The sequence below is a fragment of the Pseudorca crassidens genome, chromosome 20 (assembly GCF_039906515.1).
Source record: "Pseudorca crassidens isolate mPseCra1 chromosome 20, mPseCra1.hap1, whole genome shotgun sequence".
In the NCBI taxonomy this organism is placed as follows: Eukaryota; Metazoa; Chordata; class Mammalia; order Artiodactyla; family Delphinidae; genus Pseudorca; species Pseudorca crassidens.
The window spans coordinates 17574314-17642008 of record NC_090315.1 but is presented as its reverse complement, the minus strand read 5'-3'; the positions used below and the strand labels follow the sequence as shown (position 1 = coordinate 17642008).

The window sequence follows — 67695 nt, the reverse complement described above, 5'->3', positions numbered from 1 at the left end:
GGCCTGTTATTTTAAAGCCTATAAAACTCTCTGTACTAGTTTTGTATTGCTGCTAACATATTACCACAAATTCAGCAGCTTAAACGATACCCATTTAGTACTTCACAGTTTTGTAGGTCAGGAGTCCAGGGTGAGTAGTCTAGGCAGGCTTGTATTCAAGTTACTAAAAGGCTGAAATGAAGATGTCAGTGGTCGGGCTCTGGGGAAGAATCTGAAAAACTCCAGAAATTGTATCTATTAGGTAGGTTTCCACCATCAGTTCTTCTCTGCTGGGTGCCGCTAGGGAGGTTCTGACCACCAGAGGGCGCTAGAACCACAATCCCTGTGGCAGGGGAGAGACGTCCCGAGTCGCAGTTCCTTTTTGCCACCTTGATACAGTTACCAGTAGCATCTACATCACCTGGGAACTTAGAAAAGCAGACTCTCAGGCAAAAAACTCAGACCCACTGACTCAAAATCTTCATTCTGTCAGACCCCCAGGCAATTTGTGTTCACATTGACGTTTGAGGGGCACTCCAGCGCGGTGCTTCTCAACCCTGGCTGCGTGTTAGGATCACCCAGGAGCTTTAAAAATCGCTTGATGCAAGGGGACCACTCCCCAGGAATTCTGATTATAACGGTCCTGAGGTCCGGACTGTTAAAAGCTCCTCTGAGGATTTTAACGGGCAGTCAAGGTTGAGAATCGCTGCGAGTGTAGCTCATTCCACACTGGAAGAACCCTGTGCATAAGCTATAGTTCGTCCACCTGGGTGTAGACACCGAGAAGGACATAAAGCCCCACCCCTGGACATAAAGCCCCAGACCTCAGGGGCCTCCAAGTTCTAGTGAAGTCAGGGCAACATGAAAATGTGAAACACTGAGGCAGTGTTATCTTGTTTTCAAAGTGCTTCAAAGACCTAGGTCAAACACCGGCTCCTCAGACAGAAATTCTACCCCACCCCCCAACATGCTTGGCGATGATACTCCCCGATAGGTGCTCCCTGACCCGTGACGGTGCCTCCTGATCTCCACCGGGGACTCCTGGAGAGCAAGAAATGTGCTGATTCGTTCCTGCAGTGTGTTTGCTCAATGAAGCACCCTCCACAATTACTACAGTAACCTGGGCAGTCTCCCCGGCTGGTGGTGGGACCCGTGAGCTGAACTTCAAGGAATAAGGTACCTGGAGGATAGAGGAACTTGGCAGTGTTAGGACAGACTTTTAAAAATCTTTGTTCTTCCCTATTTATATAGCGCTTTACAGTCCGATGCACTTTTATGTACATTCTTTCGTTTTCACAATATCGATCTGTGTTAAGTTATAGTAGGTTAACCCTTCAGTAGTGGAAAACTGAGTGACAGAGAGGTGACCAGACATGATGAAATTTGCAGGATGAGTCAGGAAGAATTAGAAGAAGAAATTGCTTTCCTAAATTTTCTGATTTTCTAAGTGCTATTTCCAAGATGTGGCAATATCCAACTTCTGACCTCTCTTTCCTCACTGTTTGGGAGCATTTCTGGAAACTTTGTTTTTCCTTCTTCATTCTCCTCCCCCAGGTGGAGGGTTTGTTTTGTCATTCTGGAATTTTTGGTTTATCTCCTACCTAATCTCCACGAAGTTATATGACTTCTCTTTTTCGCTAGAGGATTCACCAGGTGTGGAGTAAATTCTCAGGATGTGCTAGCAATAATGATAATGTTTCATTGTATGATTCTTCAATGCAAAGAACTTATTTCTCATTGTGCCTCTAGCACTTTAACAAAATATTTGTGGAATGAATGAATCACAAATGAAGTGAGAAGATTTGCGAAGTTAAATCTGAGAAACGGAAGAAGATGCAGAAGATTAATCCAGCCATGAGTCTGAGGTGGGGTGGTGGGGTGTGCTTCTAACCTCTGAACCAAGAGCTGTGAAGAATGATGTATGTAGAAATACTGCCGGCACCATGGGAGGGAGCTGGTTTTATCTTCTCAAATAATGGCCAACTCTCTCATCAGTGCTCTCTATGGTACAGGAAAAAGATGTTAAAGTCTGGACGTATTTCCCGCTCAAATGAAATGCTGTAAATTTCTTTGAAGAATTCAATGAGCCTCCAGATACTGACCCTTTCGATAAAGGCCTCCCTGCTCCCCTTCCTTCTGTCAAGTGTTCTTTCTCCTCTGGGGTAGAAACACTTCTCCTTCCTGGGTCCCCAAACAACCCTTCTCCTGCAAACATTTGAAGTGTAGGAAGGATATGAAAGGTTGTGCTCTGGCTTCATCCCGTGTTTCTGCCCCATCAGGATGCTCTGAGGCCCCACAGCCCAGGCCCACCCCTCCCTGATAAGCTACCCTTAACTTTCTCCCCTTGCTCTCCTTCCACCATCTCCCACTTTCTTCCTGGAGACTTGGCCATCCAAGGGCTGCAGTGCCTGTCCAGGGTGGTGCTGTGGCCAAGACATGGGTCCTGCTCAGCCCCACTCTGCCCTTGGCACCAAGAATCAGTGTTGGTGTCGTAGGCCTTCTGTTCACTCCTGGTCCCATACTTAGGGGCTCATGAGGGCCAGGTGATGGTGGGAGAGAGGCTACTGCTGGTGGACACTCAGGAATGGCAGCTTCGCTGCTGCGCCCAGGCTTTCTCTAGCTATGGTGAGCGGGGGCTGCTCTTCATTGCGGTGCGTGGGCTCCTCATTGCAGCGGCTTCTCTCATTGCGGAGCACAGGCTCTAGGCGTGTGGGCTTCAGTAGTTGTGGCACACGGGCTCAGTAGTTGTGCCTCGCGGGCTCTAGAGCGCAGGCTCAGTAGTTGTGGCACACGGGCTTAGTTGCTCCGTGGTATGTGGGATCTTCTCGGACCAGGGCTCGAACCTGTGTCCCCTGCATTGGAAGGCAGATTTTTAACCACTGGACCACCAGGGAAGTCCCAGTGGGTCCTTGTCATTTATCTATTTTATATACAGTAGTGTGTATATGTTAATCCCAAATTCCTAATATATCCCTTCTTTCCCCTTTGGTAACCATTAGTTTGCTTTCTATGTCCAAAACAGTTATTTTCTACAGAAAATCTTGTATTTGGTCCTGAGAAATCCTTGTAGAAATGAACCCAAATGGAGAAAAAATGCGGTTAGGTTTTAGAACAGGCCATCCTTTCTTAGACTATGTCTCGGGTCCCTCCTTCCAGTTTTTAGGGTGAGAATAAAGTTTATAAAATTAGAAGACAGAACAGAAAAATAGGTGCTAGGAAGGAAGCTGGGGAGAAGAAGGAAACCCTTGGGAGGGAGGCCCAGTCCTTAATGCTCTAGTTGACAAAATGTAAAAAATCCATCTTCATCCCTCCTACCTTGTCCTTGTCAAGGTGCTGATTCCTTGGGAACTCAAGGTACACTACGCCTCCTCCCCAGATAGTCCCAAGTTTAAGGGCAGGAAATGGTCTTGGACTGGGTGCCTTTGCTCTGAGAGCGGCAGCACAAACAATTCAACCCGAGATGGTGAAGAGACAAAGCAGAAGTTCAAGAGAAACAGATGCCCCAGTGATACAGTATGGGAGGTCGAGGCAGAGGGTGGCTGGGAGGCACTGTCCAGCTTGCCCCACAGACAGCCAGTGAGCACCTGTTCTGTAGAAATGGAGCTCCGTCTAGCCCAAAGGCAGAACTCTCAATATGCAAACAAAGAACTGAAAGGGAGGACGCCAGGCAATTTGGGACTTTCCAGGGTGGAGGGTGTGGGAAGGGATTTGCTAAAATCAGACACACTTGGGGGAAGAAACCTTGCACAGAGAGCGTGGGTGAGATTAGGTAAGAAGTCAAAACTTACCAGACCACGTGAATACACTCAGAGAAGAAATCAGAAGGCACAGTTCATTGGAAACAGATAGATAACAGTCGGGAAATCTTGAAGTATCTGGGGAGCGCAAATATCTCATTATTGCTTATTATTTGTCAGAAACACACAAGCCCACGCTCTCTTGAGCACCCACACAGGAGTGGAGGATGGAAGTAGCACTGACTCTCTCTGTGCTTCAACTCTTCATGTGGAAAAATGCTCCAGAAATGGCACACAGTCAGGACCCCCTCAACTCACCCCCCTACCCCAGCTGGGAGGAGGCTCCAGGGGGAGTTTCGTGACCCTGCTACTCTCCTGAACGAGGGAAAGCAGAAATAATGGAATAAGAGGCAGGTGGTTTTCAACCCACAGAGCTTTTCCGATGGGGGAACATGGGGACCTTCACGTGCGAGCCTCACGTGCGCTGTTCTGAGGTAGCCCTGCTCCGTTTGAGATTTCGTGACCGCACACCAGCCCTTCCTGTGTTTCCAAGGACGTTAAGTGCTAAAGAGTTTCCTTCTCTCCACAGTCCTGAGGCCAGCCACGAACTTCCCTCAGAGATCTGTCTGCAAAAGCCGAGATCAGAAAAGGTAAAGACGACACTGGCTGTAAGCCCAGGTCCCCCACATCACTCAGCCCCTAAGAGGGAATCTGAGTCAAGCTCGATGTCTCCTGAAGACATTAATCTTGTGCAGGAAGAGAAGGGTGGGTTCTGGGAAAAGATATGCCAGGGGAGGGGAGGGACACCTTGACTCCAGGCCTCTTGGGGGGGTTGATCACGTCAACATGCTGGGGACTCCCGGGGCCAGCCCTGACCTCTGTTTGCCAGCTGCCCACTGGACCTCTCCACCTGGAGCATGCACGGGCATCACCAACAAGTTGTCCTAAATAGAACTCTGGAGGTTTTTCTGCAAAATATTTTCTCATTTCTGTCTTCCTTTGCCCCCTCAGTGAAACCACAGGCTGGGCCCCACTTCTAAATACGGACGAAGGATCATGAATATTTGAGGAAAGCCTCTCACGTGAAAAGCCAAGACACTCCTAAAGAAAAGCAAAGTGGGAAGACTTTCCAGCCCGGATCTCAAGACTAGTCATGAAACTACACATATGTATATTATACTTACGTGTATATATGTATGAAATACACACCTGTTTATATCTGTGTTTATACATATGGTGATTAGGCATGTATAACTAGCATAGTGTGGTTTCTGCACAGGGATAGACAAATGAAGCTCTGAAACATGCATGGATGGATGGATAGATGGGTGGATGGATGGGTAGATGGTTGGATAGATAGATACTTGATGTGTGACAGAAGGAACACAAAGACGCATGTAAAGGAATGTTCACACCAGCACTATTTTCAACAGTCCAAACTGGGAAGCCCTCAAATATCCATCAACATAGTCAATAAGTACATAGCGGTATTCATCTACAATTTAGTTCAGTAGCGGACTGCTATACGCCATTAAAAATGAAGACGTTTCAGCCACACACAATAAAGTCGATGATTCACAAACAGAATGTTAAAGGGAAAAAACCAAGTACAAAAGACTTCAAGGTGTGTTACTCTATTTCTATGAAGTTCAGAAGCAGGCAAAACTAAACTTGGGGCTTCCCTGGTGGCACAGCGGTTGAGAGTCCGCCTGCCGATGCAGGGGACACGGGTTCGTGCCCCGGTCCAGGAGGATCCCACATGTCGCGGAGCGGCTGGGCCCATGAGCCATGGCTGCTGAGCCTGTGCGTCCGGAGCCTGTGCTCCGCAACGGGAGAGGCCACCCCAGTGAGAGGCCCGCGTACCACCCCCCCCAAAAAAAACCAAAACACTAAACTGGGCTGTTGGGAAACATATGCTCAGGTAGTGAAACACTAAAGAAACGCAAAGGAAGGGATTAACATAGAAGTTGGAGGGTACTTGTCTTTGGAGGGGAGGAGGGTTTGCCTGGGAAGCGTCACTTGGTGGCATCTGGCGGAGGGTAGGGGGCGGGTTGGGCAGCAACATGCTTTTTCTTGACTTGGGCGGTGGGTCTAATGGGAGCTCTTTTTATGATTATATATTAAGCTATTTACATTTTATGCCTTTTTTGGTGTGTATTATCTGTCACAAAAAGCTTTTTGAAAACATAAAATACCAAAGGGAAAACGAATCTAAGAAAAGATATGAAAGAACTTGGTAAGGAACATTATTTTTCAAAAGTAACTTAGCACATGGTGGTGGCGGCTGAGGAACAATGAATGAACTTAATGCTTCTGAACTGTACACTTAAAAAGGTTGAGACAGTAACTTTTATGTTATGTGCATTTCGCCACGACTTAAAAAAAAACAAACCTAAACTCTCAGAGAGGACATTAACACATACCTAAATATGTGGAGTGTGACCCCATGTGGACGTTTTGGAAAACTCAGTATTGTAAAGATATCAATTGTTTGCTAGAGCATAACAGTGAAACTCTCATTGTTGATTTTTCCCCCTTGGAACTTGACAAACTGACGCTGGTAGAACAGGAACAACACAGAAAGACTTGCTTCACCAGATATCAAGACTTACTTTAAAGATAAAGTAATTGAGGAGATATCTTAATGACTCAGAGTCAGGCAGATCCACAGATCCAGCCTGGGCGCTTAGAGACAGAGCCCACAGGTGAGGCACAGACGGCCGGTCAATCAGGCTAACCCAGGAGTCACCCAGGAAGCACATCCAGGAACATTCAGGGCAGCTCCGCTGCTCATCAGAGCAGAGAGCCGGAAACAACCCAGGGTCTATGGGCAAGAAAAATGGATACATAAACTGTGGTGTTCATTTCACAAAGGAATTGTGCAGCAGCAAAAATAGGTGAAGTGTAACTACCTGCTCCCCTAGGGATGAATCTTAGAAATAATGTTGAGTGAGAAAAGCTAGACACAGAAGATGACACATGGAATGACTCCATTTTATAAAGCTCAAAAGCAAGTAAAGCTAAAAATGATAATGGTTAGGAATGCATACCAATCTGATTTCAAAACAGCAATTAAAAGACGTGAAGCGGGCTTCCCTGGTGGCGCAGTGGTTGGGAGTCCGCCTGCCGATGCAGAGGACACGGGTTCGTGCCCCGGTCCGGGAAGATCCCACATGCCGCGGAGCGGCTGGGCCCGTGGGCCATGGCCGCTGGGTCTGCGCGTCCAGAGCCTGTGCTCCGCAGCGGGAGAGGCCACAGCAGTGAGAGGCCCGCGTACCGCAAAAACAAAACAAAACAGCAATTAAAAGACGTGAAGGAATGATAACTGACAAATGAGGGGTGATGGAGGCTTTTGGAAGGGAGGCAGGGGTGGGATAAAGCAGTCACAGGGGGACTCACAGTATGTGCTGGCTCTCAAATTGGGTGTGGGGGATCATGGGGTTCATTTTACTGTTAAACTTGGTAACTCACAAGTAGGATGCAGACGTCCTTTACCATGTGTCGATTATTACATAATAAAGTTGGAAAAGAGCTAAGCCACGGGAAATGCCAGCTTTTACAGAGCAGGTGGAGGAGACAGAGCTGTGTACAAAAGTGAGGTGGAGCTGTCAGTGGGATGCCCTTGAGGCCGAGAGAACCCACCAGAAAGAAGAGGGGTCTCCCAGGCTCCCGCCTCTAGGAGCAGGGCTGGAAGATGCGGACTGGAGAGAGTCTCAGATTTGGCCACCCGGGGGTGATGTCTGGGGTTGGAGGAGCAGTCCTGGGGGAGAAGTGGGGACAGGAGGGACATCGTGCTGGCTGCCGCCAACAGGAGACATGGAGCAATAGAGGCCTAGGGTGAGGACAGCCCCTTGCTCCACAGGCAGTCAAGAGGGAAGGACCTCTTCTGAGATATGAATGCCCCCACCGGCACCCTGCCCTTCTCCCAGGAACAGCTGGCCAGAGGGGAACATGACTCCAGCTGGACACGCTATGCCGCCTGACAGCGTCGTGACTCTCTGGCCAGGACTCCTGGCGGGGAGAAAAGGGCCTGGTCACCTGCCCTCACCCTGGAAGTCGGAGCAAACCCTGTGAGGACGGAAGGAGGAGGAAGCCATAAGGTAGGGGCGTTGGGGTGTCTGGGAGGGACTCTGGGGTCCAGGCCTGGCCTGTGAAGGTCAGGGTCTTCCCAAACCAGGGGAAACCCTCTCTGGGTCCCACGGGTCCTCCTTCCCTCTATCCGCAGTAGCTGGGTGCCAAGAAGCCCTTGCCACGTACTGCTGTGAGGACAGACAGACACTAACCTCATCTCGCCAGACCCACGAGGCCTCCAGGATCATAATCACAACGGCAAGAGCTGGCCTGCTTCCCTCCCTTTGTGTGTCTTGGGAGGGGCAGTTGCTGAGCAAACAGGGAAGGGAAATCCTGGATTCTGCCTCTCTTTTCCGCTTCATCAGCCCGTTACTCAGGCCCAAGGGCCTCTAGGGCCCACTCAGGCCTGGCTCCTTCCCGGCCCTGTGTGTGGGGAAGGGTGCTGGGGTGGTGGGTATATATTCACCCAGGGCTTGGCCTTGGTGAATTCTCAGAAAAAATAAACCCCAGTCTAGGGGCATGAACAGAGTTCACTGACCACTTATTGTGGTCCGGGCCCTGGGCTGGGCCCTACACTTGTCAGAGCTCCCTGACACTGCCCGGTCACCCTAGGATGTCGCTATCTGGATCTCCAGTTTCCAGAGAGGAACCTGAGATTCAGGGTCGAAAAGGAGGATGTTGGCAGAGGTGGGAATCCCACCCAGACCTCTCTGACCCCCACACTGTGCTCTGAAGCTCAAGCTCACCCCTCCTCCCGGAGGAGCAGCAGGGGGAGGGGGAGGGGCAGCAGGGGGAGGGGCAGCAGGGGGAGGGGCAGCAGGGGGAGGGGGAGGGGCAGGGTTTGCATGGGAACTCTCCCCTTCACCTCTTCACCTCTTCTTTCTCCCCCAGAGACCAAGACCCCCCAACCGGGCAGGCAGAACTCCCCCCATGGCTGAGTTCCTGCCCCTGCTGCCTTGCGCACCCCTGCTGACCCAGGACGGCGGTGCCCAGGACTCACCTGTCCCCCCAGCCAAGTGGCAGAGCCAGCAGCCACAGGGTGGCAGGGCCCAGGGCCTGGCCTCTAAGCCCTGGAGGCTCCCAGGGGTGCCCTCCATTCAGATAACGCCAGCCAGCGATGGGGAGTCACCCCCCTGCACCCCACCTCCCCAGCGCCTGCAGCTGCCAAGGACCCCAGACCCGGAGACTTTGCCCCAGGACAGGTCAGACCTGGGTGGTGGGGTGGGAAAGGGGTTCTCTCTCTCGGGACCCACAGGGTGGGTTCCCTGTGGCTGGCACTCCAGGTGGGGAGCTGAAGGTCAGTTAGAATGTGGCCTTAGCCCCACAGGGGCCTGACTGGAAGCTGTGAAATAGATGCAGATGAAAATTGCAGCTGGGAATATGTGTTGGGATAACTAACTGAGCTCAGCTGAGCACTGCTTACTAAGACCAGAGGCGAACATTCTCTTTTGACCCGCCTGGTGTTTTTCAAACTGTGGGTCATGACCCATTTAAGGGCTGCTACACAGCAATCAACACTCCTCCCCAAATAGAATCAGGAGAGAATCGAAAATAACAGTGTTAAAAAAAAGAAGAAGAAGAAAACAACACACTGTATGAGGCAGTGAACAAGTGTGGCTTCCTACAAATTTTGTGACATTACATATACAGCTGTCCCTGGTGTCCATGGGGGTATTCCAAGACCCCTGCAGATACCAAACTTTGCAGATGCTTAAATCTCTTATATAGGGCTTCCCTGGTGGCGCAGTGGTTGAGAGTCCGCCTGCCGATGCAGGGGACACGGGTTCGTGCCCCGGTCCGGGAAGATCCCACATGCCGCAGAGCAGCTATGCCCGTGAGCCATGGCCGCTGAGCCTGCGCGTCCAGAGCCTGTGCTCCGCAACGGGAGAGGCCACAACAGTGAGAGGCCCGTGTACCGCAAAAAACAAACAAACAAATCTCTTATATAAAATGGTGTAGTATTTGCATATTACCTACTCACATTCTCCTGTATACTTTAAATTACCTCTTGATTACTTATAAAACCTAATGCAGTGTAAATGCTACGTAAATGGTTGCAAATACTGTGTAAATAGTTGCCAGGCGGCAAATTCAAGTTTTGCTTCCTGGAATTTTTTTTTTTATTGAAGTATAGTTGATTTACAATGTTGTGTTAGTTTTCGGTGTACAGCAATGTGATTCAGTTATACATACACACATATATCTATTCTTTTTCAGATTCTTTTCCATTACAGGTTATTACAAGATATTGAATATTGTTCCCTGTGGTATACAGTAGGTCTTTGCTGTTTATCTATTTTATATATAGTATTAATCCCAACTCCTAATTTATCCTTCCCCAGCACCCCAATTTTTTATACAAATATTAAATTATTATTTTGTACACCTGAAACTAATATATTATGTACTAATTAAAAAAAATTGAAGTGTAGTTAATTCACAATGTTGTGTTAGTTTCAAGTGTACCCCTCCTGGAATTAAAAAAAATTTATTTTCGACACTTGATTGGTTGAATCCACAGATGTGGAATTTGCAGATACAGAGGGCTGACCGTATTTTTAAGTGTGTACTTGGAAACCAATGTAAAAGGTATTTCCTGCTGAAACTCTTGGGGAAAAAAAAAAGTTTAAACAAAACTTCTGCATAGAAACACTACCTCTGGCACAAGGAGACAGGAACAGGGAGGTTCAAGGCTATAGGAGGAAAGAGGAAAGAACTACATTGGCCTTGAATAGAAATGTCCATTGTGGTTTCTTCCAACAATGAACATTCGATAAGAGTTAAAGTTTATGAAGTAGGGCTCTGTGTATCAACGTGGAGAAGTCTCAGAAACAATGACGGTTGCAAAATGATACAGTAGGAGCCTCATTGTGTATCTTTTTAGAAGACATTGAATAATAGGATATATTGTTAGTGGATGCATCTTGATGCAGAAAAAGGATAAAAAAATGTACAGAAAGAACACACACCAACTTCAGGGCACGGGGTACCTTGGGGGGCAGGAACAGAAAAACGAGGGATGGGGAGTTGGTAACTGTAACTGTAATCATTTATTTCTTAAAGAAAAAGAAAAAGGATCTGAAGCAAAAATGGCAAAATGTCCACATCTATTGATGTCATATATGCTTGGTAGGGACCAGGATGACTCTTGCATTTTTCCTGTTTGAAATAAGTATTCCCTAATTAAAAATTTTAAAGTATTTCAAAAGAAGAAACAGGCAAAGAGAAATACAAAGAAAGAGAACAGTGAGACAAAGGGAGGTGGTGGAGGGAAGGCCTGGCTGAGATCTGACCCTGAGATCTGACCTTGAGAGGCAGTCACGGGAAGAAGGGGGGAAGAGCTTCCCTGCAGAGGCAAAGCAAGTGCAAAGGCCTGGGGTTAGGAATGTGTCTGGGGAGTTAGAGGAACAGCAGGGAGGCTGGGTAGCTAGAGGCTGTGAGCAAGGGGGAGCCAGAGGAGAAGTAAGACTGGAGTCTTAGGCAACAAGGGGAGGACTTTGCTTTCAGCGGGACTGAGAGGTGGGGCTCCAGGAGGGCTCCAAGCCCCGAGGGCCCTGACCTGACACCAGTTCACAGGCTCCCTCTGGCTGTGTGTGGGGAGCAGACTGTAGGGGCGGGATGGGAGCAGGGAGACCAGGGAGGAGGCTGTGTGATGGTCCAGGAGGGAGGATGGAGGCTGGGCCTGGGTGGGGTCAGTGGAGGAGCCGAGTTTAGATTCTGGATAGACTTTGTGGGTGGAGCCCACAGGGTCTGCTGAGAGACTGGATGTGCGTGTGAGGGAAAGAGAGGGTCAAGAAAAGCTGAAGTTTGGGGCCTACCATCCACGAAAATGGAGAAGCCAGTGGGTTTTTTTGGAGGGAGGGGGTGTAGGGAGGGAGAGCCATGGGAATGGAGTTTTTTTCAACAGCTAGGAACAGCCTGTCCTAGAGGAGCGGGGAGCAAGTCTCTGTGCTGGGGCGCCCGTGGCCAGGAGCTGCGAGGTGGGACTCCCATGTCTGTGTTCTCGGACAAGGGGTCCAGGACACCGACAGACTCAGGCAGCTGATAACTCAGGCAGCCGCTGCAGAGACAGGCGCAGGTTATGGCGTCACGGGAGGGTTGCGTCCAACAACAGTGACCTCGGCGAGGCACTTCCCATCTTTGAGGCCAGGCTTCCCCTTCTGTAAAAGGGCAGTCCCTCCACCCCCACCCCCCACTGTCCTGTGGGAAAGTCCTGACCACAGAGTTAGTGGGATCCCCAGGACTAGGTGCCTTGCTTTAAGTCAGATAAGCGCCAGGGAGGCTGGATTCTAACTCGGGCTGGCTGACGCGGGCTGGGACCAAGAGGGGTCCCCAGAAACCAAGGCGCTGGGCCCTCCGGGGGCCGACAGCAGGGGTTCAGAGATGCGGAGAGGGAGGCGGCCTAGGGCCCCACCCGCTTCCCGCCAGCTGCGTACCCACAGCCGCAACCCCTCCGTTTCCCCGAATCTCCATCCCACCCCCAGCTCCACCCCACCTCTCAGGTTCCGCCCCGGGTGTGTGTGGGGGGTGCCGAGAGCCCCCAGCCTGGGTCCTCACTGGAGCCGAGGACCCCTTTCCCGCTACCAGGGGAGCGGGTCGGGCCTGTGCCCAAGCCTCTAGCTGCCATGGCGGTGTCGTGTTTTAATCAAGTCTGTGTTTTTCTCCTGTCTTTCCCCCTCCCCGGTCCACTTCTCCGTCTCTCTCCTTAGAGCCTCTGTCTGTTTCTCTTGCTCTCTCCGTGCTCTGGCGTCCCAGCCGCCCCTCTCCATCTCTGTCTCGCTCTTCCTGCCCCAGCGCCCCGTCCCTCCCTCTCTAATTCTCCCTCTCGCGTCTCTCTCCCAGTGGCCTCGCTCTGTCCCCGCCGTCCCTCCCTCGCCTTGGCCAGCCCCCCGTGGGTCTCCCTCTCGCTCTCACCTCCTGCTCTCCCGCCTCCCTGCGGCCCCTTTCTCCCTCCAGGTAACTGACTCTCTCCATCTAGGCCCCGCCGCCCCTCCCCGCCTCGGCCGGTCCCTCCCCTCCCCCCTCCCTCCCGCGGGCGGGGGGCGGTGCTGTGACGCGACGGGGCGGGGGCAGGAAGGGGGAGCTGACGCTGCGGCTGCCTCCCGCGGCCCCGGCCTTTTGTGCGGGCGGCGGGCTGCGGGCGGCGGGGTCGGGTGCGGGCGGCGGCCGAAGGAGGCGAGGCGGCTGCCCAGCGGGGACGCTCAGCCGGGCCCGGCCCTGCCCTGCGGCTGGGCGCGCCCACCGCTCCGCATCCATGTTCGAGTGAGGACCGCGGCGGGGGCGGGGGAGGTTCGGGAGGAGGTCGGGGGGGAGGGGGCTCCGCGGGCTCGGCTAGGGGTGGCGCGGCAGCGGCCGAGGTCCGGGAGCTTGTGCACCGGGGGCCGGCCAGGGGGAGGGGAGGGAGGCGTTGGGGGCCCATGGGTGCGCTCGGGGATGGGCCCTGACGGCGGGGAGGCCCCCGGGGCCGGTTCGTTGGCTTGGCGGGGCTTTGGCTGGGGGACCCGGCCTTCCGGGAGCGCCCGGGCCTCCTTCGCCTCTGCCTGGGAGGCGAGAGGTGTGCGCGAGGCTGACCCAGGTCTTCGGGCCTGCGGTCGAGGCAGGACGCAGACGAGCCCCCTCCGGCCGGGCCCCCAGATCCCGGAGCCCGGGGCAAGCCCGGGAGCAGCCTCTCCCGGTCTGGGCCCCCTCCCGCCGTTGTGATCTGTTGCTGGGCCCGGGGCTGCTCGGATGGGGGCTGTTGCGTGGCTGGCCGGCCGACCGCGTGCGTGAGATCCTCTGGGGTCGTGGGCACGGAGTTGACCTACTCTCTGTCTGGGCCCAGAGTATTTTAGATTTTGCACTGTAGGTGTCTTGGAAGTGTGTATGTGTGTTTGTGTTCCTAGTGTGCAGGCAGCTGTGATCCTCTTTGGCTCCGTGTGTGTGTGTGATTTACCTCGAATTCCATCTGTGGCTCCATGTGTTTCTGTAAGCTCCCTGTGTGTGTCTGATTGTGACTGTAGTGTGGGTCTGGGGCTTTGTGTGTGTGACTGTGACCTTCCGTGGCTGTGTGTGTGTAATGTATCTCATCCCGTCAGACCTATGCATGTCTGATTGTGACTTTGGAGTGTGTGTACATGTGTCTAAGTCTCCTAGTGTGCAGGCAGCTGTGATCCTCCTTGGCTGTGTGCGTGTGTGTGTGAATTTATCTGGGATACCATCTGTGGTTCCAAGTGTCACTGTAAGCTGCCTGTGTGTTCAGTTGTGACTTTGTAGTGTGTGTGTGTGCATGTGTCAGGGGCTCTTTGTTTGCTGCTATGACCCTTTGCCTCTGTGTGCTTATAATTTGCCTCTGAACCTGTTAGCTCTGTGTGCAAATGTAAGTCACCTGTGTGTGTCCATGTGTGACATTATTGTGTGTCTGGGGTCGTTGAGTATGACTGAAACGCTCTGGGGTTGTACCTTTTTATCTATTTCTGGTTCCATCTTTGTGTGAAAGTTCCTGTGTGTCGCTTCATGACATTGTTGTACGTGCCTGGGCTTCCATGTGAGCAGCTGGGACCCTCTGGGGCTTTGTGTGACTGAGAGAGAGACCCCTTGTGGCTCACAGTGAGCCTGGGATCCTCCCTCCTGAGACCTTGGCTGTACCCTTGACTCTCCGGAGCAATAATCGTAACTGATGCTGTTCCGCTGTTACAGTTTATAAAGCATGTCCCATGCATGATTTCAGTACCTGGCCACTGTGTTGTCGAGATGTGTCCACGACTTCCCGGGGCTGCATTTTTCCCAAGTCCTTCATGGCTGTGTGAGTGTCAGGGCTCTCTTGTCGGTCAGCGACAGCAGCTGACATGTCCATCCCTTGCCACGTAAGAGCAGGTCTTTGCTCTGGCTTCCCCTCCAGATGGGGAATGCCATGAGAGCTGAGCTGACCCTAGGCTTCATTTACCTGGCTTGTGCACATGTTAGCTGGGGTCCCCTGTGACTGTTCTTTCACTGTGTGGCTCTCTCTGTAACTGTGGGAATGTTACTTGCTTTCAAGTCTCCTCTGAAACTTTCTCGTGCCCATATGTGTGAATGTACCTGGGACTTTGCATGGTTTTCTGTTTCTGTGACCCTCTGCAGCTGCGTGTGTGTTGTGCATGCATGCACGTGCATGTGTGTGTAACTTCTGGGACTTTGTGTGTGGCTGTGGCGTCCTTGTGTGTGATTGTGCTGAGACTCCGTGGCTTTGTGTGGGACTGTAATATACCTGTGATACTACTGCAGGGTGTATGGGGGGTGAGGGGTAGGGGAGACTTCTTACAACTGTGGGGAACTGCAGTTTGCCTGTGACAGTGGCTGTGTGTGAGCCACGTCGAGGTTCCCTTTTGTGCACACCTGTGTAGGCCTCTGCCCCTCTCTGACCGGAGGGAGCTGTTGGCCTCTTTAGGCCCGGGAAACCGGAGGTGAGGTGTCTGCAGTGACAAAACCCCATTCTCTTCCAAGTCCCTGAGCCATGTCACTGTGTCGGGCTCCTCCCTTCCCTCTGCTACAGCCTGCCTGGTTGGGCAGCCTCCGGGCTGTCAGGCTTGAGCACTTCCTCTTTGTCCTGCCAAGGAGCGAGATCTGGGGGCACAGGCTGGGCCCTGTCTGTGTGTGTCGGACTTGTCTGCAGGCGCCTTCCCTAGACCTGAGGCTGCAGGAGAGTAGGATAGGTGGAGGGGGGGTCTGCATTTCGGGCTAGAGAGGCAGGAAGATGAGGCAGGGGAGGAATGTGGTCACCCCTCCTTTAAACCCTTCCCGAGCTCACCAGGGCCGTCAGGGTGAAGCCCGAACACCTGCTCAGGGCCCAGAGGGCCTGCAGGTGGGCCTGTGGCCTCCTGTCCTCCTTCCCCAGCCCCGCTGGCCACCTCGCTCCTCCTCAGACCTGCCAAACTCAGTCCTGTGCCGGAACTCACTGTTCCTGCCCCTAGCTCAAGTGGTCCCTGCACACCAACCCACTTAGCCCTCCTTATCTCCGTGGTCCTCAAACTTGAACATGCATTAGAGTCTCCTGGGCCCCACCCACACTTCCTGATTCAGGAGGTCTGCGGTAGGTTCCAGACTGCATTTCTGACAGCTTCCAGGCACTGCTGGCGCTGCCCCTGTGTGCAGCGCTGCCTCACAGCACTGACCAGTGTCTGAGATCATCATCCTTATTTACATGATCTCTTACTGATCGTCTCTGTTCCCCCATCAGAATGTCAGGTCCCTGCGGGCAGCTGTTGGGTCTGTCTTGCCCACTTCTGTGTCCCCAGTGCCCGGTGCAGGGCGGGTGCTCCGTGTGCACTTAGGGGTGACTGACTGGGGCTGGCGTTCGTTTGGGCTCCAAATACCAAGCTGAGGTGTTTGTGCAGGGTCAGCGTGGCACCTCGGCAGCAAGTGCTCTGGGGTGGCGGCAGGGCCGCGTGTTCCATCTCAGCCTGACAGTCCCTACTCAGCCCGAGCACCTTCCAGGTGGTGGGCTCTGTGTATGTATGTCCTCCAGACAGCCCTGGGAGGTGGATACCGCTGTTATCCCCATTATACTCAAGAAGAAACTGAGGCACAGAAAGGGTCAGGCACTTGCCCAAGGTCACAGGGAAGTGGTCCAGCTGAGATCTGCAGCAGTCTCAGCCTGCGGAGGGTTGGGCCAGTGGTACCCTTGGTGGAATCCAAGTTTGGAGGGTGGGGGGCGCGGGGGGGGGTCAATCACTCATTCAGTCTACAGGGGCAAAAGCTTGCGGAGCACCTGCTGTGCGCCAGGCCTCATTCTAGGCAATGGGGTGCAGCTGGGAACAAAACCCCCTTCCCCTGTGAAGTGCACCTCCTGGTGTGGGAGGATTTGAAACGCGTGGGGGAGAGAGAAGAGGGAGGGGGCTCGGGAGAGGGGATGTGGTTTACATGGAGGGGCGAGGGAAGGTATCTTGGAGAACTGGCCCCTGAGCAGAGGCGGTAAGGACCTTGCCTTCACCTGGAGTCGAATGCAGGGGGAGAGGACTAAGCCAGGAGGTCCCTGACCTGAGCAGCGAGGAGGCTACTGCGATGTCCAGGAGCGGGGAGCATGGAGGCTGGGCCAGGCCGCTGCAGCAGGGGGAGGTGGGCCAAATAGAAATAATGGAGATAGATTTTAGAGCTGGACCATGTGGGACTTGCTAATAGAGTAAAAATGAGGGGTGAGTAGGAAAGAAGAAGACGCTTAGGTTTTCAGCTCAAGCCACTGAGTGGAAAGTGGTTGTTCAATAAATATTTATTGTATGAATTAATGAGTTAATTTTAAGACCGGCAGGCATTACTGAGAGCTCACTATGTGCCAGGCTCTGTCAGAAGCCCTTTACATGTACTGATTTGTTTAACCCTCCAGACAACTAGAAGAGGACATGCATTTCTCACCCTTGGATTACAGATGAACTGACCGAGGCCTGGGGAGCTAGGGGGCCTGCTCTGGGTCACATGGCTAGGAAGTAGAGCAGGGTGGGTAGGTGGGGATCAATGGGCTGATGGGTGGGCCCCCCCCACGCTGGCCTGTCCCCCCCACGCCGGCCTGTCCCCCCACCCCAGCCTGTTTTTCCCCACAATGCCCCTCTTCCTGTTCCCCCAGCACCACCCCGCACTCTGGCCGGAGCACGCCAAGCAGCTCCCCATCTCTCCGTAAGCGGCTTCAGCTCTTGCCGCCAAGCCGACCCCCACCTGAGCCGGAACCGGGTACCATGGTGGAGAAGGGGTCAGATAGCTCCTCAGAGAAGGGTGGGGTGCCTGGGGCACCCGGCACCCAGAGCCTGGGCAGCCGGAACTTCATCCGCAACAGCAAGGTCAGTTGCTGCAAGCCCAGGTGGGGTGGGGGGAGCGAGGGGGGGAGGGGGGGAGGGCAGGGGCATCCCGAGGCTCATTCTGACTCCATCCCTTTCTCTTACAGAAGATGCAGAGCTGGTACAGTGTAAGTATTGGGGCAGGGGGCCTTGCTGGAAGATGAAAGGGAGGGGGACAGGTGCTGAACCAGGGGCCCCTGGCTGCAGTAGTCAGAGTGGGTGCTGGGGTCAGCAGACCTGGGGGTCACATCCTATGCTGCTACTTACATGCTCTGTGACCTTGAGTGAGTTGCTTAACCTCTCTGGGTTTCTCTCTCCTTGAGAAACAGTTCTGACCTTACTAGACTGAAGGGAACATTCACTGAGAGTCAGTGATACTGGTGGGTACGTGGTACAGGACCTGGCTTAGGTGGCAATCAGTAAATGGCTCTCGTTATGGTTACTCTTGTGTTAACAGGCAGTAGGAGCCAGAGGTGAGCTAGACACTGAAGCCTCAGAGAGGCTCCTCCCAGGCTGAGGAGACTGAGGGGTGCTGGGAGCTTTGGGGGACAGAATTAGGGGTGCGGCCCCCTGTCCCGGTTCTCACCTCCCAAACTTCCCCCAGATGCTGAGCCCCACGTACAAGCAGCGGAATGAGGACTTCCGTAAACTGTTCAGCAAGCTCCCTGAAGCCGAACGCCTCATTGTGGGTGAGTCCCTGCCAGCCAGACCCGGGGCTCCCAGCTCTGCCCTCCTGACCCTGCCGCATGTGCCGGCCCAGCGGCCAGGACAGCCGTGTGACTCGGGTGTCTGCCCGTCTCTCCCTCGGCCGCCTCAGATTACTCCTGTGCCTTGCAGCGCGAGATCCTCCTCCAGGGCCGCCTCTATCTCTCCGAGAACTGGATCTGCTTCTACAGCAACATCTTCCGCTGGGAGACGACAGTGAGCCGACCGGCCTGGGACGAGGAGGGGCCCCAGGGCGGGCAGGGCCCTGGCGCCTTCTGACTTGTCTTTTGTCCTCAGATTTCCATCCAGTTGAAGGAAGTGACGTGTCTGAAGAAGGAAAAGACGGCCAAGTTGATCCCCAACGCCATCCAGATCTGCACGGAGAATGAGAAGGTTAGCGAGAGGATCAGCAGACAGGGGCCCCGGGGTCCCCGATCTTCACCGGCTCCTCTCTCCTCCCCACCACCCAGAGCCCTGTTGACTCAGCACCCAGCTTCTCTCATCTTCCCTTTCTCTTTATTCTCCCGACCCCAGCATGGGCTCCTGTAGTCTCTGACCCGGACTCCTGCACCTGCTCCTGTCTCAGGCCCTGCAGTCTGTCCCCTGACACAGCTGTTCAGGGATAGTATTAACAGAAAAATTCTATCAGCTCAGAGGCCTCCTCCACCGGGAAGCCTTCCCTGATGCTCCATGTATCATGATTGTTGCCTCAGGGTCCATCCAAGAGGGCTGCCTCACACCAGTGGCCCAGACGGGACTGGAGAAGGAAATGGGGCTGGAAGACTTCAAGCAGACTTCCCTTTGTGTTTTCTTGGCCAAAAGGGGATCCGTTGGCCACCCACTGTGGGCATAGGAGACTGGGAATGTGCCTTGGGCTTCCCCCAAGCAGCCCAGCCAGTTTGGGCTGTGAGCTCTGGACTGTGAGCCCTGGGGCCGGGGCTGGGGGCCATCTCCACATCGTGGTGACTCCAGGGTCATCCAGTGCTGGGCTGGGCACAGGACAGATATTCTGTGGAATGAGTGAAGGGATGAATGATTACATACATCAGCATGGAGAGCCGGGAACAGGGTGCAGCGGGTGGAGCTTCCTCCTCCCTCCAGCCTTGTCTCTCCCCCGGGGCTCACACACCTCTCTCTTCTGCAGCATTTCTTCACTTCCTTTGGGGCCCGAGATCGCTGCTTCCTCCTCATCTTCCGCCTCTGGCAGAACGCACTGCTTGAAAAGGTGGGCCTGGGCGAATCCTGGGCAGGGGGGCTAGGGGGAGGGCTGGAGTGGGGGGACCATGGAGCCAGAGATGCCAGGACTCGGGGAACTGGAGGACCCCTCCAGCTCTTCTCCATGGGCACCAGACCCCATGTGCCTGCAGCTCTTCCATAGGCCCCCACAGGGGGCCGCCACGGGCTCCGGTGCCACACCCTGCCCACGAGAAATGCATACTCACAACCGCTTAGTCAACACCTGCAAATCAAAAATGCTCCGAAGACGGGGAGGTTTTTGGTAAAGCAAAACCTGACAAGATGGGGAGGTTTTTGGTAAAGCAAAACCTGACTTGAGCTGACATGGTTTACAGTCCCTATCAGCACTGTCTAACAGAGTTTTGTGCTGTGCTGTCGGTATGGTAGCCACTGGCCACATTTGCCTGTTGAACTCTTGAAACGTGGCTAGTGTGACTGAGGATCTGCATTTTCAATTTAATTTCAGTTTTAATTAAACTTAAAACACCACGTGTGCTTCTTGTATAACACAGGTCTGTATTTATCTCAACTAATGGGACTTTTCATATGTTTGAGGACCAAAAATTAATAATGTGAATGACTGGGGTAAATCTTAAATATAGTTGTGACTCAGTATAATATTATAGTATGCAGTACAGAATATACCAGTGATTCTCAAACTCTGTAGTTTCAGGAATCCTTTGCACTCTTTAAAATAATTATAGACTCCAAAGGGCTTCTGTTTAAGTAGAGTATATCTATCAATTTATACTGTATTAGAAATTGAAACTGGGAAAATTTTTTTTAAAGTGTTCAGAGTTTGAGAAAGGAACAGAAGAAGGGCAGGTTTGGGAGACGTAGTGGTGCAGTGGGTCAGTGGGAAGGCCTCCCACAGAGAGTAAGTTTTTCAGTGTGTTTTTTATTTCTTTAATTTCTTGGCCTCGCTGCGTGGCATGTGGCATCTTAGTTCCCCAACCAGGGATCGAACCCGCGCCCCCCTGCAGTGGAAGCACAGAGTCTTAACCACTGGACCACCAGGGAAGTCCTGAAACTGGGAAATTTTTAAACACGAGATACACAAACACACATTACATTAGCCACCAGAACAATGATAAGGTCACATAGTCTCTGGAAAACTCCGCTGTACACTCATGAGAGAATAAAAGTGAAAAAGGCAAGTGATATGCTACTAGTAACACTTACCATACTTATGAAAATAATTTTGCCCTCATGGATTCCCTAAAAGCGTCCGGGGGATGCCCAGAAATCCTTGGACCACGCTTTGAGAACCTCTGGTATACACTGTACTTACTGGATCCTACATATAATATAGATATTTTTAGTGCTGTATTATAGTATAGGCAGTGTATTATCTTTCTTAAATCCCCAAATTTCTTAATTTTGAATCAAGTCTTACCCCAAAGATTCTGAGTAAGGGATTTCAGGCATTTACTTCTCACATTCTGATAGTCTGTTATGGGCCAGCCCTGAGTGGCTCTCCTGGAATGCCCACTGTGGTTGCATGAGCTTATGTGGCACGCATTCAGCTGCAAGTAGCTGAAAACCCAGCCAGACAATGGTTTAAACAAACAGACACTGAATTACTTCAGATGATGATAATAATAGCTAACGCTTAACAGAGCTATTGGGTGCAAGGGACTGTTCTGAGCTCTCCATGAATTAACTTATTTAATCATCACAGCCACCCTTCAAGGCAGTGTGGTTAGTATCTTTATTTCACCAGTGAAGCACAGAGGGAAAGCCTTGCCCATGGGCACATATGCTTTTCTGTGGCAGAGCTGGGATTCTGACCCATTACAGTCAGGCTCTGGAGTCCACTTAATCGCACTGATGCCCATGTAACAAGAGGTCTGGAGGCAGGCAGTCCAGGGTAGATTTGAGGGCTCCCTATGTCACCCAGGACCCAAACTCTTGTCCATCATTCCACACCATCGTCCTTCTGCATATTGATGTTTTGTCCACATGCTTGTTGCCTCATGGTTGCAGGTGGCTGCTACAGCTCCAGATGTCATGCCCTCAGTTAAGTGTCCCAAACATGAAAGAAGAAAGGGATGGATGGAAAGTGGGCATTCCTTGATCAGGAAGGGAAAGCCTCTTTTAGCAGACTTTTCCTTGTATTTCTTTGGCTAAGACTTGGTCACATGATCACCCTTGGTTGCACAGGAAGCTGGGTATGTGGCAAAGGAAAAATGAGTTGATATAAGCGAGTTATAATTCCCTGGGGCTGGGGAAGATTTTCACCCCAAACAAATCAGGGTTCTGCTGGCAGGAAGGGATGGTGGATAGATGTCAGGTAGGCATCACACAGTGGCTGCTACTGCTGGCTTGTAGCACCTCAGAAGGCCCCAACCCACTCCTCCAGCAGGGCTGAACTCACTTCCTGTCTTCAGGGGCAGCTCCAGCTATGGCCATCCTCAGGGGCGAGAGCACTGGAGCAGGAGCCCGAGGGAGGAACAGTGCAGTGTCAAAGTCTCCAAGGAGGACAAGGGTAGCCAGACTGTTGGGGATGGAGTTCAGCCCCGTCACCGAGTGCGAGTCACTGAACCCCATTGGTCAGATGCGGACCGTCCCTCCTTCACAGCACCCGAGCTGGGCCTAGAACAGAGCTTGGAAATGTCAGCTTGTGTGAGGCAGTGCAGTCCAGTGGTTAGCTCCAGGGCTAGACCAGCCCCCTGGGATCACATCTCAACACAGCCACTTCCTAATTGGATGACATCACCCACCTCTGTGGCTCAGCGTCATTATCTTAAAATGATGACAATGTTAGCACCTACTTTACAGAACGGTTTTGAAGACTTGTTGAGTTAGCATGCACAAAGGGTTAGAAGAATGCCTGGCACATGGTAACAACTCAGCGGATGTCAGCTGCTGGGACTGCTACTGTTCTTACTATTAGATCTCATCAGTATCATCCAGCCACTCCAGCCATGGGTAGCTTCTGAGGACACCTGGGAAAGTAGTTGGGGGCAGGACAGCATGGCAGGTGGGAGCATTGGCTCTGGAGTCTGGCTGGGTTTGAACCCCAGAGTTGACCTCAAGCACGAGTTCTCCACCCTGGGCCTCATATTCTCTGTAAAACTGGGAACTTTAACCTGTAGCTGTGGAAGTATTGTGAGGACCTAAGGGAGAATTCCTGAGCACACTGGCTCCTATGCGATGGGGTGCGGAGTGCGATTGGGAGAGGTCTGGGATGGGAGGTCATGCTCCCCCTTGTGGACACCAGGGGAACTGCTGAGGCTGAGGGCTGGTGGGCGCGGGTGGAAGGGCTCTGGCCCTGATAGGGTGGAGGCCAACCTACCGTCCTGCCTGCCCAGACGCTGAGTCCCCGAGAGCTCTGGCACCTGGTGCATCAGTGCTACGGCTCAGAGCTGGGCCTCACCAGCGAGGATGAAGACTATGTCTGCCCCTTGCAGCTGAATGGTCTAGGGTGAGTCGGTAGCTGGAGGCTGGTTCCGGGGGTCGGGAGGAGACAGCAGGGGCTGCGTGCAGAGCTCCTGGAGTCCTGGGTGGACTGAGGCGGGGGTACAAAGTCTGGGAAGACCAGGAGGGTGTGTGGGTGTCTCAAAGATGCAGCGGTCTTACTCCCTCTCTTTCTCTGTAGGAGCCCCAAGGAAGTGGGAGATGTAATCGCCCTGAGCGACATCACCTCCTCGGGGGCACCTGACCACAGCCAGGAGCCAAGCCCGGCAGGTTCGCGCCGTGGCCGCATCACCCCCAGCCTTTCCCGGGCCAGCAGTGACGCAGACCACGGGGTGAGCGGGCGCGTGGAGAAGCGAGGAGGGTGCTGGGTGGTGCCGGGGAGAGAGAGGGACAGACTGACAGATTGAGGGGGGACGGGGGGGAATGGACAGAGAAGAGGTAGATGGAGGGGTAAGTGAGGGGATGGATGGAGGGATGGGATGGAGCTGGGAAGATGGGCAAGGAGACTAGGCACAGGTAGGGAAAGAGAGAGACAGGCAAAGATGGGGCAGGTAGATAGATGGGAAGCGGGAGAGACAGAAGAGCCGATAGAGGGCTGGCTGGCTGGATGAGGTCGGATACAAACAGATAAGGCATGGACAGGACAGGCATAAGAAAGCTCATGGCCCAGGCATCCAGGACAGGCCTGGCTGAGAGGCTGAGAGGAGTCCTCGTCTGGGTGGCCCCAGGGCCCCCCGTAGCTCAGCGAAGAGCTACACATGACCTCCCCGGCACTGGTTCTCCTACAGTCTTGAAGCCTTCTGGTGGATGTGGGTACACAAGGGGCCCTTAGGCTGGGACAAAGCTGGATTAAGCTTTTCTCTGCAGGCAGAGGAAGACAAGGAGGAGCAGATAGACAGCCAGCCAGACGCCTCCTCCAGCCAGACAGTGACCCCGGTGGCCGAACCCGCGAGTTCAGAGCCCGCCCCCCCTGACGGGCCCGCCTCCCTGGGCCCCTTGGATCTGCTGCCCAGTGAGGAGCTGCTGACAGACACGAGTAACTCCTCCTCGTCCACGGGGGAGGAAGGTGAGGCAGGGCAGGTGGCCGATTCGTTTGCTTCGGGTACACATGACAAACCTCACTCACAGGGGCTGCACCGAGGGATTCGCTGGCTCGTGGGACTGAAAAGTCCACAGAGTAGGCAGCTAAGATAAGGCGTTTAAATGGTGTTGTTAGACATCTGTCTGTATTTAGCTCTGCTTGCAGGCAGCTTAGCGGGGTGGATAGGAGTATAGGCTCTGAAGCCAGATTGCTGGGGCTCAAATCCTGGCCGCGCTGCTTCCTAGCTGTGTGACTTGGGCAAATTATTCAACCTCTCTGAGCCTCATTTTCCTCATCTAAAAATTTTCCTCACCTGGGGTTAGCAATAACACTACCCACTTCATAGTGTTGTCATGGAGAGAACTAAATGTCTTAATACAGGTAAAGTGTTTGGGCCAGTTAGTAAGTGTTGGCTGTTATTATATCATCATCATCATCATCATTTCCATTTTCTCTGTGCCAACTTTATTCTCAGATAGCTTCTACTCTTGTGGCAGAGAGAGCCCCAGGCCTGCCCCAGACAAGCCTAGCAGAGGGAAAGCATGGTTCTCCCAGTGGCTGCACCAGAAGCTCTAGGGTTGGCTCTGACTGGAGAGCAAGCCCACCCCTGAGCCCCTCACTGTGGCTGATGGCCTGGCTTGGGACACACACACACCCCCATCCACCCACCCCTGAACCAATCACTGGGGCCGAAAGCTCAGGCTAACGGGCAGGCCCACCCCTGTCATCACTGGGACTGCAGGTGCGTGAGCCTAGGTGTGTGCTCTGCCTTGAACCCATGGTGGTAGCTCTGATTGTCTGGGCTTGGGGCACACGCCCACCCTCAAGCCATCCTGTGGTGGAGGGGGCTGAGTAGCTCCGTGTCTGTGTCCGCTCTGGTCCAGGAGGACGGGGCTGCCCAGGCACCCCACAAGGCCTGGGAGTGGGGAGGAGCGGTCACTCAGGGAAACTGAGGAACGCAGGCAGCCTCATCCCCTGTCCTTCTCTGTTGCCCAGCCGACCTGGCGGCCCTCCTTCCCGACCTCTCCGGTCGTCTCCTCATCAACTCCGTCTTCCACGTGGGTGCCGAGCGGCTCCAGCAGATGCTCTTCTCAGACTCGCCCTTCCTGCAGGGCTTCTTGCAGCAGTGCAAGTTCACAGGTCAGGGGCCGAGGTGACCAAGGTACACGGGAGGGGGTGAGGAGGGGCAGACCAGGAGACGGGCAGGCACCGCTGTGCAGATCAGGTGTGGCAGGCTGGGGAGTTAAAAGCAGCATCTGTGAGGCCAGAGGGGCTCCGCCTCTTACCAGCTGAGCGGCCTTGGGCCAGGTGCGGACCCTCTCTGTGCCTCGGTTTCTTCTGTGTGATGCGGGTGATACTAGTTACCTGCCTTGTCAGGGTATCAGGAGAACTAAATGAGTTAATACTAGACAAGTGCCTAGAACAGTAGCAGACAGTAAGCATTTAATAAATACGAGTTAATGAGCGCTCTGTCAGGCCCGTGCAGAGACCAGGACAGATGAATTCCAGAATCTAGTGAGAACAGCAGTAAACAGATACTCAGGCAGATAAGTGTGTATGTCGGAGAGGTGGCTGTGGTCTGGGGGGTGTTAGGAAAGGCTGCTGGAAGGATGTGGCCTTGAAACGAAGGCCTGAAGGAGGAACTTTCTTAGGGAAAGTGGAGGAGGTGGGAGAGAGGAGTCCAGGAGGCCAGCAGGGTACCTGCAAAGATCCTGAGGCTGGAGGCTGGCACTGGGAGAAGCCCCCTGCGGCTGGGTCCCTGTGGCCAGGTGTGGAGAGTGGAAGCCACAGCACGAGCAGAGGCAGAAGGGCTGACCAGGGGACTAGCAGGGAGCTCAGGAGGCTGCAAAAGAGATTCAAGTTGGGGAGGGCCTACTCAGATGGTAGTTTTCTCTGTTTCTTTTTTCTGTATTGATGAAAATGAACCACATAGAATCCCCTGCAGAATGAGTAAGACTATGCCTTGTGTTGGGGGCACTCGAGTCCCCCAAAACTATGCTTATATCCTGGAGAGACTGGCACATCAGACTGAGGAGCTCAGACTCTGTCTGGCAGTACTAGGGAGCCATGGAGTGTTGTAGACAGATAAGGGACAGGGTCAGGCTTGGCTTTAAGAAGCTACCGCTGGACCAGGGGTAGAGACGGAGGCCAGGAGCTCAGGGGGAGGCTGAAGAGGGGCCCTGGACAGGCAAGGATGGGCTGAACTAGGACAGTGCTCAGGCGGTCAGTGAATAGACGGGGAGGGAGTGTCCAGGACGAGGCTCAGGGCTCTGCAGGAAGCCTGGAGGACAGTGGGGCGAGGAGGGATGTGTTTGAGGAGATGCGGAGGCCAGTGGGTGTGAGGGGCCCTGGGGACTTCCAGGGGAAGGTGTTCAAGAGGTGGCAGGACCCTAGGTCTGAGGCTCAGGGGAGAAGCCAGGACTGGTAAGGAGAGGAGACTGGGGCTGCAGGAGTAGAGGAGGTGGCCCAGGAGGGCTGAGAAGTGTAGGCACGAGAGCGGTCCCAGCTCTGAGGATCATCAACGTCTGAAGTTTTGGGCGTCCAGAGGGAAGACGGGGCAGACACCGGGGTGGGGGCAGGGAGGAGGCGCAGGTTTGGGGGCAAGTCCCCAGAGAACTGGAACCTTCCAGAAAGGCTGAGTCTCCTACAGCCTGTGGGCAAAGGACTGGAGAGTGGTGTCTTCATTCTGCCCCTCCATCCTCCAGACGTGACCTTGAGCCCCTGGAGCGGGGACAGCGAGTGCCGCCAGCGCCGAGTGCTGACCTACACCATTCCCATCAGCAACCCGCTGGGGCCCAAGAGCGCCTCTGTGGTGGAGACACAGGTGTGCCAGGCAGGGTGGCCAGCGGGTGGGGTGGCCGGGGGCCAGGGTGGGGGGCATGGCGCTGACTCCCTGTTCCTCCCCTGGCCCCGCAGACGCTGTTCCGGCACGGCCCGCAGGCAGGCGGGTGTGTGGTGGACTCAGAGGTGCTGACGCAGGGCATCCCTTACCAAGACTACTTCTACACTGCCCACCGCTACTGCATCCTGGGCCTTGCCCGGAACAAGGCCCGCCTCCGGTGAGCAGTGGCCCGGCCCCTCCACCTGACCCCTGATGGTCGCAGGGCCCCTGCCCCAGTCTCCCCACCCCAAGTCAGCTGCAGAATGGTGGTTGCCACCGTGGCAGGCGAGCAGAAGTCAGGAACACCCCGAGGTGTTTGGCCTGAGCCACCAGAAGGATGGAGCCGCCATTGACCGGGAGGGGAAGGTGGGGAGGGGCAGGTTTGGGGGAAGATTGGAGCTCAGCTTGGGACTTGCTGGGATGTCTCTCAGGAGCCCGTGTGGAGTTGGACGCAGCAGCAAGATGGAAGGGGTTCGAGGGTGAGGTGTAGGCTAGGATGGCAGTCTGGGTGGGCAGTGCTGGGGCAGCGCCGAAGGCGGGAGACCTGCCCAGGTAGTGGGTGTGGACAGAGAAGGGGCTGCGGGCTGAGTGGGGTGGTGAGTGGGGATCACAGGGAACCCTTGGTGGGTGTCTGTTTTGTCTGTGGGTGACAAGGGGCCCTCTCTGAATCAGGGGAGGGAAGGCTGCCCCCGGGAATGGGACAGCAAGGCTGGAGTCAGAGCCTGACCCCCTCACCCCTTTCCCGACCCCAGAGTGTCCTCCGAGATCCGCTATCGGAAGCAGCCCTGGAGCCTTGTGAAGTCGCTCATCGAGAAGAACTCGTGGAGCGGCATCGAAGAGTACTTCCACCACCTGGGTAGGGGACAGGGTCCGGCCAGGGCCACAGACAGGGTCGGGGCCGGGCCGGGTGCAGACATGCAGGGTCCTCTCTCGTGTCTGCAGAGCGAGAGCTCGCCAAGGCCGAGAAGCTGTCTCTGGAGGAAGGCGGGAAGGATGCACGCGGGCTGCTGTCCGGCCTGCGCAGGCGGAAGCGGCCCCTGAGCTGGAGGGGCCACGGTGACGGGCCGCAGCACCCGGACCCCGACCCCTGCGCCCGGGTTGGCATGCACCCCTCAGGTGAGTTCCGTCAGGCCTGGGGTCTGGGTGGGGTGAGCCCGTCCATCTGGGTGGGGATGAGTCTGTCTGACTCCGGGTTGCTCCCCCGCAGGCTCCCTCAGCTCCCGCTTCTCAGAACCGTCCGTGGACCAGGGCCCCGGGGCAGGCATCCCCAGCGCCCTGTTTCTCATCAGCATTGTGTGAGTAAGGGGGCCGGGCTTGGGGGTCAGACAGGCCTGGATCTGCACCCTGGCTGTGTGAGCTTGGGCAAGTGCTTGGCCTCTCTGGGTCTCTGCTTACGTGAGAGCACGGGCTCCCCACCCCATAGCAAGGATTAAAGGAGGTGATGTTTGAGGTGCGCCCAGCAGGACTCCTCCCATGGTGTACTGCTCAGTCTGCATGGCGAGGTCATCCCTGCAGGGAGAGGGAAGCCTCAGGGCTCTGGCGGGGGTCAGAGGGGCCTGACCGCGCCCCCAGGGCTGGAGGAGCAGGCCCCCGAGGGAGCCGGAATTGGGTGAACCAGGAGAGGTGTGTAAAAGGAGCAATGTCACACTTCATTCAGGTTTTCTGTGCCCAGCCCTGAGCTGTGTGATGCGAGGGACACAGTAGTGACCAGCAGCCCTGGGGGGAGACAGACCTGGCACCAGACCAGAGGGATGGGGTGGTGATGGAGGAAACATGGGCGGAGGGGACAGGGAAGCCTTCGGAGGCCAGTGAAGGCTTCCTCCAGGCTGGACAGGTAGGCCGTCAGGGAAGGCTTCCCAGCAAAGCAGAGGACTCTGAGCTGAGACCCCATGGGGATTAGGCGGGGAGAGTGACATGCACAGAGGCCGGGGCTAGGGGCACGGTGCTCTGAGGAAATGGAGATGAGATCCATGCTCCCCGCAGACCCTGGGCAGTGAGAGATCGGCCACACGTTCAGCCTCTCTGGGCCTTAGTTTGCCAATAACAGCAGTCCAGTGAGGTGCTGTGCGGTGCGCTCAGCTCAGGGCTGCCGGGGTCGGGGGGGCGGCCGGGACCAGCTGGGCGGCTCTCATCTCTTTGTCTCCCCCTCTGTGCCTCCTCAGGATCTGTGTGAGGTAGGGTCCTGCGTCCTGACCTCCCCTCACCTGTGTCTCACCCTCAGCTGCAGCCCCTTGTCCTCACTCCGTGCCCCCAGCTCCCCCAGCGAGGTGGCCTGGAGTAGCAGTTGAGGGCTCGGGCATCAGACAGGCCTGGGTTTGAACCCTGACTTTGCTGCTTATGGACTGTGTGACCCTAGGCGTGTCACTCACCCTGTCTGAGTCTTAGTTTCCTCCTCTGAAAAGAGGGCTAATCATGGCACCCCTTCAAGGTGTGGTCACGTGGGTGACCCCCCACTTGTGGGAACGTTGGTATCCTGACTCCTGACCTCTGACCTCTGACCCTTCCCCCAGCCTCATCGTCCTCATTGCCCTCAACGTCCTCCTCTTTTACCGCCTCTGGTCCCTGGAGAGGACAGCCCACACTTTCGAGTCCTGGCACAGTCTGGCCCTGGCCAAGGGGTGAGTGGGTAGCCCCAGGGAGCTGGGAGCTTGGGGAGGTCGGGGGAGGCCCAGATCCCACTCAGGCCCTGTATCCCCCACAGCAAGTTCCCCCAGACGGCCACGGAGTGGGCGGAGATCCTGGCCCTGCAGAAGCAGTTCCACAGCGTCGAGGTGCACAAGTGGAGGCAGATCCTGCGGGCTTCTGTGGAGCTCCTGGACGAGGTGCGGCTCTGGGCTGTGGGACCCTGCATTCAGATCCCGAGATGCGGCGTGTGCATCTGGGCCTCACTTTCCTTCTCTGTTAAATGAGAAAGCCATTCATAGCCCCTACCTCCCAGGGTTGCTGGAAAAATCAGTGGGATGGAAGAAAGAACTTACTGGTTCTCATCCTGGGAAAAAAGTCCAGGGATGTCTGACTTCAGGCATGGCTCGATCCAGCCACTCAATAGTAGTAAGAATCAGTCTCTCTTACCAGGTCTTGACTCTGCCCACCCCCAGGGTTGCCTTTGTTTGGGGCATCCTAGGATGACCAATATGGTACCTACAGTTCCAGGGTAACATCCAAAGGTCACATTCCCATCCCTGAACCAGTCATAGTGGCCAGGGATAAGGCTTGGTCACTGAACCCCTCCCCGCCTATGAGGTGACTAAGGGGTCACGTGAGGGTGGGAAAGAGGTTCTCCGAAGGTTATTGGGATTTCATCTCCAGAAGGGGTTGCCCCAGACAACCACTGTAATTGGCTGGCAGCATCTGTTCAGACGGCCAGGTTCAAATTCTGACCTGTGACCTCGTGCAGGTGACTTCACCACTGGGGCCTTGGCTTCCTCCTCTGTAAACGGGATGATAATGGATGTTACCTCAAAGGCTGCTGTGAGGATTAAAGGAGTTAGCATCTGAGTAGGGCCCAGCTCATGCAAACACCTCACCTGCATTCACCGTTGTTAGTGAGATCCCGCAAAGCAAGTGCTCAGTAAATGTGGTGGGGGGAGGCGTCCGCACAGACGCCGGACGCTGGGGAGCATCTGGCGTTGGCTGGGTGCCAGTGATGGTGAAAATCATTCCTGGTCACTGTGGACTGGAATGCTGAGGCTCACCTTTAGGGGCCTCGTTGCACCCTGAAATCATGCTCAGAGGGAGATGCTCACGCAGGAAAGGGCTGTGCAGGACAGGGGAGAGGGATCATTGAGGCTGCGGTCCCGTCGCTCAGAGAGAGGGAGGTCAGGGCCTTCCCATCCTCCGTTCAATTCTGATGATTTTCCTCTCTCAAACTGCCAAGGGCATGGGATTGACTGCACAAATTAATACTAACAGCAGACACCAATTGAGCCGGGCTGTTCTAAGAGCTAAAATGACCAACTGATTTGTTTCTCATGGCCAGCCTCCGAGGGGGGTGCTCTTGTTACCCCCCATCTAGTAGACAGGAACGTTGAGGTAGAGGCATTCCCAAGGTCGCACGGCAGGGAGTAAGAATAGCTAACGTGTACCCAGCACCTCCTGTGTGCCAGGTCCTAGGCGTCCACCCGTCAGATCCCTGAATTAATCCTGTGAAGCAGGTATGTTACTGACCCACGTTTCAGGGACCTGGGACGGTTAAGGGACTTGCCCAAGGTTACCCAGTAAGTAGCAGAGCCAGGACTTGAACCCAGGCCACCTGGGCCCCTTCCACCTGCTGCCTATGAGAAGTAAAACTGGGTGCAGAATGGCTGGGGTGCAGAGGCACAGGCTGACCTTGGCCTCTCTGGACCTTCCCCAGTTCCTCAGCTGCGGCATGTTGGGGGATGCATCGCCCCTCCCAGCACTCATCCCCCACCCTGCCCACCTCTTCCCCCAGATGAAGTTCTCGCTGGAGAAGCTGCATCAAGGCATCACCATCTCAGACCCTCCCTTCGACTCCCAGCCACGGTCCGACGACAGCTTCTCCTGAGGATATCTGGCCACTCGGCCATCTCCCCAAATGGACAGATGGACACAGAGGCTCGGTGGCCACTGCTGGCTCGGTGTGAGCGCCGGGAACCTCCCGCCCACCCCTCCCAGTGGCCCGGCCAGGGGCCACGCAGACATGGGGACCACGGAACCGAGATGCACTTTAGACCAGCGTGTGAGTCCAGCTGCCATCGCCTGCCCCGCCAGGGCACCGGCCCGGCCTTCGGCAGGCCCCCCACTAACTTATTGTGCTCGGCTGGGGTTATGGGGGGCACCTCCCGGGGTGCACGATTCCCTCAGCTCTGGGTTTAATGTATTATATTTATTTGGGGCTGACAGCGCCCCAATAAAGGGTTGGAAATGGCTGTGGTTGTGCCTGCGGGGCCCTGGCAGTGGGTGGGGGCCTCCTGTCGCACTCAGATCCCGCGGTGGTAGGAGGGGCGCACCATCCATTTTCTGGGGCCACAGTCACTGACGCGACCTGGAATTCCTGAGCATCTGTCACAAGCTTTGCACCATCAGGCTCCAGTGCAGGGGCTGTGAGGACAGCCTGGTGGCTGGTGGCTTGGTTCAGTCCTACCTCTGATACTTAGTGGGCATGTCGCCTGGAGCAGGTCAACCTCTCTGAGCTTCGGCTGCTTCTTCTGTACAGTGAGCATAAGAATAGTACCTGTTGGGGACTTCCCTGGCGGCCCAGTGGTTAGGACTCTGCGCTTCCACTGCAGGGGGTGTGGGTTTGATCCCTGGTCAGGGAACTGAGATCCTGCATGCCGTGCTGCAAAAAAAAGAATAGCGCCCGTCTCCCAGGGTTGTCAGAAGTGAGTCGTTCTCCCGGAGGGCTCTTTAAAAAGCAGAATGCCAGACCCCACCCTCAGTTTCCGACTCAGCACGTCTGGGGCGAGTCTGCTGAGCTCCTGCACTTCCAACAAGTTCCCAGGTGACGCTGATGCGCCAGGGACCCCACTTTGAGAACCGCTTTATAAGGTTTCAAGGAGTTAATAAAGGTGGCTACTTATAACAGGATCTGCACAGAGTACGTATTCAATAAACGTTACTATTATGGCAGGAAAATTGAGGGGAGAAAAAAGTGAGTCATGGAGTGGGGACCAAGTGTGTACCAGGCTCTGTGCCAGGGTCTGATGTTCATTTAATTCTCACAGTTACTCCAAGAGATGGAGACAAACAAACGGTTACATGCCTGGGAGGCATGGCCTAGCCCCTGGTGTCTCCACATTTAGATACAAGGGCCCCCCTTCAGGACCCCACACCAGCCTGTCCAGGTTGTGGCCATCTGGACCCCATCTTACCGATGTGGAAATGGGCCTAGAGGCAAGGTCTCGGTCCAGGTAGAACCTAGGTTTGTCTCACTCAAACCCTGTTCTGGTTCCAGAGTGAGTGAGGTGGGGTAAAGAGAGACCTTTGACAAGTCACAGTCAGGCTGTAAGAATCTTAATTGATGGCTTGGCGCAGAGGACTGGAGGAGAGGCTGCATGGGGCAGGATGGACCACAGGTGACAAAGGGCAGAGCCAGCCTCCTCTAACCTCTAGCTATGTGATCATGGCAAGTTACCCATCCTGAGCCTCAGTTTCCCACACCTGTAAAATGGGCATAATGGTAACACCCATCTCGTAGGAAGAATTAAATGAGTTAATATTAATAAAGCGCTTAGAACAGCCCCAAGCCCGTAGTAGGTGCGCAGCCAACATCAGTTTGTAGGGCTGTCACTAGGTGCCCCTGCCTGGTGCCTACGGCCTGTCCTCACTGCGCTTCTGCCTGCCACCCCCGATCAGAGGGGAGGGATCGGAACAGCAAGAGAGTTATTTTTTGCAGGAGAATTTCACAGCCTAGGAGGTGCTGGCACAAAGGCCCAGATCACAAAGGTATCTGGTGTCCCTGGCTTGTCCCTGGCTTCCTCTCCCTCTGCCCCGGGCCAGCCCCACCCTTGGTTCCTCTCACCTGGCAAGGCTGCAGGGGGGAGATTCTGGAACTTCACCCCACCCAGAACTGGAGGTTAGGACCTGAGGAGCAGCCCTCAGCCAAAAGTCTCCCACCCTGGTCTTGACGGAGCCTCGCCCCTCATCCTCTCCATTTAGCAGACAAGCCCCCTGCCATCACCTGGCAGGATTCCAGATCCACCTGAGACCAGCTGCATGACCCTAGGCAAGGGAGTGGCCCTCTCCCAGCCTCAGTTTCCCTGTCTGTAAAATGCAGATTAATAATAGAAGTGCAGTAAATGTTTGGGGAGGTAGAAGTGAATCCATACAAGAAGGGCTCTGGGGCTTCCCTGGTGGTGCAGTGGTTGAGAGTCCGCCTGCTGATGCAGGGGACACGGGTTCGTGCCCCGGTCCGGGAAGATCCCCCATGCCACGGAGCGGCTGGGCCCGTGAGCCATGGCCGCTGAGCCTGTGCAAAAAAAAAAAAAAAAAGAAGGGCTCTGTGCTTGGCGGTTATTTATTCATTTGACGAATATTTGTTGAGTACTTGCAATGTGACAGGCACAGTGGAAGGTGCTGGAGACGCAGTGGTGCACAGGACAGTGTCCTCACCCTGCGGGAGCTTGTTTTCCAGGGTTGGAGGGACAAGCAGTGAATGGAGAAAAACTATATAGAGAAGAGTACAATGTCCGGTAGTGACAACTGCTGTAGAAAAGAAACAAAACAAAACTAGTAAAGGAGGTCAAGTAAGGGACTGCGGAGGCAGTTGGTCCTGAGTGGACAGGGGGCCTGATGAAGGTGACGTTAGAGCCGAGAGCTGCCGGAGGGGAGGAAGTGAGCCCCTTGGTCATCTAAGGGAAGAGTGGCCCAAGCAGAGGTGAGCAAGGGTGAAGGCTCTGAGGTGGAATGAGCTTGGTGTACTGGGGACAGCAGGGACCTGGACAGCAGCGGGGAGTGGCCTGGAGAGGGGAGTAGAAGATGACGTCAGAGACAAAAGAGGGTAGCGGGGTCTTGAAGGGCCTTCCTCTAGAAACATGGCGCCTCAAATCCCCAGAGCCGACTTTCTGGTTTGGATCCAGGGTGCCCATCCTGCTTGAGAGGGGTCTGGAGTATTATGGGTAGCCCTAGCCTGACACCCCCCATGCCCACTTGGGTTCCCACACAGTGACCTCCAGGCCGGAGTGCCAGGGGTCTGAGGGGGAGGTCACTTGGAGGTCCCAGCCAAGTTCCCCTCGAGATCCCATGGGGATGACCTCCATAATTTGAAGTCCGAAGCTCTGCCCTCAAACCGCTCTCCAAACCCTCTTGTAACTCTGAGGGTGACCTCTCCCAGACTCCAACACTGGGGCTCCCCGGAGTCTGGAGGGGTCGGACAACCAGACCACGCGCCCCACGCCCGAAGCCGCGGTCCCTGCGCCACCGGGAGAGGCCGGTGCAGCGGGCGACTCCCGGGCCGCTGCGGCAAAGGCTGGGCAGCCGCGCCCTCCCCCCGCGGTGATTCATCCCGCCCCCTCCCTCTCCCTCTCCCTCTCCCTCCTCCCTCTCCCTCCTCCCTCTCCCTCCTCCCTCTCCCTCCTCCCTCTCCCTCTCCCTCCTCCCTCTCCCTCTCCCTCCTCCCTCCCGTGGCCGCAGCCGCCGCCGCTGCAGTGCGCAGGAGACCGCGGCCCGCGCCCAGGCGCGCCGGAGCGGGAGCGGGGCCGGGGTCCGCGCACCTGGCGAATGTGTTCGGCTGCGCGCGCCAGCGCAACAGCCCGAGCAGCGGCCGCCGCCCGCGCGGCGGCGGGGATGCCCGGACACCGGGCTCCGGGGCTGGGCCCCCGGCGGTAACCGGAGCGGGGGGGCCGCGCCCCCCCTCCTCCCCCCCTCGCCGGTCCCAGAGCCGCAGCTGCTGCGCCCGCGCGCTCCCGGGGACATTCTGACCGCCGCCGGGTCCCGCCGCCTCTCGCCCCGCTGTTAATACCGGCGGCACGGGAGGGGGGCGCAGCGTGCGCAGCGCAACCATGGGGACGCTGTTGGCCTTCGTGGTCGGCGCGGCACTGGGTGAGTGCGCTGGGGGCGCGCGCGGCGGGGGGCACAGCTGGAGCACTGGCCAGGCGGCGGGATTCGCGCGTTGGACTCCCGGCCGCGGGCGGGGGCCACCCTCACCCCATCCCCCGGCCCGGCTAAGTCCTCTTCAGAAGTTGTGCGCGCGGGCAGCGGGGTTCCGGAGGGCGCGGAGGTGCGGGTGGGCGCGAGCGGGCGGGGGCCGGGCTGGCACAGGTTGGTGGCTGCGGGCGCCCAGCCGGGGGCGAGGAAACGCGGAGTCAGCTGCTCCCGGAGCCCCGCAGGCTGCAATGTGACACCCACAGCCGCGGGAGGTGGGGGTTGGGACGGGGGTGGAGGCGGCGCCCGGAGATTGGGACGGAGAGAAGGAGAGACTGGGAGAGATGGAGACGGAAGGAAGGGGCGAGAGACACAGAAGAACTCCTGAGCGCTCCGCTGGGAGACTGGAGAGATGGAAGTAAGTGGGGAGCCAAGAGAGAGGGATGCAGAGTGTGCCTGAGAGAGACTGAGGAGAGAGAGTTAAGAATCTGAGAGGTGGAGAGAGGAAAAACTTGAGCGAGGCAGAAGGAGATGGAGACACAGGTAGACACAGGAAGAGATGGAGTTTAAAAAGGACAGGGAGAGGTGGAGTGAGAGAGCGAGAGGCCGGGAGAGCGTGTCTGAGCCTGGGAAAAGGACACAAAGTGGTGGGACCTTTAGAGAGACCCCTAAGAGAGAGAAAGAGGGGGAGACAAAGACAGAGGCGTTCAGGGAGATGGAAAGAGACAGCAGAGGAGGAGGGCAGAAAACCCCAAGATTAACAGCAGAAAGAATCAGGGACAAAGGAAAAGCCCCAGAGCTGGAGAGACAGAGCATTAGCTAGTGAGCAGGAAGGAGGTGGCAGGTAAGAATGTGGAGGGACTCAAACGGACTGGAATCCGGTGAGGGTGCAAAGGCCCTGGGGCAGGAAAGCGCTCTGAGAGTTTTGAGAAGCTAATAGGAGGTGGGATTGGCTTCAGGAAGTGAGGAGCCTGGGAGCAGAGGGGGCTGAGGCAGAAGCTTGGGGTGGGGGTGGACGACAGGAACTTATGGGACTGGGGAGCAGGGCTGGAGTGTGGGTTTGCCCTGGTTCCCGTGCCCACCTCCTTCTCAGGCCTTGCCTTCTCCCAACCCATTTCTCTGGGGCTGGCTGGTCTTACAGAGCAATAATGGTAGAACTGACACCGCCACCTTGAACTTCTAGCACAGCTGGAAATCTGGTCCCACCACCTACACGCTGCAGTATTTTGGGCAAGTGGCCTTCTGAAGAAGGGGTACTTGGGTAACAAAGACTCTGAGCTACTGACCACGGTAACAGCCCTGTTAATTGGGGGTGTCCTGTGTGCCAGACCCCTTGCGACCTTACCTACCCTAAAGGACCTGCCTAGCAACCTCCAGAAGCAAAGACGATCGATTCCCTCACCATTCACAGAGGGAAACTGAAGCTCAGAGAGGATGAGGGACTTGCCAAGGGCACGTAGCAGGTGGCAGGGCCAGGCTCAGCATCTGCTTCTGACCATTCCTGATCATTATTGAGGGGAAACAGATGGTTTCCGAGGGGCCCGAGAACTAACAGCCAGCGAGCCTGGCATTGCCAAGGGTGATGGGTGCCCTGGCTCGACCTGAGCCTGCTGTCCCCGCAGTGTCCTCAGCCTGGGGAGGCTGTGTGGAGGTGGACTCAGAGACCGAGGCCGTGTATGGGATGACCTTCAAAATTCTGTGCATCTCCTGCAAGCGCCGCAGCGAGACCACTGCCGAGACCTTCACGGAGTGGACCTTCCGCCAGAAGGGCACAGAGGAGTTTGTCAAGGTGTGTGGGAGCCTGGCAGGGTGGTGGAGGGTGGGCGTCTGTGTGGGAGTTGGCGGGGGCAGGGTTCCGGTAGGGGTTGGTTGGTTGTTTGCAATAATGTGCTATTACTGATGACCTGGATCCAAATTCCAGCTCCACCATGACCGACTGGTGACCTTGGGCAAGTCACTGAGCCTCTCTGAACCTCCGTTTCTGCCTCTGTAAAGATGGGGGGCAGGTGGTCTCTAGCTCTGAGGTTTGCATGAGGACTGATTGAGTTCCTGCACCTAGCACCTGGCACCAAATCAATGTCATTGCCATTATTTAGTACGAGCGAAAATGTCTTAGATGGTCGTCATAGAAGGAAACAGAACTTTTTTGACCTCCTTTTTGCTCCGTGTAGTTTGAATTACATATGAGGGGGCGCCATAAACTTTGAGGGCCTGCTGGAGAATTGGGGTCTACAGCAGCCGGCATCAGGCTGCCTCTCTCCCCGCCTGGGGAGCGTGTCTGGGGGCCGGGGAAGAATGGTAGAGAATGAAGGCCAGGAATGCCGCGTGGGGGCTTGGGCGGATAACTGAGGAACGCATGTGTCAGCATGTGTGTGTGTCAGGGCTCGGGACAGAATAGAGGTCTTGGTGGGGGACGTGGCCCGGCGGTGACCCCGCCCCCACTGCCCCCAGATCCTGCGCTATGAGAACGAGGTGCTGCAGCTGGAGGAGGATGAGCGCTTTGAGGGCCGTGTGGTGTGGAATGGCAGCCGGGGCACCAAGGACCTGCAGGACCTGTCCATCTTCATCACCAACGTCACCTACAACCACTCGGGCGACTACGAGTGCCACGTGTACCGCCTGCTCTTCTTCGACAACTACGAGCACAACACCAGCGTCGTCAAGAAGATCCACCTTGAGGTGGTGAACAAAGGTGAGTCGGGCCCATGGGCAGCCAGATGGAGGGACAGATGGCCAGTAGGGGACGGGTTGGCTCCGCGCCTGGGCAGCGGGGGCGGGGAGTAGCACCTCCTTCCTGGAGTCCAGCTCCGGCCTCCATTTCCCTTCAGCCACGGGGAGGTCACAGCGGGCCTGTCCCGTGGAAGTGCTGGGCGCATAACTCAGCTCTGCCACCTGCACTGTGTGACCTCCAGGCGGGTGCCTCCCTGTCTCTGAGCCGAAGGATCGTCCTGTAGCGAACAGGATGATAATAGTATCTGCCTCTCCTGGTGTTGGTGGAGCCATTCTTATGTCCCAGGGAGCTGGTGAGGATTGAGCGAGTTGCGGGGTGTCAGTGGCTGGTGTGTCTGTCACAGCAGGGCCTCGGCACACGGGGGCAATGGTGGTGGTGCGTCTGACTGTCAAGTAACCTCAGCCCTGCCTCCCTCTGTCACGTGGCGCAGGAGATAGGAGAGCGTCTCCTAGAGCAGTGCTCGTCGTATTCGACTGTGTGCACGAACCACTTGGCAGTCTTGCTGATGTGTCAATCCTGACTTAGCAGATCTGGGTTGGGCCCAGGATTTCATCTCCAATAAGCCCTCAGGCGAGGCCAAGGCTGCAGGTCTGGGCCCACACCGAGCAGCAGAGATATAAGGTGTTGTTGAACCATTTCATCATTTTGGCTTCAGCTGCCTTGAACCCCTTTCCTGAACTAGCTTCTGTTTGGGTGTAAATTGGAATTTTCCAGGGCCCTATGACCCATTGGCTTAGAGAGTCAGGGAGGTATCCCAGACCTTGGGCCACCAAAGAGCAGGGCACATGAGTCCCGAGGGGCCTGCAGTGCACACACATCATCACGGGCAACGTGCATTGGCCCACCCTTCCCTGAGAGGGGTGCTGGCTTTAGCGCCCTACATGGAGTCCATCATTGAATCCTCCCACCCACCCTGTGGGGTAGAGGCTCTTCCTATCCCCATTTTACAGATGGGGAAATAGAGGCTCAGGGAGATAAGATTACATGGCCAAGGTCACAGAGCTGGGACCTGGATTTGAACCCAGCCAAGCCTGTGTGACTGTTGTTTCTGTTCTTGGCATGATTCACTATACTCTGTCAGCCAGAGCCTGTGGGTTTCTTTTGATAGTTAGCATGTTTTTTTTTTTTTTTGCGGCACGCGGGCCTCTCACTGTTGTGGCCTCTCCCGTTGCGGAGCACAGGCTCCGGACGCGCAGGCTCAGTGGCCGGCCATGGCTCACGGGCCGAGCCGCTCCGCGGCACGCGGGATCCTCCCAGACCGGGTCACGAACCCGTGTCCCCTGCATCGGCAGGCGGACCCTCAACCACTGCGCCACCAGGGAAGCCCCGATAATTAGCATTTTTCAGTGTATTGTCAAAGTGATCCAGCAGAATTCAATTCAGGAGACACGTCTGAGCGACTCTTTGGCATAGGTCACTATGCTGGGTGGACAGTCGCCCATGGATGTAGAGGATGGAGCCCTGCCCTCATGAGTTGGGGGGACATCTGTAACAAAGACACCCCAAATACTGTGGCTTAACAAAATCTCTGTCAGTCCTGTCTCTCAAATCTGTTGCGGTGAAGGGTCAGGCGGTGCGGAGGCTCCACGATGCCCTTCAGGCATCCAGGTTCTTTCCACCCTGTGGCTCAGCCCTTGCTCACAGTGCTGTCCTCACCTGCATGGTGGAGGCTGGGCTCACGCACACCCGTGACCTAGTAGAGTCTCTGTTTTTTAATGTTATCTACCACATTATACTGCCTCCGAGAGCCTGTGTTCTTTTGAAAAATATTTATTTATTTATTTGGCTGCGCTGGGTCTTAGTTGTGGCACGTGGGATCTTCATTGCTGTGTGCAGGATCTCTGTTGCAGCATGTGGGTTTTTTTTTTTTTTAGTTGCGGCATGCGGGTTCTTAGTTGTGGCATGAGGGATCTAGTTCCCTGACCAGGGATGGAACCCGGGCCCCCTGCATTGGGAGCACAGAGTCTTAACTACTGGACCACCAGGGAAGTCCCCCAGAGCCTGTGTTCTTATATTTATATAACGTAGAACTCCTTCTGTTATCTTCCCAGAGCCTGTATTTTCTGCATCCTCCACCATACCCCAGTATTTTTTATCCACCACATTACGGTACTGCTTTTTTAACATTACTCACTGTAGTGTAGTATTTTATATTATACTGTATGCTATACTGTTTCACATTAGCAGACGTATAACTTTTTATCATAATTCATCATACCAGAGTATTTTTAATGTTATCAACCATATTATCACATTTTTATCATTAGCCACCATGCTATAGTATTCTAAAATATTATCAATCATATTGTAGTATTTAAAATTTTTACTTGGTATATATTTATCATCACCAATCATACTGTAGTATTTTTTTTAAAGAAAATTTTATTTTATATATCACTAGCCACGAATTTGTCATTAGTTATTACGGCTGCCAAAAAATATGGAACACTTCATGAATTTGCGTGTCATCCTTGCACAGGGGCCATGCTAATCTTCTCTGTGTCATTCCAGTTTTAGTATATGTGCTGCCAAAGTGACAACATACTGTAGCATTGATATATTTTTTTAAGTTTATTTTATTTTATAAATTTATTTATTTATTTATTTATTTTTGACTGCGTTGGGTCTTCAGTGCCGTGTACGGGCTTCCTCTAGTTGTGGCGGGCAGGGGCTACTCTTTGTTGTGGTGTGCGGGCTTCTCATCGCGGTGGCTTCTCTTGCTGCAGAGCACGGGCTCTAGGCACGCAGGTTTCAGTAGTTGTGGCACGTGGGCTCAGTAGTTGTGGCTGGCAGGCTCTAGAGTACAGGCTCAGTAGTTGTGGTGCATGGGCTTAGCTGCTTCGCAGCATGCGGGATCTTCTTGGACCAGGGCTCGAACCCGTGTCCCCTGCATTGGCAGGTGGATTCTTAACCACTGCACCACCAGGAAAGTCCCAGCATTGCTTTTTTTTTTTGCGGTACGCGGGCCTCTCACTGCTGTGGCCTCTCCCGTTGCGGAGCACAGGCTCCGGACGCACAGGCTCAGCGGCCATGGCTCACGGGCCTAGCCGCTCCGCGGTGTGTTGGATCTTCCCGGACCGGGTCACGAACCCGTGTCCCCTGCATTGCAGGCGGACTCTCAACCACTGTGCTACCAATAAAGTCCCAGCATTGCTATTTTTAACATTACATATCACTCTACAGTATTTTTTTCATTCCCCGTGATATTATTGTATTGTTAGCATCACTGGCCATGCTATATTCTTTTTATATTGTAATCCACTGTCTTACTGCAGTTTCAACATTACCCATCAGTCTGTATTGCCTCCTGGTAATGACCCCTCAGCAATGAACTGAGTCATTTCCAAATGAGGGGCAGTGGGCGCTGGTGGTGAGACCTTCACTGACCTGGCAGGGGTGCAGAAGATGGTAGGAAGCACCTGGGGGTCCCCCACCAGGGATGGGGCTGGCAGCTGGGGACAAGCTGGCTAATTCTATTTGGACACACCCAGTATGAAGGGAGCAGGTGTTGAGGTGAAGCAGTCGCTGAGGCTGGCGGGACATCCGGCCTGCAAAGGTGCAGGCTGGGCTTCAGATCTGGTGGCTGCCTGTGTGGGGAGGCAGGTGAAGCTCTCAGAAGATTTGGGGTTTCTGAAGAAATCAGAGGTCTCCCTAGAGAAGGTGCCTCTGCCCCTCAGTGTGACCCCTCTGCCTCAGTTCCTCATCTGTAAAGTGGAGGAGTCCCACCTCCTGAGATGTCTGTGTGGGTCCATGGAGACTGCACTGGACATGTCCCAGCCATTTCCAAGTTTCTCTTTGGCTGGGGAAGCTTTCCAGAGCAGATAAGAGCTTGGACCCTACAGTCGGTTACACTTAGGGTTGAATCTTGACTCTGAGTGCAGTCCTGGCTGTGCATCCTTGCCCAGCACTTTGCCCTCTCTGGGCCTCAGTGACCTTGTCCTGCAAATGGGCTACAGAGCCCATACCTGTCACTGTCCTAATCCGATTGGGAGAGCAGGAGATACCAGATTACCTAAATCCGTTTGGGCATTGAGTTCCAGGAGCAGGGGTGAGAATTCCGATGATTGAGCTTTATCCAACATATATTCAACTCAGTGTGCTTCCGGAGGTCAGCTGACGTGGGAAGCCTGGACTGTCTCTATCCTTGGGGTTGTTTCAAAGAGTCAGAGAGATGCTCAGGTAGAGAATTCAGCACAGAGCCTGGCTGAGAGCATGCATTCACTGCATGGGACACATTCATGGTATCTTTGGAGTGAAAGAACGAACAAACAGTTGAGGTGTGGAACCCTGTCCCCAGCTCCTCCTGCAGGGAAGCAGGGGAGAAGCATCCAGCCCTGCACCCCCCCTTCCCTGTGGTCCAGAAAACATTGGTGCCATCTGCACCGGGTGTAGCAGCAGAAAGTGCCCACTCCCAGGGGAGGAAGACCACATGGGAACAGCGGGGAAAATGAGATCCTGACCATCCAGAAGGAGGGGACCAGGGATGAGGAGTGGACACTTGCGAAATCCGGCCGAGGACGCCACAGTGGCCTTCCGCTCTGGTCCCCTGGCTGAACGCGCTCCCTTTACAGTTTAAATTTAGGCTCAATGAAAGGAAGCTGGTGTTGGCAAGAGCCAGGGCTGCGGAAAGGATAGAGTGTTTCCAGAAAACGTCAGCGAATAGCCAACACTTAACGCGGTGCTGACTGTGGGCACATCCACGCATGTTACAGATGTTAACTCGTTTTCTCTTCCCAGCAACCCTGTGAGAAGGCATGAGTATTATCCTTATTTTACAGAAGGAGAATAGAGGCCCAGAGAGGTGGAGTCATTTGCCTGAGGTCACACAACTAGTAAGAGGCAGAGATAAGATTTGAACCCTGACAGTCTGGTCTCAGAGCCCCTGCTCTTAACTACTGTGCTGTACTGCCCCAATAATAACAGTAATAATATTAATAATAGTAAACATGTATCAAATGCTATGTATATGTCAGGTACTGTTCTAAGGATTTTTAGAGCTTGTTTAATTCTCACAACACTCCCATGAAAGAGATATTGTGATTATGAACTTTTTAAAATCATTTTTTGTTGTTATTTTTATTTGGGGATTTTATTTTATTTATTTATTTTATTTGGGGATTTTATTTTATTTATTTATTTTATTTATTTATTTATTTATTTATTTATTTATTTTTGGCTGCGTGGGGTCTTCGTTGCTGCGCTCAGGCTCTCTCTAGTTGCGGCGAGTGGGGGCTACTCTTCGTTGCGGTGCGTGAGCTTCTCGTTGCAGTGGCTTCTCTCATTGTGGAGCACAGGCTCTAGGCGCACGGGCTTCAGTAGTTGTGGCTCGCGGGCTCTAGATTGCAGACTCAGTAGTTGTGGCACGTTGCTCCGTGTAATGTGGGATCTTCCTGCACCAGGGATCGAACCCGTGTCCCCTGTATTGGCAGGTGGATTCTTAATGACTACACCACCAGGGAAGCCCTCCACTTTTTATAGTTGGTGAAACGGAGACCCAGAGAGGTTGAGTCACTTGCCCAAGGTCACACAGCTGGCAAGTGGTAGAGCCAGGATTTGAACCTGAGTCTTCTCCTTGTAGAGCTACAGCTCTTGGGCACCTACAACCACCTGAATGACACAGAGGACCCTCGAGTTACACAGGGAGGCAGGTTGAGGGTGATCCCGAAGCCCGTCCAAGGCTGGTTATTGAGAATCACAGTAACAACGATGGCTCTAGGGAAGCAGCCTGGCCTCGTTTGCAGACCAGGACCAGAGAGGTCAAGCCACTTGCCCAAGCTTGCACAGCAGGCTCAAGGCACACTCAGGCTGCCACCTGACCCTGCCCGGCCCCTGCAGCCAACAGAGACATGGCGTCCATCGTGTCTGAGATCATGATGTACTTGCTCATCGTGGTGTTGACCATATGGTTCGTGGCAGAGATGGTTTACTGCTACAAGAAGATCGCTGCTGCCACGGAGGCTGCTGCACAGGAGAACGCGTGAGTGGGGTCGCTCAGGAGGGGGAGAGGCGGCCCAGGACAGCCAGTGCTTCCCAGAGGGGAGCATGAGCTGAGTGGGGAGGTGGGCAGGGGAGCAGCCCAGGGCGCCATCTGCCGGTCCTCCCCAGAGGGGACCATTTGGTGTCAGAGATGGGATGAGGTCCCAGCCCCTCCCCCCTCAGGCTCTCAGCCCCCACTTCTGTCAGGACCCAGGTTTCGGGCCCAGCATCCTCTGCCCCAAAGATACAGGACTCCAGGCCCTAGCCCTTGAACCTCCCAGTCCCTGCTCCCTCAGACTCAGACTCCAGGCCCTCAACCCCTTTCCCCGCTAGAACCCAGGAGTCTAACCCCCCAGATGCCTCCTCCCTCACATTCAGGACTGCAAGCCCCAGCCTGGGCTTCTTTAGGATCCCTGGGACCCAGCCAGCCCCCTCTTCTCTCTGACTGGAGCCCTGTGCACCTGGGACAGAGACCGCAACCCTCCTTGGCCTCCGGGGGGTGGGCCAGACCGACGGTGGGGTTGCTGTACCCCTGACCTTTGCCCCCACAGCTCAGAATACCTGGCCATCACCTCAGAAAGCAAAGAGAACTGTACGGGCGTCCAGGTGGCCGAATAGCCCCGGTAAGGTGGGCTGGGCAGGCAGGGGCTGGAGGGCCTGGGAGGTGTCAGCCATTAGGTGCCTGATGCCCTGTATCTCCCTCACCTTTAGGCCCTGGGCTCCGCCTCAAGGAAGAGCCAGCCCTAACGGGGAACATCCGGGCACAGCCTGCCCCCAATGGGGGTTGGCCATTCCTGGGCCTCCACAAGCCTCAAAGTCCTGCCAACGGAGCCTCCAGGGTGGGAGAGGGCAGGGGGCTTGGCTCACACCCCGAATCCAGCCTCTTCCTCCTGCCCCATCACCCGCCCGCGCCGTGCATGATGGGTAAAGCAATACTGCCGCTGCCCCCATGCCTGCTTCTGCTGCCTGTTTGGGAGGGGGCGGTGAGGTGGGGGCAGCGGCTCCGCACCCCTCTTTCTTGCTGATTTGCACACATTGGCCGCTTTGGACGCGCACTACTGGGGCCCAGCCCCTCCCCGCCCCCTCCCCGCCCGGTGAGGGTTATGATGGGCTGGAACAGCTCGGGACGGGGGGTTCTGGGACCCGCTCCGACCCTCAGCGACATTTCCCCTCCTGCTTCCTCTGGCTGGACCTGGGGTCTCCTCTCCCTGTGATGCACTCTCGCCCCAGCCCAACCCGCCGTCTCTCACCAGCCTTGGATTGTGGCCACTTCGAAAGGGGCCCATTCAGCCTCGTCTCTCTTTACACAAGTAGTTTTGTTCATGAAATAAAGATTCTTGGACTTGCTTCATAGTCTCTCTCGTGAGCCCAGTCACCTTCTACACCCCCTCCAGATCCAGGAGCCTCAGTTTTCCTGGGGACCGGGCCTCCAGGGCAGGCAGCAGGGCCTCTCCACACACGTTCAGGGATACGATGGTGGCAGTGTCTCAGGCTCAGCGCCTGCCTGAAGGCTCAGTGGGTACAGCCACTTGGTACTTGATGAATGTGTTGGGGTCTGCGGGGACCAAGAGTTTCGAGGGAGCCAGCAGGAGCCAGGGAAGCAGACTGGTAGCCGGTGTCAGCGGGGGTGATGAGGGGAGGAGAGAGAGGGCCATGAATGGAGAGAGAGGAGGAGAGGCTAGGGGCTGGGCAGTGCCAAGGCTGCCCCAGTGTGGCCCCCTGTGGGAGGCTGTGGCTGTGAGTACAGGGGGTGCGAGGGGTGAGCGAGTGGGTCCGACTGTACAGGGACGGCCCATCTGGCGTGAGCAGCCGTGGTCTGTGTTTGAGGGCATGGCTGTCCACAGGCAGGTGTCTGCTGGTGATCCTTGTGTGTCTGGGTGTTTATCTGGCCCTGGGGTGTGACGTGGATGACTCTTGGCTGCTGGCCAAGAGTGTCTGATGCGGGACAGTGTGTATCTGCCTCTGGACACTTCCGGCCACTTGGCCTGGGCCTCAGCACTCAGTGCTGCCTTTTCCGGGCCAGGTCCCCATCCCCCACCCCCGTCTAGGACTTCCCAGCTCCAGAGGTCATTGCTGCTGGCGGCAGAGAGGCTGCCAAAGCAAACCAGCCCCCGTGACTTGTAGGAAAGCAGCTGGGGGGAGGGGGTGGGGGGGGAGGGAGAGCAAGGGCGGGGGCAGGCGTCGGGACTGGGGCTGGGCTGGGGACACTGGAGGGGCAGAGGCTGGTGCAGGAGTTGGGGTGCGGGAGGGGTCTGGGGCACGGGCTGGGCTGAGGCCGGCCCGGAGCTGGGACCGCCTTGTTCGGGAGTTGGACAACAGGTGCAGGAAATGGCAGGGGCAGTGGTGGGCCTGGGGCTGGGCAGAGGGTGCCGGAAGGGGCAGGGGTGGACAGGGACGGGGTTCAGCCTGAGCTGGGGCAGGGCGGGGGCTGGGCAGGAGGCAGGCGAAGAAGCCGGGGCAGGGTGGGCTTGGGGCAGCTGGTGCCCTCCCTCTGTGTCCCTGCAGTTCGTAGCTCCTTCCGTTGGTCCTTGGAAGCACCCCCAGCCTGCCCTGTCTCCCCAGACCCCCGGCCCTCAGGCCAAGCCAGTCCCAGCTCCTCGTCCCCTCAGCCCCGCACACCTGAGCCCCCTCCAGGCCGGAGGCAGGTTGCTGGGCCGGCCTGGTCCATCCCCTGCAAACCCTGTCCCACCAGCCAGGTGGCCTCCAGCGCTGCCAATCCCTTTGCCCGGCCCCTCCCCGCCCCTTCCCCCGCCTCTCGCCCAGCCCCCTCCTCCTCAGGTGAGGCAGCCAGGCCTAGCAGGCCCCGCGCCACCGCCGCCGCTGCCTCTGGGGCCGCCGCTGCTGAGGGGCCACCATGCTCCTGCCCAGGCCTGGAGACTGACCCTAAACCGGCACCATCTCTCAGCTCCGCCCCCACCTGCCGGACCCCAGGGTAAGGACCAGGGTCCTCAGTTCCAGTCCCCAGGACGTGGGCCCCCTCACCCAAACCCGCCCTAATGCTCAGCTCCCAGTAGAAGGGCTCCCAGGGACCCGGAGGGTGGGCTGTCAGGCTTCTCCCCAAGGACCTCAGAGTCCCAGCCCCCTGTTCTTCAGACTCCAAGATCGGCCCCGGTCTCCTCCTCCCTCAGACCCCGGAATCCAGGCCCCTGTGTCCCTCCTCCGAAGGAGGGCTGGCCCCCAAACCTCTTTCCCCAGGACCCAGGAGTTGAGGCCCCAGCTCTCCTCCTTCAGACCCAGGAGTTCAGAGCCCTAGTCTCCTCCTCACCCAGGCCCAGGCGTATGGGGTCCCCCAGGCCTGCAAATCCAGGCATCCCCCTGGCCGCTGGTCACACACTGACCCCATCCTTGAACCCAGCCCAGTCTGTGTCCGTGATCATGGCGTGCTCTGGCCGGGGCCCAGTCCCTCAGCCTCCCTGGATGGGCGCCTGGGACTGGGGGCACAGGGGCTGGCCTGGGCTCCCCCAGGCCCTGCCTCCCCCCGTTCATCTCCCCACAGGTCCCGCCCCGGCCCAGGAGGTCAGCCGGGGAATCATTAACTAGAGGCCGTGACATGGCGGAGAAGGAGGGTGAGTCCCCCTTTCCCTGAGCCCCAACTTTGGCTCTGCCTGGCGCCCTTCCTTCTGTGCTTCCTTCCCAGCCCTCCACCCCCTTGGAGCCCCCTCTCTCTGGCACCCCTCCTGGGGCCCATCCCCACCCGCTTCTGAAGTCTCCTCTACCTGATTAACTATTAACCAAATTTTCTGTGGGGCTGTGGCACCACCTGCCTCCCTGCCACCCCATATGACCTTCCTGGCTCCTTGCCTCAGTTTCCCCTCATCCCCCAGTGATCTCTCAGCTATCCCTGGACCTGTCCTCTACTTGGGGCCAAGGCGGGGAGACTAGCTATCACAGTTAAGGACACAGACTCCGGAGTCAAATACACAGGCTTGCATTCGAATTGGCTTCTGCCACTTTTTTGCTGTGCCACCTTGTGAAAGTGTCGTCGTCTCTCTGGGCTTCATTTCCCCCCTGGGTCAAGCATGGATTCTAATGCTACCCGCCTACCTACCTCCCTACCTCCCTACCCACCTACCTGCCTACCTACGTGAGGTTGTTGGGAGCACGTAACACACACAAGGCACCCGCATGGGGCTCAGCGTGTAAGACAGATGCGGTGCACCAGAGCTGTCGTGGAAGAGGTCGGCCAACTTGGAGTCCTGGGACCCAAGACCCCCACCGATTCCAGACATTCCTGCCACCTCCTCACACTGTGGGCAAAACAGCAGAGGGAGGACTTTGGACTCGGTCCGGATGGATGGAAAGGGGAGAGACAACAGAGAAACTGCTCCAGGGATGGTGGGGAGAAACCACATCCTCAGAGTGGCGGGCACTCGAGGGCTCATGGAAGCCCCTGGCAGGGGCTCCAGACACCCTGGCTCCTTCTTACCCTGGTCCACACTTGGGAGCCAGCTGGAAGGGCCCAGTTAGGGGTGGCCTTTCCTTTCCGCGCTCCCCAGCTGGGGCCGACTCCCTCTCTTCTTCCTGGAACCAGGCTAGCTGGGTTTGGTCCCAGGCAGTGTCACTTTCTAGCTGTGAGGCCCTGGGCAGGTGACTTACCCTCTCTGGGCCTCGTTTCTTCCTCTGTAAAATGGAGACAGTACTAGTGCCCACCTCAGAGGATGGTGTGAGGATTTGCATGCTGTGATAGGCAGGAAGCCCTGAATGTGCTGGCTGAAATGATGGGTGTAGATTACTGGCCTCTTTGGGTCTCAGCACAGCTAGCAAATCAGAGCCCAAATCATTCAGCTGTGGCCCGGAGTAAATCCAGGCTCCCAGTGGCTCGGGAGAAGGTGCTTGTGCCCTTGCGGAGCAGGTGGGCAGCAGAGCCCTGCACCTTTGGAACCATTCCTTCCTGGAGCCCGCTGAAGGGATCTCACCAGGCCTGGGGCCTACGGGTGAATGAACCAGGGATGAAAAGCAGAGCATGTGCTGAAGGATGGCCAGAGACTGGCCTGGGGACAGAGAGAACCGAGGCACAGTGGGCTTCAGTGCATCCCCAGGCAGCTCGGGCCTGGCCCTGGAGGGGAGTCCTGCTGTCGTTTCAAACCTAGACACGAATGCTGAAAAGTTCTGGCGTTGTGGTTACTTGCTGGGTGACCCCGGGTGGGTGGCTGCACCTCTCTGGGCCTCCTTTCCTCATCTGTAAATTGGGGATGGTGATAATGACACCTTCCTCATTAACAGTTGCAAGGATTTTAGGAAACTGCAGGATGGGGTTAGGACAGGGCTAAGGTCGGTGTAGCTTCTGAGAACCATTGTGGCTGCAGTTGTGCTAATGTTTGTGTTACCATTCTGCTGGATTTTCAACAAATAAATAAATAAATCTATTTATTTATTTATTTTGGGCTGCGTTGGGTCTTTGTTGCTGCGCGCGGGCTTTCTCTAGTTGCAGCGAGTGGGGGCTACTCTTTGTTGCGGTGCTCGGGCTTCTCTTGTTGCGGAGCATGGTCTGTAAGCGTGCGGGCTTCAGTAGTTGTGGCACACGGGCTCAGTAGTTTTGGCTCGTGGGCTCTTGAGCTCAGGCTCAGTAGTTGTGGTGCATGGACTTAGTTACTCCGCGGCACATGGGATCTTCCCGGACCAGGGATGGAACCTGTGTCCCCTGCATTGGCAGGCGTATTCTTAACCGTTGCACCACCAGGGAAGCCCCATTCTGCTGTTGAAGTACACCTAAGGCGAGGTTTGGTGCTTCCTGGAGACTTAGAATCAGAGGAGGTGATATCTGAGTTGACATTCAGGATGAGGAGGGAGTAGGTAGGTGTGCCAGGCAGAGGGAAGAGCAAGGCTAACAGCCGGGGTGACAATCTGCCCGGTGTGCAGTGGCACGTAGCTAATTTCGTATTTCTGTCGGTAAAGTTGGAAATGTAGCTGGGAGGGTGATTGAGATCCGTTAGGACTCTTTTTGGTGAGAAGCTGGCCCATGACTGGGCAGTGCCGGGTCTCTCCACAAGGTGGCGCTGGTGGGTATTCTTTGTTTTATAAGTCCTGTCGTTTTGGTTGCTTTTTGGACTGGCTTATCAGTTGTCTGATAAGGACCCATATGGCTGTGTGGGAATTTAGGAAAGCATGTTCAACCCCCAAATCTCTAATAGCCATGCTTACATCCTAGAGGGGCTGGTACCACAGGCTGAGGGCTTTAGACTCTGTCCTGGGGAGCATTGGGGAGTCGTGGAGGGTAGGGACAGGTTGGATTTGGTGTTTAGGAAGATTCCCTGGGGTTCTATGTGGAGGCTGGGCCAGAAGGAGAGACTGAGCCCAGGGGTTGGATGGGGTGGGAGCAGGGAAGGAGAGAGTGGGCGGGAGACACTTAGGAGGCCTGTAGCTGAGGTGGGAGGGAGGCGTCCTGCAGATGAGGGACATTCCTGAGGATGAGGGCCTCTGAGACGGGACCTGGGGATTTGGGGAGATGTTGAGGCCAGTATGGGACCTGGGAGGTGTGAAGGACCTTGGGGATTCAAGTGGGAGGCATCTAAGAGACTGCAGGACCCCCGATCTAGGACAGAGGAGAGTCCAGGGCTGGGGACAGAAAAGGGACACAGACTGTGGAGGTGTGTAAGACAGACGGGAGTGGGGAAGCATGAGGGGGAGGAGGCCATGGCCGCCCTGGGGACCCCAGATTTCAGGGAGTGTGTGGAGGAGATGGAGAAGTAGAGGGAGAATCAGAATCGGGCACGGGCGGTGTCCCAGAAATCAGACGGGGAGAGACTTCTGTTCAGGAAGCTGGAGTTGCGTACAATGAAAACAGACACGGAGCTGTAGATTGAATGGAGTTTCAGAGACAAGGAGCCAAAGATGTCACTTGGGAGGGTTTTGCAGCCAAATGGTGGGGACAGAAGCACTGTCCTGTGAGAAGACAAGGGCAGCCTAGCACCCTTGGAGGAACAGAGAGCAGAGCCTCAGGGGGAAGCTCGGGGGTCCTGGCTTACCCAGCCCTTTCGCCCCTGAGGAATCACGCAAGGATGCTGCTGCCTCTCGCACAGTGAGGACGCTTTCCTGCCTCAGCAAAGATATGCAGTGAGAATGCCTCTCACACCAGGGACCCAGAGCGAGGATGCTTCCTGTCCCACCAGAGGCACCTGTTTGGGGGTTGCCCGAAGTCCCCTGAACCAGAAGGCATGAAAGCAAGTTTTGCCTCTCACCTTAAGAGACACAGGGTGGCAGTGCTTCCTGCCCCAGCAGACGTGCCAAAGCCTCTGGGCTGGGCTGTGAGTGGCCCAAAGCTCTGCAGGCACATCTGAACAGAAAGGAACCAGGACAAGCCTGACGGCTAGCAGAGCCAAGACCTCCCACTGGAACCAGGAAGATGGTTGGGGGTGGAGGTGGGGACCTCTCTCCTCAGGGAGACAGGAAGGGGTCAGCCAGCCAGGGCTGGGCTGGCCCGGTCCACTGGGGCCTCTTTGGAGGGAGGAGCACGTTGCCGGGAATGGCTGGGCTCTCAAATTCTTAAGACACTCAGACAATAGGCATCCCAGGAAGGTGCTGGACTGCTCCCTGCTCCATTCCGGGTGCTGGCCTGGCCCTGTGCCCATCAGCCGTACTGCCACGACACAGATGGCAAAGCTGGGAGGTCCTGCAGCCCTGGGAGGGCCTTGCAGATGCCAAGGGCAGTCGGGTGCATGCCAGGCCCAGCAAAAGCTTTCAGCTGCCTTTTCCCTTTGGTTCTCCTGATCTCTAGCAAAAGGGTTGGCTTTTCAGCCCCAGGGCCCCTGTTGCACTGGGAATAAAATCCCTCTTGTCTAGGGGCTGCCAGCCCTCCCCAGCTGGCCCCAGCCTTGGTCCCACTGCCTTCCCCAAGCTCATGCCATTCTGGCCACATCAGTGGCCTCTCTTGCCCTCTAACCCACCATGCTTATTCTTGCCTCAAGGACTTTGCCTGTGCTGTTCCCTCTGCCCACTGTGCCCTTCCATGAGAGGTCTTTGCTTGGCTGGTCTCACCCCTCAGGTCTCCGCTCCAAAGTCACTTCTTAGGGAGGCCCTTCCTGAACACCCCACAGAACACTGCCACCCCCAACCCACATCATTTTCTTCATAGACTTTGCCACGATCTGGAGATTATCAAGTTCATTTACTTGTTTACTTGTTTTGGTTTTCCCCTCACTTTACACACATGGGAATGTGAGCTCCATGAGAACCAACATCTCATCCGTCTTGTTTTGGGATGTGTCTCCAGAGCCTAGAATGGTGCCAGGAACACAGTGGATGTTCAATAGGACAATGAATGAATGAAGTCTCATTTTACTGATGAGAAAACTGAGGCCCAGAGAGGTGAAGGGAGTTGCCCAGGACCACACAGCTCTAATGATTTAAAGGCATTTATTGACCAATAAAAAATGAAAAATAAATAAATAAATAAAAGCATTTATTGAGAACTTGCTATATGCCAGCCACTATAGCACAGGGAGGGGTAGCATGGCTTAGTGGTTATACACTTGGACCCCAGGGTTCAGGACTCAGCACAGCCTCTTCCTGGCTGAGTCACCTTGGGCAGGTGACTCCACTTCTCTGAGCCTCAGTTTTCCCTGTCTGAAAAATGGGAATCATAACTTAGATGAGGACTGAATAAGTTAATGCGTTCAGAGCAGTGCTTGGCACATACAACATGTGATAAGAGTATGGTTTTTATTATTATTATTTAAAAGAACTTTAAAACATTATACTTAGAGGTGTGTGCTAGGTGGATGCCCATTAAATAGATGAGGAAGCTGAGGCTCAAAGAGGTGACACCACCTGCCCAAGGTCCCACATAAGAATGGGTAAGGTCAATATATACATATATTTTTTTTGGCCACGCCACGCAGCATGCAGGATCTTAGTTCCCAGACCAGGGATCGAACCTGTTGCCCCCTGCAGTGGAAGTGCGGAGTCTTAACCACTGGACCGCCAGGGAAGTCCAAGGCCAATATTTTTAAGTGAGGCTGGCAAATTTCCAAATGTAGGTTCTCAACCTCCAGGGGCAAATTTGACCTTGGAGCTGGGTCCTCTGGGAGAGTTCTGGTTTTGGGGGGTTCCCAGGGGCAGAGGGTCTGGTATAGCAGAGAGAAGTGAGGCAGTGAGGAAATGCCAAACAGCAGGGAAGAGAGTTGCCAAGAGGGCAAAGGTCAGGGGCCACAGCCCCCAAGAGGCTCCAAGAACCTCTGGGAAAGTTAGCAGAAGTGAGACGTTCAAGAAAAGACGGCACAACGTGATGAAGGAAATACAGGAGCGCAGCGTCATAGGGGAGGAGAAATCCCTTAAGTGCCAGGAATATAGGCAGGGAGGGCGGAAGCTGTCCCAGCCACGGCTCTTCCCAGCTGGAACCCTTGGGGGGCTGGACACCTGGTTGTCCTCGCCGCAGGGGAGGGACGGCCCTGCCAACTGTTCACCCCAGGAAACTGGGCCCAGGGCAGGGCAGGCTCAGGCGTGCGAAGTTGGCCTGGGGGCAGGCCAGAGCTGGCCCCGTGTTCAGATCCTGCCACAATGAGGACAGACCTGGCTGTGGCCCCAGCATGGTGTCTATTGCAGGTGGCCGGACTGTGCCATGCTGCTCTGGACCCAAGGTGGCAGCTCTCACTGTGGGGACCGTGCTGCTCCTGACAGGCATCGGGGCAGCGTCCTGGGCCATTGGTGAGAGTGGACGGACCCCTGCGCCTCTACCCTCCCCTGCCCCCTGCAGTTCCCAGCCTACCTGCCCTCACCTCTACCTTCTCTGCAGTGACCGTTCTACTCAGGAGTGACCAAGAGCCGCTGTATCCAGGTGAGTAGAGCGTGCTGAGACCCTCTGGGGAGCCCTGGAGGAAGCCCGTACGTGGTGGGAACTCAATGAAAGGAGTTTTTTGAATGAACTCGTATTGTTGCTCTAAACACTTCACTTGTCTAACCCAGTGTTTTTCAGACTCTAAGTGTGTTACCCATTAGTGCATCATGAAATTAGTGAGCTGAAAACCACACTTTAAAAAGTGTGAAATAGATTAAAAAAAATCAGAGTGCATCTCTCTCAGTAAGAAGAAGTTCTGTTAAGCTTTTCTTTTGGTTTTATGAGGGTGGGACCGTTATTCTCTCCATATTACAGATGGGGAAACTGAGGCTTAGAGCAATGCCACAGTTCACCCCAGAAAACAGACGTTCAAGGCTACATCATAATGTAAAAATGTGTTTCTTATTGCGGAACGTGGTCAAAACCTGTTTGAGAGGTACTGTATGAATTCAGCCAACCTTTTTCTAGCTCTCCTTGGAGGTAGCTGCTGTTAGTATCCCCGTTTACAGATGTGGAAAGTGAGGACCAGAGAGGACATGCAGCTGGTAAATGATGGGGCCACGAATAGCTCTTTGACTGGACTGGTAGGGATGTATCTGCATGCAGGTGGCCACACAAATAGATGCGGAAGCGCATTGTGGAGTGAATGAATCTTCCCAGATGCCAACTCCAAGCTGCCGTTCTGTGGCTCAGGGCAGCAGGAAGAATGGGGAAGTCGGGTGATGGGATGCATTTTTCACTCCCACAAGCCTCATGTAGTTCCGTAAAGGACTCAGCTCACATTAAGAGCAGAAACGAGCATCTAGACAAGGAAAGCCACCATCAAGGTCAAGCACCACAGTTGACCCTTAGAGAGCGTTTACACGTGCCAGGCACAGACCTCAGGGCTTTGCAGGTACCGATTCATTAAATCCTCCCCACAGCCCATTTTAATACGGGGAAATGAAGCTTGGAAAGACCAAGTGACTTGCCTCAGGTCACTGGGATGGGAACCAGGCAGCCTGGATCCAGCTCTTGGGTAGAACTACTATACTCTATTGTTTCTCAGGAAACGGCCAAGTGAGTTGCCATAGTGACGGCTAACGCATGCCAGGCCCTGGCTGCAGCCTTTGCACAAGAGCCCTGTGAAGTCGGGGCCATTATCATCATCCCCATTTTGCAGATGGGGAAACAGGCCCAGTGAAGTGAACTGACTTGTCCAAGTCCGCACATTGAATAAATGGCAGGGCAGAGGGTCATGCACTTGCCGGAAGCTCGCTACTGCCACTGGGCTAAAAGGAGCCAGGCTCCGAGGCTCCTAGGGTGTGGGCCCCTCTCCATCCTCACCTCATGCTTGCTTCCGGTGCCCTTCATGCTCCAACACACTGGCAGCTCTCACGCCCTCGAAGGACCCTCCCCGCACCACCTTCTTTCCCGCTCACACCCCGAGGCGGGTTTCAGGATCTTGCACCATCCCTGCTGAGCTGAGGCTCGCACCTGTCCTGCCCTCTCTGGTTCTCAGAGTCCTCATTTGGAAACTGGGAGTGAGAATTAGAGGAGGTAATGATCCGTGCAACACTTGACTCTCAGCCAACTTGGTTAACATGGGCTTTTGTGTCTCAGGCTTCAGGCTGTAACATTCCTGAGCAGGGCCTTTCTGCCCCCAGGCTCCACACTGCCCCCCCACCCCCCACCCCGCTCCCCACAGCCATCCTGCTGCCCCTGGTAAAACCCTCCTCACACTTGAAGTTCATGATTTACTCCTGGTGAATTTCAGGAGGGCGGGGGCATTTTGTTTACTGCCCCAGACAGTGTCCAGCACATAGTAGGTGCTCAGGAAACCTTTGCTTAATGAATAAGCATGAGGACAGATCGCCGACATGAGCCAACTTGTCCTGGGCCTCCAGCTGGAAAGTAATTAGGCCACGATTCAGACCTGGCTCTGGCCAACGCCAGCACCGTGCCCTTCCATTATACTCGGGTTTTTCAAAAACGTTGGGAAATTACAAAATGAACAAACAAAAACAACCCAGAAATGATATCCCCACCTCACCTTTCTGGGATTTTCACACCTCTAAATATATCAGACAATTTGTTGAGCAAACCAGGTGACCCAGAACATACTTTTTGCATTGCTTAAAATAATACAAACAAGAATAAAGAGTTTAGAAGTGAGAAACGGTGGCACAGAATATAGTTTTAAAAATACTTGGAGGGGGCATTTGACATTCCCTCCTCCCTCCCTCCCCCTCCCTCCAAATCCATCCATAAAGTGATAATTTTTTCCTAAAACCTCACACTTTCTGGAAATCACATTCCTAGAGCACTGAGAAGTCATTTAAAAATAAGAATTCACTCCCACCCACAGTTGGTGTTTCAGACCCGAAGTCTTGGTCTGGGGACTCAGCGGGTGGTGGGCACCACCCAGCAGAGGTACCAGGCATCCCTGGGCCCCCACCTGGAGGCCGTGACTAAGGCGAGCCAGCCAGGAAGCTCCTAGTTCAGGCTGTGGGTGAGTATATTTAGGGTGGGGACAGGTAAGGGTCCATGTGAGAGCCACAGAAGGAGCAGGGAGTATGCAGGTAGGCAGGCCTGGGTTCAAATCCTGGCTTTGCAGGTTCTTAGCTATATTCCCCCGGGCAAGTATAGCCTCTCCAAGGTTCAGTTTCCCCATCTGCAAGATGGGCATAGAAATGGTCTCTACCTTCCAGGATGGTGGTGGGATTCAAAGAACCCCCCAGATATGACACATAGCATGGGGTCAGCCCACTGACATCCCCAGGAAACATAGACAAGTGTTATTATTACTGTGCCATTATTGTTTAACCCTCAGGAGGGAAGCCACGTGAGAGGCTGTCTAGGGCAACGTTAAAAGCTTGGGGTTTGGAGTCCCTCAGGCCTGAATGCACATCCTCTGTTTGCCTTTCTCTGTCCTCAGCAGGATAGGGTTTTCCCTGGAAGTCCTGCCTCCCCTCGTCCAGATCTGTGGGGCTGTGGGAAGACTGCTCAGCTTGGGTGTGGCCTCACCAAGTTCTTCCTACAAGGATGCAAAATTGAGTTTGCACCAGATTCACGTTCCCAGAATGTGCTCTCAGAACACCAGCCATGCAGGAGGCTCAGGAGAAAAGGGGTGCACAGCCGATCTTTCCCCAGGCTTACTCCTCCCCACCTTCCCCGTCTCAGTCAGTGGCAGCTCCATCCTTCTGGCGGCTCAGGCCAAACACCCTGGAATTGCCCTCAGACCCTCTTTCCCTCACACCCACATCCAACCTCAGCAGACCCTGTGGGCTCCACCCACAGAATCTATCCTAAATCTAAACTCTGTTCCCCCCACCCCACCCCACTGCCCCGACCCTGGCCCAGCCTCCATCCTCTCCCTCCTGGACCATCACACAGCCTCCTCCCTGGTCTCCCTGCTCCCATCCCGCCCCTACAGTCTGCTCCCCACACACAACCAGAGGGAGCCTGTGAACCCCTGAGTCAGATCAGGGCCCTCCTGGCTCAGAGCCCTCCTCTGGCCGCATCTCACTCCTGGTAAAAGCCAAAGTCCTAGTGTCAGTCCAGTCTTGTCTCCCATCTCCCCTCCCCTAGCTCACTCTGCTCCAGCCTCCTTGCTGTTCCTTAAACATCCCCCGTGTCTCCCCGCCCCCCATTCCACCACCTTGGGATCTTTGCACTTGGCAGTTCCTTTGGCCTGGTTCTCTGTTCCCTCCTCTGGCTTCTTACCTCCTTCGCATCTTTTGCAGCTTTCCCTGCCCACCTGTTGGAAAGTGCAACCTCCCCTCCCCTCAATGCCGGCACTCCCCTGCCTCGATCAAGCTCGATTTACCTCCCTGGCGCCTTCTTTTGTGACACACCATCTATTTAACCTCTCTGTCCTGTTTGTTATGCATCTCACCTATTGGCCTTTGAGCTCCTCAGAGCTGGGGGTTTTGTCTGATCTGTTCACTGCCCAAATTAGAGCCTGGCACATACTGAGTGTTTGCTAAATGTAAATAAATACGGCTGAGGGCTGTGACCTGGCTTAGGTGTGGACAAGGGTCCTCTGACCGTCTGAGGAGCAGCCTATGAGGGGCTGAGGGGAGCATCACTTCTCAACACAGTAAAGCCCCAGGCAGGAGGAATCCCCCATAAGCTCTCTCCAGTCTTCCTGTGTATCTCCGCCCTACCTCTTCTCAGAGTTTGTGATGCTGTGTTTGGTTGGGTGATTTTTTTACTGCTGTCTGTCTCCCCCATTGGTGGACTTTGGTTGGTGAGGGCACAGCCCAGGGCTGTCTTGGTCATCTTTATGTCCCCCGGCATCACCCCACACAGGACTGGGCATGGAGTATGTGTCTAGTTAACACTTGTTGAATGAATGAATGAATACTGCATCCTCTGCTTGGAGAATTATCATGCAATTTAGTGTGTATTCAAGGCTCTGACAAGTCCTGCAGAAAAAGATAGCTATTCTCTCTCTTTTTTTTTAAGATTATAGGAAATCTATTTAAATACTTTGGCACTGTGATGTATTAGTCAAGGGTCTTCAGGCTGCAAAAGACGAAAGGAAAATCTAAGAAACTGGCTAAACGAAAAGGGAAATTATTGACTCACTTAAGCAACAGTTCTGGGGGTTCTTCAAGCCTGACTCCATCAGGGGCTTTAAAAATGTTATCAGAAATCTGTTGACTTTCCTCCACATTGGCTCATTTTTCGCCTCCTTGGGGCAAAGATGGGCCCAGGCAGACCCAGCCTCACATGCCATTCTCCTGGGAGCTTGGTTAAAACAGTTTCCCTCATCCCAAATCTCCTGGCAGAATTCCAGATTTCCAGCTCATGGGCAACCAGCTTAGGAACCCCAGTGGTAGGAGGAAGCCCCCTGGTTCCCCCTGGCGGGGCAGCCAGAGTCCCAGAGACCTCGATCTTTGGTTCAACTTGAGTCATGGGCCCTTCCAGACGCAGTCACAAATGTGGGGGGCCCGGGGTGCTGCCATCGGGCCTGCCAGGACTCAGGACTAGATCCACGGGGTCGGAGAAGAGGCCGGGAGGGCTCGGGCAGGAAGGCGACCCAGGCGGCGGTCCTGTCACCCTGCAGTGCAGGCCGGCCCGGCCGACGCTCGGCTCACAGTGTTTGACCAGACGGAGGGCACGTGGCGCCTGCTGTGCTCCTCGCGCTCCAACGCGAGGGTGGCGGGGCTCAGCTGCGAGGAGATGGGCTTCCTCAGGTACCGGGGTGCCCCTGGGGGTGGGGGGCTGGGGGGCGGGGCCGCAGGCCTGACCCCTGCCCCGCCCAGGGCGCTGGCCCACTCGGAGCTGGATGTGCGGACGGCGGGCGCCAACGGCACGTCGGGCTTCTTCTGCGTGGACGAGGGGAGGCTGCCGCATGCCCGGAGGCTGCTCGAGGTCCTTTCCGTGTGGTGAGGAGGGCGGCGGGCAGGCAGGGCGCGCACCGCCCCCGGCACGCACACCCCTGCTCCCCCAATGTGCCTTTCTTGCCTCTTAATTGGCCTCTCTTTTTGTCTCCCCCTGTGTCCCCATCCCTGTCTCTCCCACAGCGACTGTCCCAGGGGTCGTTTCCTAGCTACCATCTGCCAAGGTGAGACCCTGAAACTCAGAGTCTTCTTCTGAGACCCCCCCGAGGGCAGGGCCACGTCCCATTAGACACCCCCAGGCAGGCCTTATCCTCTTAGATCCTGCAAGGATGGGGCTGTGTCTTCTCAGATCTCCCTCCCCTCCTGGTAGAGCCATGTCCCTCTAGGTCCCCAAGGAGGGGGCTGTGTCTCCTCAGACACCCTCCCCGAGGGTGGAGCCACGTCCCTCAGACCCCTCAGGTTAGGATCGTGTCCACTCACTCTTCTCAGAGTGGCGCATGACCTCTCAGACCCCCTAAGGCAGGGGGTCCAGGCCTCCCACTGCCCCTGACTGCCCCCTCTCCCACAGACTGTGGCCATAGGAAGCTGCCCGTCGATCGCATCGTGGGTGGCCAGGACACCAGCTTGGGCAGGTGGCCGTGGCAAGTCAGTCTTCGCTACGATGGAGCACACCTCTGTGGGGGCTCCCTGCTCTCCAGAGACTGGGTGCTGACAGCCGCCCACTGCTTCCCTGAGTGAGTGTCTCCCATGGCGCTGAGGGGGGAGGCTGGGGAGCGGCGGGGTCGGGGAGGCTGTGCCCAGGCAGGCTGCCACCCTCCCCTCCTGTCCCTGGTAGGCGGAACCGGGTCCTGTCCCGATGGCGAGTGTTTGCTGGTGCCGTGGCCCAGACCTCACCCCATGGCGTGCAGCTGGGGGTGCAGGCAGTAATCTACCACGGGGGCTATCTCCCCTTTCGAGACCCCAACAGCGAGGAGAACAGCAATGACATTGCCCTGGTCCACCTGTCCAGCTCCCTGCCCCTCACAGGTAAGTCTGGGGCTGTTCCTTGGCCTGGGGACACCAGGGGCCAGGAGGACGGATGAGGGGGCTAGGGCATAGGAATCCATGGTGATGAGGGAAATGATCCTGAGGGGCACACACTGGGCATTCATTAGATGGGGACAATGGGTACAGCCACTTTGGAAAGCCATGTGGCGATTGGTCAAGCAGTTCGACACAGAGTGACGATTTGGCCCGGCAATTCCACTCCTAGGTACGTACCCAAAAGAAATGAAAACACGTAGCTACACCAAAACTGGGGCACGAGTGTTCAGACCAGCATTATCCCAAAAGATGGAAACAACCCAGACGTCTACCATCTGACACATGGATAAACCAAACATGCTAGATCCATACAATGGAACGATACTAGGCCATAAAAAGAAGTGAAGTCCTGATTCATGGTACACAGTGGATGACCCTGGACAACACTGTGCTAAGAAAGAAGTCAGGCCCCAAGAGCTACATACTGTGTGATTCCATTCTTATGAAATATCCAGAACTGGCAAACGTGTAGAGATAGAAAGTAGATTAGTGGTTCCCCAGGAGGTGGGGGGGGGGGCGGCATGGGGATTCGGGAGGTCCCAGGTAAAAGGGGTGATGAAAATGTCCTAAAATCAACTGTGATGGTGGTTGCACCTTCCTATTGCCAGGCAGGCTAGTACCTATATCTAAAACCTCTCTAAAAACCATTGACTTGGCACTTTAAGTGGGTGAATTGTGTGGTATGTGAATTATATCTCAGAAGAGCCGTTACTGCCCCCCCCCAAAAAAAACGAAATGAAAAAATTTTAAGTATATGAATGAATCAGAAAGTCAGGCGTTATCCGTGTTACGGTTCTCTGGAGCATTTCCGTTGCTCTCAGTGAGATTCACTTGGGTGCCAGGGTGTCTTTGATACCTCAGCTACACATGCCTTTTGGATTAAGGGCAGGCCGTGGGCTTCAGCTTTCAGAAGGCCACTCTGTAGCAGGAATAGTAATAATAATGATAAAAATTAAAAAAAATAGTAATGGTGATGACAACGAAGTTAAAATAGCGATGATGGTGCCTTCAGCAGGCAACAGTGTGATGACAATAATAATAATGAAAGAATACAATAATAATGATGATAGGATGAACTTCAACACCTGCACACTCCTCCTGTGTGTGGCTACTGCCCTCAGCATGTCCCAAGCATGCACTCATTTCATTGTCCCAACAGCCCGGGGAGAGTTGGTTCCCTTATGATCCTGTTTTTTCACAAGGGGAAAGGTCCCAACACAGAGAAGGTACATAAGGCCCCCAATTCCCACAACTGGCAAATGGCAAAGATTTGAGCCCAGGCTGCCCGGCGCTGGAATCAGTGCCTGTGAGCCCCTGGCTCTGCTGCCAGGGAAGTCAGTACTATTTGGTTTGCATTTTTCTTATTTTTATGGTTATTTTTCTTCTGAATGGTCCATGATGCTGGTTTTCCATTTAAGGGAGCGATACATGTTTTTCTTTTCTTGTTTCTAAATTAATTTTTTTTTTGGAGTATAGTTGCTTTACAATGTTGTGTTAGTTTCTGCTGTGCAGCAAAGTGAGTCAGTTATACCTACACATATATCCACTCTTTTTTAGATTCTATTCCCATATAAGTCATTACAGAGTACTGAATAATACATGTTTCTCTTTTTTTTTATTTTTTACATCTTTACTGGAGTATAATTGCTTTACAATGGTGTGCATGTTTCTCTTTAAAATAAACCCTTCTCTTTAGTGAATGGAGTAAGAGGGTTAAAAAGATTGAAGTGGGGAGGTATCCACGGGGCACAGGTAGATGCGGTGGGAGGGGCCTAGGTTTGAGACACGTGGCTGAGGGGTAACAGCACGGGCTTTGGGGTCAGGTACTTGCCAGCTCTGCGATCTTGAGCACGTGGCTTCACCTCTCCATGCCTCAGTTTCCCTCATCTGTTAAGTGACTTCTGAGGGTTATTGAAATGATGAAAAGGGTTAATCTGAGTCAAGAGCCTACAGCAATGCCAGCACTCAGTTAATATTAACACTCATTGCCATTGTCGCTGTGTTTTACTACTGCTAGTTACGTGAGCATTTCCTATTAGCCAGGCATGCTATTCAACGCGTCGCCGATGTCTCACTATACACCTCTGGGGGGAAATGATGATTCTTTCCACTTTGCACCTGAGAGCTCTGAGCTCAGGGAGGTGAAGTCACCAGCAGGCAGCAGGTAGGGCTGCCAGGACCACTGGTGAGGGTTGTGCACTGCACAAGGAAGTCATGTGTCAGGGATGCCATTCTTACTGTGGACAGGTGGAAGTCCAGCATCTCAAGATAATACCTTGTAAAATTTCTCACAGAGGCACCCTCTAGGCAGGGGCGGCCCCATGGGCCATGGTTAAGAATACAGGCTTGGAAATTGGGCCAAGCTGGGTTCAAATTCTGGCTCTGCCATCGACTCATGGACTCATTCTGAGGCTTTGGACAAACGACATGGCCTTATTTTCCCCTCTTTAAATGGGGTACTGATAACTCCTACCTCCCTGGGCTGATGGGATATTAAAGGAACTCACCCAGGAAGGTGCCTAGTACCTAGTGAGCTCTCAGTAGAAGGCAACTTCTGCTGTTGTTGTTGTAAAAGAACAGAGGGAAGGGTGGGCCGGGGGCACCAGGGGCAGCTGGGCTGAGGTCTGTACCAGGCGGGGCAGGCCGGCAGGGGTGGGACCAGCGTGGTCTGTCTCACAGAGTACATCCAGCCCGTGTGCCTCCCGGCTGCCGGGCAGGCCCTAGTGGACGGCAAGATCTGCACCGTGACTGGCTGGGGCAACACGCAGTACTACGGTGAGTTCCGTCCTCTGCCTGTGAAGTCACTGTTAAGGGAGACTCTGATCCGGGCTGGGGAAGGGCCGTTGGCCTGCTTGAAGGCCTCATGGCCCAGGGGTGTAGGGACACTAAGGAGCCTGGGTGGGCACCAGGAAGGAAGGGGGGTGTGCATGCCCCCCAGCTTCGTCCAGCCCTGCCTGCACACCCCCAGGCCAACAGGCGGGGGTACTCCAGGAGGCCCGAGTCCCCATAATCAGCAGTGATGTCTGCAACGGCCCCGACTTCTACGGGAACCAGATCAAACCCAAGATGTTCTGTGCCGGCTATCCTGAGGGTGGCATTGATGCCTGCCAGGTGAGGGACGGTGAGGGGCAGCCCGGGCCCCCGCTTCTCCGGGGGTGGAGACACATGGCAGTGGGTGGTCAGGCTCGCTACCTCGGGGCCAGAGCGCTCTGTGACCACAGCCCACAGTCATCCGAGGAGGGCCTCTCGGCTAGCCATCTTGGCTTCCAGCCAGGCCTTCCGTCCCCCACCAGGGCGACAGCGGTGGCCCCTTCGTGTGTGAGGACAGCATCTCTCGGACGCCACGTTGGCGGCTGTGTGGCATCGTGAGCTGGGGCACCGGCTGTGCCCTGGCCCAGAAGCCAGGCGTCTACACCAAAGTCAGTGACTTCCGGGAGTGGATCTTCCAGGCCATAAAGGTGAAATTTGGGCCCAGATGGGAGCCAGAGGGTGGAAGGGTTTGGGACTCTGAGGGGGAAAGGGAGCCAGGGTTTTCCAGAAACCAGCGCTCAGGCTTAGAAGAGGGTGCCCTAGGGAACGGATAGCCTTCAAAGGGCTCCTGGGGAGGGGAGTTCAGCTGTGGGACTTTGGGGGAAGCCTCTCAGACCTTGGAAGCCCCTAGTTGTCTTTCCCCAGACTCACTCCGAAGCCAGCGGCATGGTGACCCAGCTCTGACCTGTGGCTTCTCCTCGCTGTGCACGCCTGCAGGGCCCAAGCTGCTCTAGGTGGCTCCAGCCCACATGATGGGGTTCACCCTGGGATGGAACATTTTTCTTCTTGGGCCCAGCCCACAGGTCCAAGGATACCCTCCCTCCAAGGTCCTCCACAGTGGCGGGCCCACTCAGCCCTGGGACCACCCGAGCCTCACCCTTCCGACCCCCATGTAAATATTGTTCTGCCGTCTGGGGAGTCCCATCTAGTGCCCCTGATGACAGGATGCTCTTTAAATAATAAAGATGGTTTTGATTAATGTGGTCTCTGAGTTTGCAAATGTAAGCAGCAAATGAGGACATTTTGGGGAGCTGGAAGAGAGCAGTTGGGCCTGGCAAACATCAGACAGGGAGTGTGATCCTCCAGTTCCCACTGGCTTAAGAGAAAATACCTTAATTGTTTCCCCTAACTGGAAATGCTCTGGAGTGTCTGGCTTCAGGTACTGCTGGATCCAGCTGCTGAATATTTTTCATCAGGACTGTCCCTCACTTCCTCTCTCACATCTGCTTTTCTGTGTCAGCTTCATTTCCAAGCAGGCTCCCCTACAGTCAGAGACAGAGATGTCCCCCCAACCCACCGAAACTCTTATATGCCATGGATGACTTAACAGCCACAGTGGAAAAAGAATCCTTCTTTCCCATCAGCTACAGCAAAAAAGTCCCAGGCCTGGCTCTCCCTGGACGGATTTGGGTCACATGCTCATCCCTTACCAAATCACTGTGCACCTGTGCATGGGGTGGGGAGGAGGTTTGACCCTCAGGAACTACATGACTTGAGTGTGAGGGGTCTCCAAAGGAAAATGGGTTGCTCTTTCCAGAAAAAATGGTTGTAGATGCCCAGTGAAAACAAGACATCCACTGTAGATCAACATGGGAAGCAGGGCCCTGTAGGGAGGAGGCAGAAGCACCAGGCCCTGTGAGCACAACCTGAGACCCTCATCTTGTCATCTGGGCTGGAGGTGGTTCTCAGTTTCCCCTGGGACCCACTCTGTTCCCTAGAACATCTGCAGACCTTGCTGGGACACCAATGGCCACCAGGGGGCACTACTGCCCCCTAAACTACGGGAAGTTAAGGAGTAGTCTTGTCCAGGTGTTGCTGGACACCAGATGCTCTGCAGGAAAACACCCAGCAGGTGCCTGTTTTCCATGACTTTCTTTTCTTTCTTTCTTTCTTTTTTTTTTTGGCTGCGCCGTGGGGCATGTGGGACCTTAGTTCCCCAATCAGGGATTGAACCCACGCCCCCTGCATTGGAAGCGCAGAGTCTTGACCACTGGGCTGCCAGGGGGTCCCTCCCATGACTTTCAATGATAAAAATTAAATGTGTCGCTCATCAGCTACAAGCCCCCAAGCAATTTCCTAAAACATAAAAAGACACAGGAAAGCCCCTTTGAATAACATACAGATACCCATTTAGAAAATGCTGCAAGCATCCCTCCCTGGACCGAACTCTTAGGATTTGGTGATCCCACCATTACTTTGTCCATCAGGAACGCCCCAGCCCCACATCTCCATGCGCTTTTCCAAACGTCTGCATGCTGCTGCACCGTTCTACCCATCATATCGGAGATACAATTCGAGACTTGACCCACACATTGCTTTGTTAGAAACGTATTGAGTTACGGGGATGGGGCTGTACATTTTCCTTTGTTGTTGTTAGCTGACAAATGTACTGTATGTGTGTTTTACGAAGTTTGGGGACTCTGAAAGAACATGGTCCACCTGGGGGATTCTGAGCAGATATGACCATGTCCTGGGGGTTCCGAGGGGACACAGCTCACCCTGGCAGGGAGGGGGCCAGTCTGAGCAGACATGACCTTGCTCTGGGTGGGACTGAAGAGGGCATGGCCCCGCCCTGGGAGACCTGAGGGGCTGCAGCCTGATTCTAGGAGACATGGTGGAAGTTTGGACATTAAAAACCAACGGGTTGTCCACTGGGAAGATGTCGACCAGGGGACCACTCCGGGCTCTGCGCACATCATTGCTCTTGGAGGGGGGAGGGGGTTGGGAGATTGCGATCCACTCAACAGCCACTCATCAGTCAGTCTCCTTTGTTGGCCAGGGGTCGGTGAGCCTGTTTCTCTTCCTGCTGCCACTAACCTTGTCACCCACCCCAAGGAGCCACGCAGATATTAGAAAAATAATAATAACAATCACAGGATTGCTTTGAAGCTCTGCTAGGACCTTGATCTTCAGAAAGATCAAGTATCAAATCTCTCTCTTCCATGTCATTGCTGTGTATCTCCGACCCAGAAGTATTTGGCCCATCTGATCTAATTTATGTAACCACCTCAGGGATACAAGCAAGGCTTTGCGTTCATGGTGAGTGTTTATATCTGAATATTCACTTTCAAATATAGAAAGCCTGCTGGATGTAACTTGGAATGGAAAGCTCCATGTGTGGTTTATAAGTTGGCATTCTCCCCGTCAAGTTGAAGGAGAAATGTAGTTATTTTTCCACCATGGTTATTCTGCAAGTAAATTACCGCCATAATTAACAATGATTGTGATGGCCACGACATCTGTATTCAGAAATAATTATTCTGAATGTTCAAATAGTGCTGTAAGTGGAGAATGGATTTTAGTTTCTGCAGAAAAAGTAATACTATTTAAATCCTGCAGTTATTTTGTGAGCAGCTGTCCCAGTTCTACTGCTGCATAGCAAACCGTCCCAAACTTTGTGGTATAAAATAGCAACAAGCCAGGAGGGCTGTGAATCTGCTCAAGGTGGCGCATGTGAGGGGGGAAAGCTAAGACTGGGACCGTGACCAGGGCATCTCAGGAGACGGTACTGAGCCTCCCACTCCCCCTCGAGTGACCACCCTCTCGGGTGACCGGGCTTGGACACTGCCCCCCAGGATTTCCCTGGGCCCCCAGGGAAACCTGTTGTTTCCAGATGCTGGGGGTCTTCTGGGGATGAAGGTGGGAGGCCTTGACCAAAGATTGCTCAGAGTGGCGAGAAGGTGACGGGGCCACTCCTTCATGCTGGGTGGGAGGGAGCCTGCAAAGCAGGGCCTCTGTCCCACTGGGTTTGACCATGTGAAGGACTAGCTTGGGTTTGGGGAGCCAGAGCAGTGGCTTGGGGATTCCCACTTTGAAGATGGAGTCCCCACTTTCTAATTCTGAGCCTCCTCTGTCAGGACAGCCCCCAGCGATCTCCACACGTGCACAGTCTGAGCCCCCTGTCGCCTGCCCTTCGTACGTCTTCCCAGGTGGATCTCTCCTTCTGACGGTCCATCCCCCAGTCATGTTCCCAAATGCCCAACCATGAGTCTCTGCCACAGACTCTCCCATTATTCTCTGCAGACGTCCCCCTGCGCCCCTTCATCTCCCCAGGTGCACATCTCAACCACGCCCCCTGCACATGCTCCCTTAGGATCGGGGAGGCTCTGAGTTCATCTTTAACCTGCTGGGGAGAGAACTGGCAGGGCCCCGGAAGGAGCGGCGCTCTGCACCGTCAGCCCTCCAGCCTCAGCAGAGCTCCAGTGTGCTCACCTGCGGCTTGCTTGACCCGGGCTCTGGCCTGCTGATGGGGTGGGGAGCTCCTCCAGGGCCTGGATGCCTGTGACACAACCCTGCCCCCTGGGAAAGCCCTGGGGCCACTTCCTCTCTCCTTCCTTGCC

The 67695-nt window shown here is 55.1% G+C and overlaps 3 protein-coding genes and 1 non-coding gene across 13 annotated transcripts; 3 read left to right on the top strand and 1 right to left on the bottom strand.

The window, feature by feature from the left end:
- The first annotated feature begins 7675 nt into the window (after nucleotides 1–7675).
- GRAMD1A (GRAM domain containing 1A) lies at nucleotides 7676–31781 on the top strand. 5 transcript variants are annotated; one of them, XM_067720099.1, is made up of 20 exons: nucleotides 7676–7816; nucleotides 8679–8989; nucleotides 17362–17572; nucleotides 17677–17697; nucleotides 18174–18258; nucleotides 18387–18490; nucleotides 18572–18667; nucleotides 19419–19499; nucleotides 22825–22937; nucleotides 23112–23262; nucleotides 23798–23996; nucleotides 25008–25151; nucleotides 26717–26835; nucleotides 26928–27070; nucleotides 27645–27748; nucleotides 27835–28008; nucleotides 28100–28187; nucleotides 29403–29510; nucleotides 29594–29714; nucleotides 31325–31781. In XM_067720099.1, the coding sequence occupies exons 2-20, from the start codon at nucleotides 8718–8720 to the stop codon at nucleotides 31415–31417; spliced, it is 2427 nt and encodes an 808-aa protein (XP_067576200.1). In that variant the 5' UTR covers nucleotides 7676–7816; nucleotides 8679–8717; the 3' UTR covers nucleotides 31418–31781. The 5 variants fall into 5 exon arrangements, with proteins under 5 accessions (XP_067576200.1, XP_067576201.1, XP_067576203.1 ...); XM_067720102.1 differs by lacking the exons at nucleotides 7676–7816; nucleotides 8679–8989 and adding exons at nucleotides 12899–13049; nucleotides 17125–17234; XM_067720103.1 differs by lacking the exons at nucleotides 7676–7816; nucleotides 8679–8989 and adding exons at nucleotides 12899–13049; nucleotides 17125–17238.
- Nucleotides 31782–34992: 3211 nt separating this feature from the next.
- Nucleotides 34993–45487, top strand: SCN1B (sodium voltage-gated channel beta subunit 1). Of its 2 annotated transcripts, none has more exons than XM_067720350.1 (6): nucleotides 34993–35391; nucleotides 37056–37222; nucleotides 37885–38125; nucleotides 44000–44141; nucleotides 44692–44763; nucleotides 44852–45487. In XM_067720350.1, the coding sequence occupies exons 1-5, from the start codon at nucleotides 35352–35354 to the stop codon at nucleotides 44756–44758; spliced, it is 657 nt and encodes a 218-aa protein (XP_067576451.1). In that variant the 5' UTR covers nucleotides 34993–35351; the 3' UTR covers nucleotides 44759–44763; nucleotides 44852–45487. The 2 variants fall into 2 exon arrangements, with proteins under 2 accessions (XP_067576451.1, XP_067576452.1); XM_067720351.1 differs by lacking the exon at nucleotides 34993–35391 and adding an exon at nucleotides 35710–35851.
- On the bottom strand, nucleotides 40599–40705 carry LOC137215804 (U6 spliceosomal RNA). The gene has a single exon (XR_010939437.1). It is a non-coding gene; the product is annotated as a U6 spliceosomal RNA (small nuclear RNA).
- An 863-nt stretch (nucleotides 45488–46350) lies between the features above and the next one.
- HPN (hepsin) lies at nucleotides 46351–64334 on the top strand. 5 transcript variants are annotated; one of them, XM_067720257.1, is made up of 14 exons: nucleotides 46351–46459; nucleotides 46919–47072; nucleotides 47637–47706; nucleotides 53681–53782; nucleotides 53871–53912; nucleotides 58966–59095; nucleotides 59165–59287; nucleotides 59426–59466; nucleotides 59811–59976; nucleotides 60078–60268; nucleotides 63005–63100; nucleotides 63294–63436; nucleotides 63619–63783; nucleotides 64152–64334. In XM_067720257.1, exons 3-14 carry the CDS (start codon nucleotides 47691–47693, stop codon nucleotides 64332–64334), a joined length of 1398 nt encoding a protein of 465 aa, XP_067576358.1. In that variant the 5' UTR covers nucleotides 46351–46459; nucleotides 46919–47072; nucleotides 47637–47690. The 5 variants fall into 5 exon arrangements, with proteins under 5 accessions (XP_067576358.1, XP_067576359.1, XP_067576357.1 ...); XM_067720256.1 differs by having other exon boundaries at nucleotides 46354–47072; XM_067720260.1 differs by lacking the exon at nucleotides 46351–46459 and having other exon boundaries at nucleotides 46556–47072; nucleotides 64001–64334.
- The last annotated feature ends 3361 nt before the right edge of the window (nucleotides 64335–67695 follow it).

What these genes read in the sequence shown, in the direction of transcription:
- GRAMD1A (XM_067720099.1), top strand. Translation starts at nt 8,718, where the DNA reads ATGGCTGAGTTCCTGCCCCTGCTGCCTTGCGCACCCCTGCTGACCCAG. An exon ending in AGCCGAACGCCTCATTGTGG is followed by an intron (nt 18,259 to 18,386) that starts GTGAGTCCCTGC and finishes CGGCCGCCTCAG; the next exon opens with ATTACTCCTGTGCCTTGCAG. An exon ending in CGGAACAAGGCCCGCCTCCG is followed by an intron (nt 27,071 to 27,644) that starts GTGAGCAGTGGC and finishes TCCCGACCCCAG; the next exon opens with AGTGTCCTCCGAGATCCGCT.
- SCN1B (XM_067720350.1), top strand. Translation starts at nt 35,352, where the DNA reads ATGGGGACGCTGTTGGCCTTCGTGGTCGGCGCGGCACTGG. An exon ending in GCACAGAGGAGTTTGTCAAG is followed by an intron (nt 37,223 to 37,884) that starts GTGTGTGGGAGC and finishes CACTGCCCCCAG; the next exon opens with ATCCTGCGCTATGAGAACGA. An exon ending in GCTGCTGCACAGGAGAACGC is followed by an intron (nt 44,142 to 44,691) that starts GTGAGTGGGGTC and finishes TTGCCCCCACAG; the next exon opens with CTCAGAATACCTGGCCATCA.
- HPN (XM_067720257.1), top strand. An exon ending in CTCGAGGTCCTTTCCGTGTG is followed by an intron (nt 59,288 to 59,425) that starts GTGAGGAGGGCG and finishes TCTCTCCCACAG; the next exon opens with CGACTGTCCCAGGGGTCGTT. An exon ending in GGATCTTCCAGGCCATAAAG is followed by an intron (nt 63,784 to 64,151) that starts GTGAAATTTGGG and finishes TCTTGGGCCCAG; the next exon opens with CCCACAGGTCCAAGGATACC.